The 72,089-nt window shown below is 39.3% G+C and overlaps 1 protein-coding gene across 1 annotated transcript; it reads right to left on the bottom strand.

The window, feature by feature from the left end:
• Nucleotides 1-15,795: 15,795 nt before the first annotated feature.
• Nucleotides 15,796-70,323, bottom strand: NTF3 (neurotrophin 3). Its single transcript, XM_065651103.1, has 2 exons — nt 70,203-70,323; nt 15,796-16,590 (listed from the first exon to the last, which is right to left on the bottom strand). The coding sequence occupies exons 1-2, from the start codon at nt 70,218-70,220 to the stop codon at nt 15,796-15,798; spliced, it is 813 nt and encodes a 270-aa protein (XP_065507175.1). The 5' UTR covers nt 70,221-70,323.
• Between the last annotated feature and the right edge of the window lie 1,766 nt (nt 70,324-72,089).

The raw sequence follows: 72,089 nt of genomic DNA, 5'->3' as shown, positions 1-72,089 counted from the left end.
GAGCAGAAAATTGAAGTAGAGCCTGGCTATGCATAAAATCACTTTGACAGCGGTAAGTCTACAAAGATACCTGCGGCCTATCATTTCGGGTGTTTCTGCTCCCACGTCAAAAATATTGACATTTTGTTGACTGCATTTCTGTGATTCAGTTATAGAGGAGAGGGGAGTTGTAAATCAGTACCCGAGGTTACTTTCACTTACTTTGACCAGTCCAAAGTGCTTTTGAATTGTTTCAATTAAACAGGGCTTTATTATGGGTATTGCACTGAATAAATTAGAAATATTAGACTGAATACATGAGCAATATTTGTTGCAACAATTTGACTTTTTTTAGGACACATTTTAATATATTTTTTTATTATTTCTGGACTCCTAGAAAGTATCTTAGTATTATTCAATAATCAGACTAACTCACCAGAGGGGGAAGTAACTGTGACTGAACCCTACTCCTTTTGTGATAAAGCTGTAACAAGCACAATGCTAGGGCATTGCCTTGCTGGGTAGATTTTGTATGTCGGTAAACACAGTCTTGCAGACTTCTATACATGTGCTTAATTGTTTGTACAGGAATACACAGACTTAAGTCAATAGGAGTACTCATATGCTTAGAGTTAAGGACATGCTTAAATATTTCCGGGACTGGGGCCTGCCTTCTCCCAGCGGAGAATTATGCTCTTACACAGACTTTTCCCCCAGTGTGCTTGTATAAATCTGTCCCTTTAAGTTTTACAGAGCCGAACTGCTCCAGTCTTACCGTAGCCATTTTGCAACTGCTGACTGCTGGGTGCCTTTTCTGCCTCCTAACTGGTTAGTACCTGTTATGCTTTTCCACAGTCCTCTCCTTCTTATGCCTGCATCTCACGCATGTGATTGAAAAAGGTTCATCCAGCGGTAAGTCTGGCTTTTCTTTTGTATTTGATCATGGTGAAAATGCTGTAGCACATCATTTGCTAGTATTAAAAGAATGTCCATAGCCTTGAAAAATTGTCTCTATTCTTTAGCCAGTACTGAAGAGCAGGCTTTGTTCCAGTATGCAGCACTTTGCCAGATTACATTGATTAAGCAGTCTTCTGTAGGCTCTTTCCTTTGCAATTTTAAGTAATATTTTTGTTTTTCTCTCCAGTTTAGGTTGCTCAGTGCTTCACTGTCATTGATAATTCTTAAAACAGGTGCAAGACAGGTGCCCTGTTTATTGCATAAGTAAATTTCATTTTGCAATATTCTTGGATTTGAAAATAAAAGGTAGAGGTAGCAGCTGATGGTGATAAGAGGCAGGATAGTTAAAAGATATGCTACATCTCAAACAGATGTCAATGAATGCGATTGTAAGATCTTTATCATGCATTGCTTCACCAAATAGTATCAATAAATGTTTCCACCCTTGATATGTATCATTTTTTATCAGCTAAAACTCTAGATGCCACTGAATGCTTTGGAATCAGTTCCTGAAGAGTAATATGGAACAACACTGGGATGATAAGGATACTGGAACAGTAAGGATATTGAAATAATAGTCTTGTATTAATAAATAATATATTTTTCAAAGATAAGGAACTGAATTTGGAAGCCTGATTTCCATCACAAATCAGAACTTTTAATACAAAGAACCGACAGGCTTGTCTGTAAATTAATGTTGGATGAAGCAGCAAGAGACCTACACAGTCTTCTTGTATGAACATGGATAATTTGCAGGAAATTCATAAGTAAGCTCAGCAAGCTACCCTTCTCTTCTAGCATGCCAACACCTTGTCCGGAGGGAGTATGTGAGTAGTAGCTACTATGTCATAAAGCAGTCAGTCATTATGCTGCAAGATAATGGTTTTTTTCTGCTTCATGACTCTTCTAAGCTTTCCAGAGGATTTTGGAAGAGCTGATAAGACTGAGACAAAAAAACATAGAGGCAGTTACCGTTTTACATTTATTGTGTACTGTAGCTTACAAGAAAAATTTAAGAGCTGTGATAGTGAGGAACACCGAGCTGGCAGAAAAAAAGAGTGTGGAGAGGCAGACGGTATCACTGACTGTGTTCTGTGCTGTTATAAAATGTGATGGTAGGGAAGAGTGTTTTCAGTTCTGGAGCTTGCAAGACTCCTGCATCTTGTGACCAGTGGTTCTTCTATGATGCTGTGGGTGTCATCAGTGCTCACTCTCAAGCAGAGGTACCACTGACAAATAAGTATAACTCCTCGCAACAGCCGTAACAACGTCTTGCCTATATTGCATCAGTTGTACTTCTGAACTAAAGTGCACACAAGTCGTATGCAATTAGTCTGAATCATAGTATATTTCATGTCTCTGCTTGACATTAGGTCAACCACTACAGTCACAGCAATCCTAAACTGTAGGGCCAGATGTTGTCCTCATAACAGTGAAAGTGGTCAGGCTGAACACTGGGACAGAACCAGAGTGTTCATCCCCACAGGGTTCAGCATGCCAGTGGGTTTTCTTAATTACTTCAAACACCATCCCCAATGGAGGCTGCTTTCTCAGCATCCTGACTTTGGTGCAGGTGCCATAGAAAGATTTTTCCATGGACTCACAGTCCAAATGTTGTCTTTACAGGCAGTAGAAAGCATTATCTCGTACAGAACAGACGCCTGTTTCCAAGTGCATGCAAATGTGTTTTGATGTGCTGCCTTCCTACTCCTTGGCTTGTGTTATGGGAACAACATCAATATAGTGGGAAATCCTTTTAAAACGTCTAATATTTCATTGTTACTTTGAAGACTGCTGCACTGGCCTGTGGGACAGGGCTGTGTTGCCATCTCAGAGGAATGCGACCCTGCATTTCTCCACACAAAACCATCCTGGCTGAAGGCCTGGCAGGGCCTATTTCTGATAAAGCAGACGGTGTCTTTCCATTCAACCACCTTTTATTCAACCACCAAAGAAAACTTTGTTCTGCCTTGCTGTACAGCTGTTATTTTACAGCTCTGTGTTCCCAGATTAAAGAATTGGTTATATTTTTAACTTGCAAAATGTCTTTCCCATTAGTGCTTTCTCATTTGATCTGCGTGGGTGGCCTTCAGCTTCTTGGCCTCAATTATTTCTTAACCTTAGCCAATCTTCTTGTTAGTTTATCTTGTCCTCTGCCCAGCCCAGAAACGGTTGATTGTCTTTTACCCTATTTGCCATCTCTGTTGTAGACTGCTCATTTTTATTTGAGGACTGGCATTTTGTCCCCACTGCCAAATGTCTAAAGAAATTGTCTCTTCTTCCCTTGCTCTCTCCTGCCCTTCTTCTCTCTCTCCCTCTCTGTTTTTCACTCTTTGAAGCTGTTTACCCTGGCATTTTGATCTATGTATGCTGTCACATGACTCCTTTCATTTTTGGTCAGTGTTGACAGCTTTAACTCAATTTTTCAGAATTCACACTTGTGCTGTAAACACCTGGGACCTCCTCTTCACAGAACATTTTAAGTCAAAATGCTCGTCTTGTGCTTCTCAGTCCATGCCCCTTTCCTTCACTCAGCCGAGATTTGTAGGTAGCCGTACTAGGGATAAGTCTTCAAGTCCATGGGAGGCTTCTGGAATTACAGACCACAGTAGGTCTGTGAAAGAAAAAAATGTAAAAAAAAAATCACAACCATCTCATAGCCAGTCTAGAACCAAGGGTAAAAGGCAATCAATAGGTATATACATTTATATTTGCCTGTCATGAACTTTAAAATCTTTCAGTATTTTAAGGGAATTAATGTTTTCTGAGCACTTGACTCTGACAGTGCAAAAAATCTCAATAAGCCCAGTCCCCTTTCTTCTCATATATAGCTCCTACTTTTACTCTGTTGATGTACATTGGTCTGGAAGGCAAACAGTGCGGTCTGCAAACGAGATTGTGATCCTAACAGAAAAGGAATATATCCTCATTTTGTCCTTTTTAAGCCTGTGATGGAATCCATCACTCCCTAAGACAGGGATGTCCAGCCTGGAGCATACAAGCTGTTTCCAGCTGGCCATATAATTCATCTCATGGTCTGGTTTTGGCCACCTTTCCTTAGAGTTCCTCACATGTGGGTGACAGACTAATAAATTCATCTGGAGAACTAATTAGGAAGGAAAGGAACAGCAATCTGGTTTACCCTGAGTAGCACCCTATAGCTGAATTTTCATTTAGAAATGGTTGACTTTTTTTAGAGAATTAGTTGTTGTGTCTGAAATGGTAACTTTTTCTTTAACTACGCGGCATAGACTTCCCTGTATTAGTTGTGACAGTTGGCCAGCCACTCCAAGGCAGCCAGAGAACACAGATACTTCTATCCAGAACCAGAAATTAACTGTGGAAGGAAGGGAGAGATGTGAAAGCAAGTGTTAATGCTATCTTAACAGCAGTTCATCAGCTTCGGTGACAGCTATTTGTCCTTTTCTTTTAACACCACTGGATCTCCACAGTGAAGGATGTTCACCTATCCTGAGAGCAAGAATGGCATTAACCAGCATTTAAGTTAAAAGTGTGGGAAGGAGCCACACAGGAAGATGCAGAAAGGAAATAACCCAAGTACTTTCATTATCCCACATGAAGTTCAAGCATCTGGAGTATTACTGAGATCACATGAGACAGAAGAGAGGAAGAGAGTGTTTTTTCATCCGTTTCCCCAGAGATCTAGTCTCCTCTGCTGATAAGAACCATGAATCTACCAGGATCGCTTGTCATTGTCCTAACCAAATCTTGTATTCAGTGTCTGAAAAGTCTCCTTGCTTGTTTCCTCCATCTGTTGACAATGAAGTAGTGTTTGTGCTAGAGTATTTAGCACTGGGTGGGGAGTGGATCTCCAACGTGTCCCATTAATAAGTACTTGCTTTTCTGCTCCTAAAGAGCAGGTCATGTGTTCCTCTTCCAGCAGCCATCAAGAACTGTGTCTGGGCAAGAACTGGGCACAGAAGTCTGCACTCATCATCTGCATGGCACTCACAGCGAGCAAAGAAGAGGCTGGCATTAGCTATGTTTAATGCAAATAGTGGCACACCACTGCTTGTTTCTAGGATGTGTTTGCCAGGGTCCCCCTGCTGGTGATTGGTGTCAATCTAGATTTAAGGACATCTACATTTACTTTATCACTTTCACAACACTTCTCCCATATATGTGAAACTAGAAGAGGAAGTGGGGGTGATCGTGTTGCACAATTGATATTCTATTTTGTCAGGCCACTTTAGGTCTGACTCCTTCCTTCTAGAAGGGATGCAAGTGCCTTGGCCCCACAGCACCTACTCAGGCACCTTCATGTAAAGTGCTCATGAATATGAACATGGATGGCCAAACTGCAGAAGTGCATCGCACTCTCTGCCACACAAGTTATAGCAATAATCACTTTTCACAGTGGGAGCAATATTTTTTTACTCTGAGCTTAAGGCAATACTGAGCCCAGCTACCAACAGAAATCAAAAGGCAAGAAAATAGGACTTGTTTTGCATATAAAACATTCCATTTATAAGTGGATGATGCTTAGTTTCTTCCCTTTTGGATGCAATGTACATTGAGCAAAACAGTATGAGAGAAAAAAAAGTGTTCATCCTTGCTAGGTGACTCTGCTCTTAGGCTTCTTACTATGTAGGGACAAGAAATGTGACTTCTATGCCAAGAACTCTTTTAGTCCTAATTCTAAATAAGCAGTCTTATGCTGGAGCAATCACTCAGTTTTCCACATGCTTTAAATCTTCTATAAATTGCTGGAGCCATCTATCAGGGAGTCGGAAGGGCTGAAGACCTCGTAGCAACTTGCTTAAGTCTTTGATATGGTATATTGATATAGTAGGAGGGATAAATCCAGAGAAACTGCAAGGAAGTTTCTTTGGGCATGTGACTAGAATATACATCTGAAGCTGTAGCAGCCTTCTAAACAGCTAGATGAATAAGAGTTACTACACAAAGGGGAAGTAATTTCAGATTATTACCCAGAATATTTTCTTTCCTCTTTCCTCAGCACCTTTTAGAAAGTGTTGCTGCCAAGCCACTCATTTGAAGGGAAGTGTCTAATTTGCCTTCAAACATGTGAAGTGGGCACCTAAGTCACTGAAGTGGTCTTAAGTACTTCACCCCATGTCTAAAGCTGTTTCCACAGTCACCCATTGAATGACTTCTCCTAGTTCAGTACATTTCCAGTTATCTTTGCATGTAATTCATATTCCTTTCACCAGCTCCCCATCCAGGTGACTACATTCATATCCAAGTCTTTTTGAATGACTTTTTCAAATAAGAATTTGTGAACTGCTGCCAAATCCTTTACTACGCCCTAGATATTACTTTATCTGCTAATTTTGTTGATTAAAAAGAAAAAAAAATCAGTTTTATTTGGTGTATTCTTTATCCCATAAATCCATGGCATTTTATTGATCATGGTTCAATTATTATGTATATAATCCAAGACCCACTAGAAATTTGTTGAGCTTTTCAGAAACTTCCATGGACCTTGGATCGGGTCTTAAATATTTAGAGATTACCTGCTGTGCTTTTTTCTTCCTAGGAAGTTTAAACAAAATTTATGGGATGGGAACTACAGGTTTGCTTATATTCTTGTTCTGGTTTGGTGCAGTTTTTTATTTGTTTGTTTTTAGTGAATTACTATTATTTCCATAGTAATAAAAATCACTAAGGAATCTTATTATTTCCCTGGTCCATAAAAACATTTGACTGTGTGCTTAGCTTTAAACACAGGGTTAATCTTACTAACTTCAAGACAGTTATTCTTCTCTCTGAAGTTGGGCATATGCTTAAGGGCTATTTTGGATCAAGACGATGCAAGCAGGCTGAGTGCACTAAATCCACTTAAATGCAGCCCAGGCCATGGAACTGGCTCTCAATAAATCCTGACCATGTATTTTTTTTTGAGAATGAAATGATAAACCACTCCCACAGCCAGATGGACAGAGTGGGATTACAGGTCTAACTGAGGAATTTGTTAGGAGTGGTTCCCTGATTATCAGCAGAGACCCACTAAATGTTTTAAGCACAAAAATCTCCCTGACAGCAGAATTTCAACTCAATCTATTGTATTTTACTTTCATGGAAAGGAATTAATTTTACAAAACAGTAATCAGAAAGAAAAAAGAAAAAAAGAAGGAATTATTGCTATTATCAAAGGCCAGCTGATCTTTTTTCTTAAGATTACAAAATTTTGGTGTTTTTTTTTTTTCTCAGCTTCTGCTTCTCTTTTCTGTTGTTTTCCTTGTCAAACTCCAGTTTTGGCTTTCTAATGAGTTTCATGGTATCAGCTTTTGTGTTGGTTGCTGTAGTTCTTCACTTATGAAGCCTGCACTGTTCCTGCTGAGCATGTCATTGCTTGGGGCAATGGAATATTTAGTAAACACTTTGTGGAATAATGAATGACCTTAGGGCTCGCAGAAGCAGACACTTCAGATTATATTTAGGGATTGTAAAATCTTTGGCATTTATGAAGACTTTATGGAAAAGCAGTTGAAGAGAAAAATCTCAGAGAAGTTTTCCAAGCCCACAAAGTCAAACCCTAGTTGACAAATTGAGTCATCACTGAAGGCTGGTGAAGGTTACAAAACCAAGGATGTAATACTTACCCAGAATTAATCATTTCAGTTTATTTCAGATGGTAGTTCTAGTGTGTTTCTAATGCAGTAAAATTGATCATGTTACTTATACTCAAAATTTGCTTGCTGAAAATGCTTGGGAAAGCCAAAATGTGAAGTTTCTGGTGAATTAAAAAGAAATTCTGGTGGGCACTTTTGTTTAGCAGGACTGGGTTCTTTTTCTTAGCTGAGAATAGATTGCTGTCATCCAAAACAGTTTTGTTTCTGGATAAAAGCATCTTCACTAAGCTTGTAGTGTGCACATGCTATCTTAATTTTCCAGTGTTTCTTGTGTTGACAATAATTATAGATTTCAGAATTTAATTCTGAATACCAGTACCCACAAATTTAGCTTTCAAATGTTTCTCATCATTTCTTCAGGCAGCAAGGCCCGATGAAGTTACACCTGATGCAAGAAGTAAAGTTAATTTTGAATTCTATGCATGATGGTTCTTAGGGGAGACTATTTAGTTGGTGCCTTGGAAAGCCCCAGGGTTTACCTGGTGAGTTGCATTGAATCAATCTGAGATCTGACAAAAACATCCCTCCATGCAGGGCAGATGTAGTTTAAAGCTGTTACAGCACAGAAGTATAGGCCTCCTGTAATCTGTCACATTAAATAATTCGATTGGTATTCATCATGTAGCTATGCAAGAAGCAGCTATATGGTATAGGGAAATTGAGAGTCTGATCAAGCATAGAGACCACCATCTGCTTTAAAATTTCACAGGCATAATTCCAAGCTCTATTGCATGAGTAAAAACTGAGGCTAATCCTACTGAAGTCAGACATTAAAGCTGCGTAAGATCGGAAAAGAGCTAAGTATTAGTTGTATATGTGGTTGTTTCCTCTAAAACTATATGGATACTCAAAAACTTCCCACTCTTCAGATTGTCTTTTTCTGTACATTCTGGACGCAAGTGAAACTGTTCAAGAGTAAATATTGCTAAAAAACCCCATCTACTTTTACCTTCCTCTTTAGTCTTTCACTTTATGTGACCTGAGTCCAAAACATTGCGGGATTACCTTTATATTTCTGAAGCTTGACTTACAAAATGGCAGTGTGGATCCTTCTCTGCAAAGGTTCCACAGGAGGAGATGAAAGACCTGTCCCAGGGATCAGCCTGTGAGATGACGGAGTTGGCCTCATGCTCTCTTTTCCTGGCTGTTGTGAATGAGGAAATGTGTTATGCAGCTATATTGTTACTGCTCTCCATTTCTATGCCACTGACACACCCCAATCTCAATGGCATTTAGAAAAAGAGAAAGAACCACAGAGACTCCTGAACCCCTCTTCTCAATTCAGTAATGGTACTATGGTGCTCTTCTTTTCCACTCACATATAAATGCTCCCTGCAGCAGGAGCTACATCAGAAGATTTCAACATATATTTCTGTAGTGAACTACCAACATGGTAAGAAGAAATCTGAAGGGAAAATGGATCACCGAATGACTCTACTTAACAAGAATTTTCCTCCTTCTGTGTAATTTCTGTTCTCCAGCATCCCTGTATCCCTCTGAGAGAACTACATGCGCCAGACCTTTCTCAGGAACGCCTATCTTCCATTTCTGTGTTAAAAAAACCCAACCAACCAACCGAACAAAAAAACCCCAAATAAACCCCACACAAACAAACAACAAAAAAACCCAAACAAAAACAAGAAAAAAACATGGGAGTTTGAGACAGAACTGTTCCCATGAGAGCTCATTTTTGCATAATTGCTGTTATCTGATTATGGTGGGAGAATTTTTTTTTTTCACCTTTACTCCCGCCTAGGACAAGTACGATGCCCTGATGCCAAGTCTCAGGAATCCAAGACGGCCAAGATTATTGACCTAGGGAATATGTGCCTCTAAGTCAGATCCTGAGATCAGGAGGATCATAATGGTTGTACAATCTATTTTATGTGTCTGAGGTGTCTGAGGGGTTTAATTTTCAAGGAAACTGTGTATTGATTTTTGCATCACCTATCCCACTTCTTCACCCTTCAGCTCTCCAGTCAGACAGTTTCTACCTTCTTGAGACTTCAAACATAGCTACTTGTGATACCATGGCATAGACACTGTGACTGTGGCAGCTGAGCTCTCACTCTCTGCGGAATGGAAAAATTTCCTTCCTGGAAGTTTTTTCCTCAACTTAAATTCTGTGATCATGCTCTGACCTATGTTTTGGCTCATATATTTGGGTTATGGTATATGCTCTGTCAGCGGTGTAGAAATGAACAAATTTCTATCTTCTGAACTTAATGAGAATCACATTTAGTAGCTTTGTGCAATAACAAAGATTAAAAAAAATTGTACTCCATATGAGCAGTGGGCTATGTTGCATATGAATGTGACTCAAAGTATTTTTAATTACTTGACAAAAGCTGTCATTCAATATGTTAAAACATATTTAATCTCTGAGCCTGAGAAGTAGATTCTGTCACTGTCAAACGTTTGGTTTAACAATCTACTGTACAAATGTGAGACTTAAAATTTTATATTGCCCAGCAACTTTAGAGTCATATTTATGCTCCATTATCCACACAGATTGCATACTGCAAACATCTATGAGCAGAAAGTTGAGGTGCTTATTATACAAAATACCATGTATAAAACAAAACCAAGATTTGTATTAACATTCCTTTCTCAGACAATGAAAACATAAATGGGAATCAACGGAAGTTATTTACAGTGCTCGACACAGTATTTTACTGCATACTTCCATTTACAGTCTTTTTTTCTTTTGTAAATTGCTGTTAAATATATGTGCACTGGTCACATCAGACAGTTCAAAACATTTTAAAACTTGAATCCCTGGAACTAGACAAAGCAATGAACAATTTTTATGACACCAATATTAAAACCTTGGCTTGTTTTGATGGTGGATAATGCTTTCAACTTTGGTTCCCCCTTATGCATTCAATTTGGATTTAATACCTTTCAAGCCAAATTCTGCCCTCACTTAACAGCTTCATAGTCCTAAGTGCTGACAACCGGGGCTGCATAGGTCTAACTGAGAGCAAGACTTCATCATCTGTGCTCAGTGAACACAGCTAATTCCTAATCAATGCAGTGGGATTAACCCCAATTAATAGAGGTTCATTTTCCTTTTGAATTCATGTTTCAGATGATCTAATAGTATTTCTTTAACCCTTTTCATAGCAGAAAAGAGTATTTCATCTGAGGTTATAGTTGAACAATTTCTCTGCCTTGCTTTCCTTAATCTCTGTAAGATATTTGCCACCCAACAGCTATGAGTCCCTGCTTTTTTCAGTACTTACTTCCCTTTACTCCTACCCCCCATGGAAATGTTTTTGCTTCAAGAAAAAAATGATCCTACCTTCTTCCTTAGCAACCTCCCCTGGACATGTTAGTGTTTTCTGTCAAATGGTCTCAATGTAATTTATAAATAATGGAGCTGGTCTGTCAATGATGCTCTTTCCCCCATGTGACACAGGTAAATGGTAAGGACACACTGTGTTTTAGAGAGGGGGTAACCGACGTGCTGCAACCACAGCACCCTTTTACAGCAGGTCCATTCAGATTCACATAAGGTATGGTTCTGGGAAGGCAAAAAATGTGAACTGAGAAACTGTTCTTCTGTTAAAGGTCTACTTGACTTCTCAGCCCTTGGACATGCAGGAAGCAACCCTTGATTGTACAGCCCTTAATCATGCAACTTGCAGCTCAAGACTGAAAGTAAACCAGGAGATTTGGGAAGGTGGATGTAAAGATGGGGTAGGGCTACTCACTCTCTTTATGCTCCTTGGCCATCGTGCACACAGCCACTTCTCAAGCATGATTTAGAGCAGCCTGGTCATGATCTCACCTAATTGTGTGGCTAACGGCTCCAAAATAGGCCCTTGTGATCAACATGTCCGGAAACATGAGGACATGACATCAAAAAGCCAGTTCCGTAGTGAAAGTATGGCTTTCAGGTGCCGCTGGCTTCAAAGCTCAGCACTAAAACAAAGGAAGAATCTATATTTGGGGACTTCCATGGAAAGCATTACCATTTGCTGTTCATCAGAGGTAACAAAGCAGCTAGCAATTGCCAAAAACAAAAAAAAAAAACAAACAAAAAAAACAACAAAAAATTATCCAGCTTGTGAGCGTAATAAGTTTCAGAAAATAATACATTTTTGCCACAAAGGTTAGTTAAATAATTTAACTGGGAATGTCACCACTGAGCTCTGCGATATCCTGCACAAAACTGCATGGACCTGCAGTGGTAGTGAATGGTCGACTCTCCCAGGAAAGGTTTTGTTATCCTTATATTGCTTGACTTTTTTACACCACATCTGTGCTTGCTTCGTCATTCCGCCATCTGCTGTAACAAAATACAGGCAAAGCATTTCAGAAAACAACCCCTCCACACTTTAAAATGCTCCAACCCCGAGCACAGCTCTTTACTTCTCACAAGCTGTAGTGCTTATTATCCTCCTCTCCTCCTCCCTCGGCCCCCCCACCATATGCATGATGAATTACATACGCTTACCAAACGTGGAGAACATAGAATCCCATTGATTTTTCCACAATGTTTCTATTAAATGAAATGAATGGTTATGCACTTTACTTCGCTGCGCAAATGTGGTCGCTGAAAGGTCAGAAATAGCAGGTCATTATCATTAAATTTTTAATTTTGGAACTCCCAATCAGACTTGTTTCCTGTTTGGTATTGTCTGCAGATACACAATGTGTAGCCGAACGAAAGACCCTGATTGCTAAAGAATCGACATAACAGAGTATGAGCAGAGTGATTTCGAGCACACACTCTGTTTAGTCCAGTCAAAGTTTCTTCCTGGTGCAGCCACACAAATCTCTTGGTAGCAGTAAACTCGCTGCACAGACTTCATTCCTGAACACATGTTCAAAGGTGATAAAATAAATGCAGATGGTTTCCCAAAACCTCAGTGGAGCATTTTTTACTGTTACTAAATGGACTGTAAAAAACTAGGGAAAAAATGGAGAAAATACAGTTTGACACAGGCAATTTCAGAAGAGCATTTGGTTGTTTGGGAGAAAAGCTAAATAAAATGTGTGTTTATAATGATCTATTGGTAAAAACAATATTGATAGAGCATCTGATCTGCCTACTGGGAGTGAGTTTTAGAATACTCAAATTAAACTAGCATTGCAAGCTGAATATTTTGCTTAATTAGTTAACATACATACAAAAAAGTTGGACAGGAGCTTTGAATTAATTGTGCCATGACCAAAGTTAACAATAAAACCATCCCCGGCTACAGTGAAAAAAAGGACTAGGCCTTAACAAATTTATTACAGGCTTTGTTTACAAACTTGTTACAAAATTATACAGCATCTTATGCGTACACAGGATTTACAAGAACGCGTAACTGATGTGTGCGATCGCTCCACTCTCTGGTTGAGATCTGCGGGTTTTTCTTCACTTGAGGCCTGATCCAGCTTCCACTGGAGAAGTGAGAATTTTTCCATTGGCTTTAGTGGAAACTGGATCAGATCCAGAGGGTAACACTTCCGCTCATTGTTATACTGAGGTGGGAAAGAGGCAGCCAATCTAATAACCTTACGTACCATGTTTCTTTCTCATTTAATGCATTTCAGATGACAGATGTTGTATTTACTCTGATACGTTTTCGCTGGCCGCTTGTAGAATACTTGGTGCATTGGTAAAGTTAACAGTCAAAGACCAGTTCCTGTTACTAGATTTACAGTGCAAAATGACAAATTGTTTTCTTTGAAACTATAAAGAATAAAACTTGATTCTGAGGGAGCAGAAATAAAGGCATGAGGATAGACCCTGATGTTGTTTACTTTGCTTTAAACCAACATTTTCTAACCCGATTTCAATAGACTTTCTCTGGATTTACAGTGCTGTAAACAAGCATGGCATCCACACTGTAGGAACAGTGTAGTTTTCAATTAATGGGATAAAAGGTTTGTAAGCAACAGTGACTAACCAGCTCCGTTAGTTTTCCTACTTCTCATATGGAGATAGACCTATCTGACATACTGAAATATGGAGACCTCTAAAGTTAATGATGCATGACAATATCTGCTCTCAATTACTTACAGCATCTGAAAATTATCTTTATTTGGGAAATCAGGGTGTAAAATTAGTGTTTTGAACTTCCAAAAATTTTCAGTGGGATAGGACTCTGAAAAACGTGCTTGTCCCTCCAAGATGAAAAATTAATAGGTGGGGATTATTTTTTTGTGTTGAAACTTAAACTTTCCTACTAGTAAAACTAGAAAAAATTCTGTTGAAGACTTTTTTCTTTTTTTAATGTTTGCCAAGGAAAGAGAATATGGGGAGAATTCTAGTCAGATCTATCAGATACCGAGTTCCTTATTATATTACATACTCTCTTTCCTTTTAACAATTGCTTTGCTATTGAACTTTTGAAGTTCTTGCTTGAAACAAAGTCTGAAGTTATTGCTTGAAACAAAGTCAGGGTTTAGTCCTGTGAGGTGACAGTATTTCCTGTGAGGTAAATACCCTGGCCTCATATTGAAAATTGAGATGGATCTCAAAACCTTTGTTTATGCCCTCCCCTGCAGAATTATCTCTACATGCTCCAACCTGGCTTTCAGAGTCACTGCTATTCCAGTGCTTGGCCTCATGAGCAACCTGTCTGGTTCTCCAGTGGTTTTATGATGTGCAACACTCTCTGTGAGGGATTAGGGGACACCACATAATTTGTTATCTTTAATGGCTTGTTGCAGATTTGAAGTTGGTTCTCCAGTAGTGAAAACTCTATGAGCAAAGACATCCTGCAACCTGATCTCATTCTCATTTGTGATGCTGAAGTTGCTACAACAGTGAAAGCCGTACTGTGAAAAAACAAGACCACTGCAGCTGTAATGTTTTTTGAATGGCTGGCATTTTTCAGCCCTGACTGTGTTTTAAGATCTAGCTAGATACAGATAACATGTGCTGTCCAAACTTAATTCTGTTGCTATCCATGACAAGATTCTCATTTACTTTTATGGGAGTGAGATCCCATCCAGGGCATTATACAGCTAATGTATAATAGACTGTCTCTTCGAGTAGTGTAATTATTACTGTCCCCAGTGGAGCTACATGACAATACAAAGAAGAGTTTGAGGTATATATATGCTAGTACATTTGTCTGTCCTAAGTAATAATTCATCTGTATAATCGAATAACTTAATTGTAACTATGGACTGCCTGGATTTTAGTCACCGTGCTGCTCAAAAAGAAATATTGTTTCATGTCCCTATGAAAGCTACCAGGTTTATCAAGCAGTTCTACACATTTTTCCCTCTGTGAAAAATGGAGAATTGATTGCAGAAGAGAAGAACAACTTCATATGGTTGCGGGGCTTTCATATCCACACCAGGATATCATATCTTTCCTTACTACAATTTGCAAGCCAAGGGCTCTTTCAACGTTAAGACACCACCAGCTTTGTTTCTACTTTGAAAACTCAGACGGAGTGGAATGATGCAACAATGCGAACAGAAGATAATTGATTTATGTGAAGAGGGAGAGACTGATCACAATAAATAGTCAGTTCTGAAGAAATCATATTTTATGTATTATATTAATGATCTGCTTAGGTTGGTTCTTGGCTTCAGTAAGTTTCTGCTACAAATATTTTAGATTTTTTTTCATTTTTTTCTACAACGAACTGGGAGCATTATAAACAGTTGCAAAACAAATGTGCTTCAAAAACATAAACAAAAATTGCTGGATTATTATGAGTCATTCTGAAATGCTAACAGAAGAGAAAATGGTCATTTCACTAGCAAAACTGGCATAATACACAGAAATTGTATTTTATGGCTTCTTTATGGCTGTAACATTGACATCACCTGCAGGCTACAGCATGTATTTTGGTCCATTTTTGTTTTGCCATTGAGAAGTCAACACTGCATCCAATTAAATGTGAATGTATGGAATGGGGAATATAAATATGTACACAACTCTTGACATTGATCTGATTTTAGGCAAGTTTACTAAATGACAGTCACTGGCTTGACAATACTGAATGAAAAACACTGATTTTACACAGATTTTACAGCAAGGTTACAGTATGCTGCCAACAAGCAGTGTCACAAACATAGTCTAAAAAAAACCCAGAGTTGCCCACAGCAGAGGTACACACCCTTTGCTCTTGTTTATTGAGAGAGGAAAGCTTATATACTGTAGATTTGCTGAAGTTTAATAAATAAGGTCAACTTATAATATATAAAACAATATAAACATTTATATGCTACATGCATATCATATAATTTAAAGTAATAATTTATATAGCAAAGAGATGCAGATTTATGTTCTTCCTATTTTCCTTGACAATGCGCACACGCAGGAGGTGTCTATTCTTATCCATCTCCAGCCTACCAGTTTATTGTTTTCTGAAGTCAGTGCCCTAACGTAAGTTTGGGATGTCTTGCATTGGGAGTTCCAGTGCTTGTCATCAATGCCACGGCAGCCATTTTTTACAGGTTTAGCTTCTTTACACCTTGTTTCATAAAAGTATTGCTTAACTGGAGAGTTACCTGTTTTAATCTCTCCCAGCACAGTTACCTGGTGTCCTCTAATGTCGATCGCAGACGATTTGTCTGTGACCCATAAACTTTCACTGTCACAAACTGAATATTCCCCTCGGTGGCTTCTATGCTCCGCGTACCTTTTCCGGCGGGAGGTTCTGTTCACCACCACCGAATTTCCAATATAATCCTCCATGAGGTACAGTGGCGGTGGTTCCAGAGGTGTATTGTCACTCAAGAGGACTCGAGGAGAGTTGTAGCGTCTCTGCTGCCTTAAGAGGTCCGTATCCATTGAGATAACTGGCTGGAAGTCTGATTTCACATTTTCATCTCCATCCATGTCTTGCTGAGTGTCTTCTTTCTGCACCGTGTTTTGATAGTTTTCCTTAATATCTACCATCTGCTTAGAAAGCTTGTTTTTCAAAATGTCTGCCTGAATGAGTTTAATAATAAGAGAATTTATTGAATCTTCTGGCAAACTCCTTTGATCCATGTTGGTAGACTGGATGCCACGAAGATAAGCAAGAAATATCACATAAAAGAAGATGGACATCACCTTGTTCACCTGTAAGATCTGCAAAGAAACAGAAAGTCAACATAAAAACAATTAAATAGGAAAGTTTACCAGATGCTGTAGATATTAAAATTCTGATTTGTTTTAATTGTCTTACATCTTCTGCATGTTATAGATATAGTTAGGCCATGTGTTTCTTTTAAGATAATTTGTCATTATATTTTATAATTAATGTATCTGTCTTCTGATTTTTTTTTTCCAGTGTTTCATCTGTATTTCATGCACTTTTCAGGATGACCTCCTTTTTCCTCTTTGCATGTATAGTGGCAAATACATCAGTTAGGTCCTTTCTCTACAGAGGTATGTAGCTACTCTTGTGATAATATGTCCAGGTCTTGGAAGCAGAGAGGTCAAGTTACTTTCACAAAGTCTATTCTATGAAGTAGTTTAGTTTCAAAATTGCAAGATTATGCAGAGTAACGTATTATCTAATGGTGGAAAATGAAGAAGTTCTGATTTTGCTAAGTGTTGTCAGTTTTTGTGTGTGGACGTCTCCTGGATTCCTCAAATTCCTCTAGGCAACCTGTTCCGTTGTTTGACCAACCTCACATTAACAAACAAACAAACCAACACTCATATTTCAATATTATTTCCTATATCTCAATCTGTACCCGTTGCCTCTTGTCCTTTCTTGGGACACCTCTGAGAAGAGTCTGGCTCCATCTCTTTTATTCCCTCCCATCAGATATTTCTACACTTCTATAATGTCTCCCTGAGCCTTCTCTTCTCCAGGCTGAAGAGCCCCAGCTCTCTTAGCCTCCCCTCATATGACAGATGCCCCAGTCCCTTAATCATCTTTGTGCACTCACTCCCGTAGGTCAATGTCTCTCCTGCACTGGGGAGCCCAGAACTAGACATAACACGTCAGATGTGGCCTCACCAGTTCTGTGGTGAGGGGAGAAATCCCCTCCCTTAATCTGCTGGTGACTCTTCGGGTACTCTGTGTTTTTCCCAGAAGAAATTGTGGAGAAATTAGACATCTTAAACAGAACATTTTCCACTTCTTCAAATCACCATTTTTCTGTTTAAGAAAGCAAACCATTTTCTATTTAAGAAGGCAAAAGAAAAAAAAAAAAAAGAAAAATGTTTTATTGGAGAATCCTCTATCCGCTCTAAGCAAAACTCCTTTAGCAACAGTGAGTCCCCACTTCATAGTTTGGAACTGTAGCAAAATCAGAGCTACCCTCTGTGGATGTGTGATCTGTCCTTTTATGGACAAGAAATGTGTTTTCTCCATTCTCAGTTTGTCACAGTATGAGTTCACCTAAATCTAGACTGTTGCTTGCTGCAATGTTATGCTTTGGAAAAAAAAAAAATCTAAGATTTTCAGTTACCGTACAATTACTGTCATACCTAAACAAATATTAACTTAATGTAGATGGATCTCAGAGCCCAGACCATGCTGTGTAAAAAGACGTCTTCCTGTGCAATTTAGTCTTCCCTCAGTAAATTATGTGCTTTTAAAAACAGTAAAAATATTCTAAAACAGATGTCATTCAGCAGATTTCTTACAGCACTCAGAAGGGCTAACCCACACACAGTATGACACATAAGTCCATAGGATGGTGAGCAAAGCTCTAAAAATGCTTAGCTCAAAAGCTGAAAGCATTATTCATGCCAACATGCAGCTGCATGTAATCACCGGTCTGCTTAGTTTCAAGACTAAGTGGCACTAGCAAAATACACAAGTTGGAGCAGGTGATGAGGTGGGAAAAGTAAGGCTGGAGTTCCTGCAGACTCTTTATTGTCATGCTGCACACAAAAAGGAAAGGCTAGGGACTTCAGAATTAGAGCAGTTCAAACAAACTACTTTTCTCATCCATGGAGGAACCCTGTTGAGATGGAAAAAATGTTTAGAAGTATTTTTCTGAACCTAAACTAAAATGTCTTGTGGATTTGATAAGAAGGGTATTAAACTAATCTGAAATTCGACTTGTAGTTGGATTTGTACTTGGCAAATTATTTGCTGCAAAAGTAAAAATATTTCAGAACCAATGTTTACATTTTTTCTGGGATGTTTTAGGGTGCAAAATTTGGAAAGAAAATGCAAATGCTTGGTGAGATGACAAATTTTTACGGAGTTTCTCCAAGATGGTTTGCCCAGGAGGTTCATAAGTGGATTGTTCAAAAATTCCAGTCAATGACTTGAAATTGTCAAGCTTACCATACAGTCCAGCACTATCCAGGATATGCCTACAGTACTATTCTAGCTAGGAGAAATGGACGTCACTGGCAAACTGCAGCTGCTTTATGGTCTTGGCTATTTTTTGAGTATAAGACACCTTAGAAGTGTATTGGTTTGCAGGGCTGGGCAATATTGCTTTTGATAAATGGCTCTTTGCCTAAAATGGAACTATGTGCCTGTCTAAATTGAGGAAAATTTTCAATTAGTACCCTTTTTTTTTTGTTAAACCAATACAAATGAGAGAAAAATGTAAAATATCAAAATGTTTAGATGTTTATGTTTCCATATTTTCAAAGCAAATCATTCTGATGTTTCTGGACATGCTTCGAAAGTTACACAATGTAATTCACAAAATAGAAAAAGTGCTTACTCAGTATAGCGAGTGAGTGTATAGTGAACAGGTTATCTATAGAAGAGACTTGCATTCAGAGGAAAGACTTCAACAGAGTTATCCTGTATAAGAGAAGACTGACCTAACTTCCAGGCTCCTGGGGCACAGGCTTGTATGGACTTAAACAGAATCTACTCTAGCACAAGTAGCAACAGCTCCTTCTTTAGCCTTTTGGAGAATGATATAAAAATCCCCCAAGAATTTAGTCCTTCCCATGCTTTTTTCTGTTCTCTCATTAAAAATTATTAAAATTTAAAAAAAAATAATTTCAGGAAGAAATACATTTTGTTTAAGTCAAACTTTTTCTAATTAACTGATGACTGTGAGAAGTTTTTGTCATTCTTCAGGGTTGTTCTTGAAATTTTCCACATGTAAATCCCTGAAAAGTTTCATTTTAGCTGTCTTTGTGGACTATTTGCAGTCAAGTAAATGTGATGAATGGTCCTAGAAATGGGCACAATACTATTTACACTTCTACAGGCAGTACAGACTAGAATACTATGTTTAGGGCATGGGTCTGAGTCCCAGTTAGGCATAGGCAAGCATTTCCACGGTGACCTCAGAATAAGAGCAGAGCCCAGCAGCATGCTCCCTAGTCCGGTATCAGCTGAAGTAATGCTGTTGTATGCAAACAAAGACCATAACTGATGGCTGCTTCAGTTCCTTTCTGTCTGATATCTGATTGTGCAAGAGTATTAACAGTGGTACCTGAGCCCAGTTTCTTTTTCCATGGGCTGTCAGGTCAGCTGTGACACACAGACTAGTCAACATTAAGACGTTTGATCGCACATCATTTAAATGGATCTTCAGTATATATTGGGTAAATGACTTATCCATTTGAACCAGTATAATCATCTTACTGTGCAGCACCTACTACATACCAATCTATAAAGCTATGTGGTTGTAGAACAGTTTAGGTAGTGTGAATCTAGATGAATTGATCCAGTGCTTTCTCTGTATTCACCTCAAAGGCTAACCCTTGTTGACCTGCCTGTTTATGGTGAACTCATCATTTGCCTGGGGACTCAGTGGCTGGATGTAATAGTGAATTACTCATCTCACTTTGTGCCTGTACCAGAAACAGAGTAGGCAGCTAGCTAGGGTGGGCATTAGCAGCCTGACACAGTCTTGCCGCTGAGGTATCCACCACGTTTTCTGTCTCTGTCCTTCTATATCACCCAATTCCTTTTCTGTTCTGTATATTAGGAGTTCAGCAAGGGCTCCTGACATATTCCAGAAAGCTGTTTTTCCTGAGCAGCTGAGAAGCTCTGGCCCAGCTCTGCTTTTGTGCTGTGTTATTCTGTGTGCCCTTCTAGATGTTGGGGTGTATCTTTGATGCTTTTAGCTCTTGCTAGAGGTAATAAAAAAGGGGCTGGGGGGCACATGTATCTCAAATCAGCCTTTAAATGTTCTTGCAAAACACTCTGTTATGTGCAAATTGGAAAAAGCACTGGCCATCGAGGTAGGAAGACTGGTCTCTTCAAGTTGGTCCGTTTGCATAGTGACAGTGCCCTCTTATTCAGAGATACTACCCTAGCTTTCAAAAGTGATTGCAAACATGGCACGAGGAGTAAAACTAAGTGACAATAAGGCATTATGAATGGTCCCGAAGGTCTGTGGGAGCACACATCACAGCATGGCAGGAAAACCAGAATATCCTGGTAATACAGAGCTAGCTGTTAATTTTCACAAGCAAATTTGACTTAGAGATTGCTGACATTTGTGGCACAGCAGGTAAAAACACCATAGGAAAGAAAAGATCATGCATTGTAAAGTTCTTTGATCTTTCATCTGTAGCTTAGTTTTGTTCTATTTTAATGGTTTTTATTCCTGGCTATCGTTGTGGTGTTAGCAGGGTATTAATACTGTCTAATCTAGGTGTCCCAAGGAAGGCCTAAAATTAAGAGAAGTAAATAAGCTTACCTATTGCTTCATCAATAAATTAAATCCCCAATAGACTCTGGCAAATAATTCTCTGTTTTTTTCAGATGCAACACTTTATGTAGTGTTGGAAAGTTTTATTTTGTTCTGTTTGCGGTGATTAAAAAAAAAGTCTGTATTGCTTCATTTTGATCAGTCTCTGAACAGTCTACACAGCTGAAGAGCCAAGTGTCATTTAATATGTTCTGTGAAAATAATGAAATTCTAGTACTGTGAGATACTGCCTGTTTACTTTTAAGTCATCACTAAGGGGAACTGGAATAGAAAGAAAAGTGACCGGTGAATTTTACTTTCAGCATTGTAATACCCAATATGATTTATGTAAGTCAACTTGAAGTATTTGGCACTTTCTGAAAAATTTAAGAGCAGCTTTTGTTCTTCAGACCAAGCGCTAATGATCATTTGTGGTGGCTGACAGCTTAGTCAGGCTTTTGCCAAAGATGACAGTGCAATTATTCTCATTGCTTGCTAAGCACTGTTTTCACAAACTCACAGAAAGCAGCAAGTAGCAGAATGCCCTGTTAAGTCCCTCATCCTAATAACTGTGTTGAGAAGAAATGCAGCCCTTCTCCTCTGTGCTTAGGGGGACAGTGAAAAGGTACAGAACAAGAAAAATATCATGCATTCTGAATATTCAGAAAGGTGGGAGTATGAAATCATTCTACATGAAAATTTGCACTGTATTTCAAAATACTAATCAACTATTTGTACAATATGTACCTCTAGAAGAATTTATTGATATAGATTGCTGTGGACTGCTGAATGCCCCGAGAGATGCTATGACCCTCCTGAACATTCCCACTTTTCAAGATGCAGAAATTTCAATGCATATGAATTGAAGCTAAAGCTTTCACAAGAGCCAGACCCTCTAAGAAGCCTAAGAATTCAGAGACAAAATCAAGTGGGACTGAGTTACAGCAGCTTTAAGTGTTAACTCTCCGATCCTCGAGGCCCACCAAACTGTAAGTTAGAGTGAAGGAATTTGAAATTAATGCATTCCTTTTGCAGATGGGCTGGGGAGTGCAGCTACACACCGTGTCTGAGGATGAGGCCACCAAAGTTCCTTAAGTCTCTGCAGCAGGTCAGTTGCTTTTAGTAACACATTACTCAAGGCCATTTTCTGAAGAGAAGACACATCTGAGCACTGAGCCCGAATAGCCTCCAGTGAACAATATATACCTAAGTTCTTATGGAAATGGAGTTCATCCTACTGAGACACTAGTATTTCCTTTTCCTCTTTAAATGACTGGTTTAGCAAAGCATTGCAAGACAGCTGTACACCCAAGTATCAAAAACTCATCTGCACTTTCAACCAATCTACAATACTGTTTATGATTATTATTGTGACTGTGTTCCTACTAGTTGTTGAAGAAAGTTTTCCTTATTGGTAACATTTTTCTGAGGGGTAGTTTTGTGATAATACATCTGCTGCACGGAACAATCTGTTTTCTGAACAGTTAAATGCACTGTGTAGAATTGCGGCAATATCAGTTCAATTCAGACACAGCTGATTGCAACGGCATGTGTGTCTACATTTGATCTTTCCACAAATATATCTGAGATCAAAATGTGATCACCTCACACATACCTGCCCATTTCCAAGAGAAAGGTCAGGAGCAGTTCTTTGGTGCTTACCTCACTACCTGGAACAGCAGCTGCTTCTCACACCTTGTGCAAAGTTAATTCTGTTAGGTTTTGGCCCCACACCTTTCTCCCCCACCACCAACACTGTCTGGAGTTCAGGGCACTCAAGACCCCCCTGGAGGCATTTGAACACTCCTCAGCATCCTCCAGCAATCCCATCAAGGGACTTGACTATTAATAACATCCAGTACAATGTCAACCACACAAGCTACATCCCCAGGTCCATAATCAACTACAGAAATAGGCAAGCTTTCCTTAGTCACAGCTAGGTCTGTTTCAATTCCTTTCCCAACTGATATTTTTGTGACATGGTATTTATACCTGTCTGTCTCTGCCCTGACTGCCATGGTATAATTTTGCATTAGCCTGCTGACTAATTAATCTGTGTATTGCGAAGGTCAGGGAAAGAGTTTGGGAGGCTAGGATCCTGGTTTCTCTCATTTGTTGGAAGAGTTTTGTTATGTCAAAATCTCCATTCATTACTTTCTGTATCTGCAAAAGAAGTAACTCTGTTGAATGGTATTGGGGTTTTATCACCCTAGATAAATACCCTGAAATGCTTTGCTTTCTCCCTCAAAGAGCTGGCTGTTGTCCTGCTAAGAGAGCAAAAGTAAAGATTTCATTTCTCCGCACAAGGCACAATAGCATTGCAGTGTGATGTCCTACATGGTGTGTGGGAGGTGCCTGCCTGTTTTGAGAGTAATGAGGCACCTTAACAAATATATTTCCATAAATGTTCTCAGTCTAAATTATCTTCTGTTTTCATTTCTCATTCTCACATCACTGGAATTTGAGCTGTCCATAAGCATTTATCTGGGTTAATATCGACAAAGTAATAGGGCTGCCATTGTTCACATTTTAAAGAGTAACTGGAATACGCAGAAGTCAGAGTTCTGCTGCAAGTAGGGGAGCAGCCCCTGGGTTTTCCTGTAGCACTCCGTGGATCAGGAAAGCTCATCTGGAGTGCTCTACGGAAGCTTGATTGATCACTGAGAAGCATGAAATGCAAGGAAATAAAAACAATGCCATCTGAGATGAGCAGCCAGCTTTATCTTAGTCATGACAAAGAATTAAAGGCATAGTTGGATAAACAATTTCCACAAAAGCTAAAGTATTTCTATATACTATTCACAATGTAGCTCTGAAAACTGTCCAAAGTAATAAGATAACTAAATGTCGTATGCTTAGCTAAATCAATAAATTCCAATGACTTGACTGGACCTGTGCTAATTTTACAAAAACAGATTTTCCCAGAGCTATGCACTTGCTTTTTTTTTTTTGAGAAGTCAATTGCAAACAGAAGAATAGAAAGCACCAGAACCAGGTGGTGGATAATTTGAGCTGATAAACAGTTTGCATGTCAGTTAATCTTTTCATTACTGTTTGTTAAGAGTGTCAGGGCCAAGCAGCAAACAAATTCAATTTGCAGATAAATTTGGAGGTGATGCAAACAGCAGTGAGCAAAGAGAAATACAGTCTATGGTGGAGAAATGGAGACATAAAATATTGGCAGAAAATTAGAAAATGAAAGTCGAAGTAGAAATTACAAGTGAGCGTGCTGGGCAAATAATGGTATTGAGCAATGATATCCAGAGAAGTAAAGAAATCTAGAAAGAAGCAATACCTGATCAGACCCAGGAATGATGTAAAATTTTTGAAAGGCAGAGTATTAATAAATGCAAATACTAAGGCATTGCATTGCAGAGCTAGGAAGGAATTGGTACTTTTTGTAGCACAGCAGAAAAAATTGAGAGGTTGAAAATGTTGGAAGGTATTGTCATATGAAAAAAAAATTAAGAACAATCAGCAAAAAATGTCTAGAAAAGTTGTATGGCTGACCTTTGAGGAAATTGCCTTGAACATGCAAACCTTTGCTATGAGCTGATCGAAAAGGCATGACAGAAAACCCACTGCAAAGATCTGGAAAGTGTAAACTCCGGTGAAAGAAAGCATTCACTTTAGGGTGGTGCAAAGGAGTGCAATCAGGAAAAATGGGATTAAACTAAGGAAAAGGAAGTTAGGCTGATCATCAAAAGCAGTTTTCAAGCTCTGCAAGATGTTTGTAACAAGCCCAAAGCCACACCAAAGAGGCTTGGTTTCATGTTTCGTTGCAGCCCTGAAACTCCATCTAAGTCTTTTTTTGAAACAATTTGAAGATCCATTAACCTTTCAAGTCTGCCTGGACCTACTTTGGTGCAACCAAGGTTGATTAATTGTTTTATATTAAAGTCAGGCAATAGTTGCAGTTCCTCTTATTTTCGTCAGAGATGCTTTGAGGGATTAATGTCTCCATAATTAAAGTTGAGAGCAGTCTTCCAGATGAAACTCAGGTCTTTTACTTTCCCACAATTCTGGGAGCTTCAGGCCTGGCCTCTGGATATATCAGAGGCATGACTATATTTTTTGTATGTTTCTGGAAAGAGAGAGGGAAGCCATGGAAAGGCTCAAGGTGAAGTAGTCCACATTTATAACAGGTTGCTCTTGTTATTCTATTTTCAAATGCCAAAAGTGAGTTTTATCTAACTTGGCACAAGGAGGAGAAAGGGAAACCACTCTCAAATCAACAGAATTTTGCCCCTCTCCTGTTAGGGTATGAAAAAGCAGCCTTCTAGAGACCCTGTGGTGTAGAATGGTCTGACACTTTTTGACATTTACATTACTACTGGACAACTAATTTTGTAGGAAAAAAAAATTCATAGAAACAACTTGAGAGATTTTTAAACCGCTATTTTTTAGTTTTTCTGATGTTAAGAAACTCAAGAAGAAAACTACTTCAAACTATGAATTTCAAGATCGTTATTTCACTGGATTTTATATAGAAAACAAAAGGGTTTGTGTTTTGGTTTGGTTTAGAAATGGAAAAATTCCTTTTCCATCTTTTTTTATAACTTGCAATTTATTTTTTCTTTTATGAAGTAAGGAAAGCAGTGAAATCAAGCAAGCAAGCAAGCAGAAGAAAACAAGTGTTACAGCTTCAAAAATGTCTCAGTATGAAAAACTCTTACATCCCTAAACCTGGTTTACGGGTACAGACAAACCTCACACCCAGGAGAAAACAGAAATACAGTAACAGGGAATGCTAGTTAGAAATGAAATGAGCATTTGTTTGGTTTGAATTAAAAGAAAAAAATCCTTAAGGGAACCTGAGATATTTCTGTTGAAAAAAGAGCATTTCTTTGGTTTTACTGCCACCCTTGAATACAGATGTTTGCCTTTAGAGTAGTGATGCTCTTAGGGCAACACTGTCTCTTGTGAGGCCCAGTCCTTAAGTTACCGTTTGCTTAGAAGGAACAGCACTGCTGCTTGAGAGTTTCTCCCAAGCATCAGAGATGAACCTCACTGCACCTCCACACACAATGGACTGCCACCCCATGTGTGCCCCGTGGGACCGGCAGAGTGGCAAGCCATGGCGCAAGAGACTTGGTGGAGAAGCCTTGTTTAATTTCAGCCAAAACCACACCTGTGTTTGCTTTGCAAAAGCCCTTGATTCTGAGTTTATTTAAAGCTGTACAGAAATACATCCATGGTCACTTTGTGAATCAAAGTTTGCTTTCTGAATTGCCTCTGCCTGCTCCACAAAGGTGCAAAGTGTCTGATGCAGAGTTCTCAAGAACAAGACTCCAGGCCTGGTCCAAATACTTTAAAAGCAACCTCACTGAACTCAGCATGGATTGGGCAAAGTTTTTGCACAGTAAGAGGTGCAAAGGAATCACAATATGACTAGAGACAGCTCATATTTGATCCTTATTTTGTCATACATGTAACTTGCACCTGAATTGTTTGCATCAAGAGCATAGTGAGAAATTAGCGTTGCAGTATATAATTAATACTTTTTCCATGGTCTTTGCATAGGTGCAGTAGCTTGCTTACAACCAGCTTAATACTATATATATAAAGTCATTCTCAGAGAAAAGCAGTCTTGTATTTCTGATAAAATACAGGCAAAGGTTTTGGAGAGGTAAAGTTAGAAGTTTGTTTCTTTGCATAAAATATAAGCCTTCAGATTAAAAAGAGTTTGCATGCCTAAAAGCTTGTCTATTTTGACAAGCTAAATATCTGGTCTAATGTGAGAGATCACCTTCTCCACTGTGAAAACACAGCTCTCTTAGAACTTCTAACATGTGCACAGTGAGACTCCTGAATCCTTCTTATGGAGAAGAGCTCACAAATATAATGTGTGCCCATGAAAGACTGTTGTGCTTTTTCCCATTGTATCTGAATCCTTTAAAAAGCCATTGCCCATTTAGAGAAAAAAAGTAATTTTACTAATTTGCATTACTTTATGGCAAATTGCTTACATGAAGGCCTGTCCTAAGGGTAAAGACTGTTCCGGTAAATCTAGCTGCTCTGCATTTTTTATCTTGTAAAAATTTGCCTGAAGTGGAACCTTGTTTGTGAGTCCCCTAATTCATCAATGTTCATGTGGATAAAATTTCCAGTATGCAGCTCTCCTCAAGACACAGAAGTTTTCTAATTTTAACTCTCAGTTAACACTTTACTGTGAGTTTTGCTATACTTGGGGGCTAATCCTCAAGGATAGTGAGAGAATTCTGGTCCCATCTAGCAGAGTGCATGTTTTTTAAGCTTGTGAGTTGCCTCAGTGAAATGTAGATTGCTGACCCGTTGAATGCTCTGCCAAACTGCACCCAAAGTGTCTGCTAATTTGCAGAATTCAGCCTTCCCTTCCAAAGTCAAAGCGTGATCTCTGTGTTCTCCTACTGTGCTAATGCAGGCTCTGCACCTCCGCCAGGTCCAAAATTCATCTGAAAACTGCCTTGGTTTTTGGAAACCACCGTGGTTTTTTTTATCTTGCGATCCAGATTCCATTTTGCTGTTTATGTCCAATGCCTCCCACCTACTCCTTGCCAAAAATCTTTGAAATAAGAATTTTAGAACTGGAAGTACTTTAACACATGCTGTCTTATGCCAGGCATATGATCTACAGATATTTGATAGAAAAGCAAGGTTTTACACTGGGCATGGGAGAGACACAATTGAAATGTACAGCAGCTGGCTTAAACATTGGCCTTGCCTCTCCTTGTACAGTAAATAGCTATCTAGTCAACAGCTAGGATGCCTTTTTAGATGTCTTCTTACTGAAGAAATGCTGGTTATGAAGAATATTTTCTATAAAAGGTCAGGAATAAGTAATATGTAGGGTATGGGAACTAGGAATAGAAAAAGTAATTTTTTAATAGACCTTTTTCCATCTCTTCTTGCATGCACACTATACATTTTGTGAAAGAATCCTGCTAACATCTGATCACCACAAGGGTTGATTTTGTCTTTGGATAATTGACTCATAGGTAAGATACGACCTATGGAGATGCTGCTGCAAGAGTTTACTCCTTTTATGAGAGATCAGGTGTCCTGTGTTGTTACAGGCTTGGACACACAACCCCCACTGCAAGGGCAGATCCTGTGAATGCATGAGAGCTGACAGAGAGTAAGTGAAGGCTGCAGACATTTGGTTGTAGACATGGCAATGCTGCAGCATACAGGTTTTTCATAATTAAGAGTGACATTTGTGATCAAGTGCTTTTGCTATTGTTTTATGGTTTGGAAACTAAAGCCCAGACAAGTTGTATGAGTTTTCCAAGGTTCTGCAAGCCCAAGGTCATGTGAGAAGAGAATGAGAAGGTGAGTATTCAGACCTTCGTCTCATGAGGTCTAGGTTGTGGTTGGTTCTACCCACTGGGCTAGCCTCCTTCTGGTTCTTCCCAGCACTCTGCTGGCCCCAAGCAAAGTCCGTTGAGTCAGCTGACCAAAATCAAAAGTACTTCCATGCCATATTTCTTCCTATTGAAGCAATAGGAAAGGGAAACAGTCCTTAGTCTAGTGAAGTCAGAAATAACTGAGAAACAAGCAGAGGGAGAAAAAAGGATGTGTAAAACATTGCCAAAGGTGTCCATAGCTGGCTTATGTCGAAGATCTCAGGTGCCTTGAGGAATTAAGTATTACTTGGAATCAACCTTAAAAAAGGAGCAGGCCAATGTAAATTGACCATAACAGTTCAGTAGTTTTTCCCCATGAACCAACAAAACAATCAAGGGAGAGATTTTTAATTCTGCACATAGGAAAAACTTGGTCCTAGACTTCAATTTACACAGTAGAGATCCCTGATTAAAAAGGAGCCAAATGCTGTTGTGCTTCAGGAAGTGGGAGAATTACGGATGCTTACTTTGGACGACAGTGTAACCTTACAGTGTAGCCTGTACAAGGGGAGATGCACAGCTGCATCTCCCCAGGAGCAGAGTACAAAATATATTGTGAGTAACAGTCACAGTTCCTCCCTATCTTCCCTCCACCACCACACGTACTCCCTTTGCTCTGCTACAAGTCAATTACTTCATACTTTCTTTCCTTTTTTTTTCATGGAGTAGTTTACTCTCCCATGCTCCCAGCCAGCTACTTTGGCTAGCGAGAAAGGGGAATGGGGTGCAGCTTGGGCCCTCTGCACTTCTGTCATCTTAACACCCCCTCTCCACCCACTTCCTCTCAGCAGGGAGTATTGGGCGAGCAGCCTCCTTACATTGAGCAACCTGAACACTCATGGCAGCAAAGCCGGAGGAGAGAGAGAGGGTCAGTCCTCCCTCGTTCTTATATTTCTGTCTGACAAGGTGCTGGCCCTGGCAATGCATGGTGAGTTTAACCTAGAAAGTGTATGCTGTACAGTTTCCAATTTAAAGGCCCATGTTAAAATGATATATGATATTACAGTGCTAGAAAACGGGCGAACATTTTCACTGAAACCTGTGGAAGACCAGCATCTTCCTAACCTGATCTCAGTCTGTTACTAGAAAATATGGAAGGGAGCCCATTGTGAAAACAACACAAAACAATCACATCCTTAGGAACTTTCGTGAGGCAAACATATGGGGAAATTCTTTACTAAAGGTGAGAGGTCAGTCAACATCTTGGGATCACTGGATGTAAAGTGGATAATAAGTTCTCAGGCCTTTTTGACAATGGGAATACAAAGAGTCTGCTGAGCTACAAGCAGGAGTAAAGAGCTTTTCCAATGGAAAGCAACTTTTCCTATGGCTGGCACTGATGGGAAGCCTACATATACTCAGGAAATATCTCCTGTGCCCTCCCAGGAAACAGCAAAAGCACATGCATAACTCTTTTCTGTCCCATGTTCTCATCATCCCATTTTAAACCTACACCTCTGGGCAGAAAGCACATCAAGCCTCAGATAAGTCTTCCTTGACCATGTTATGAAAACCTCTTTCTTGTTAGCATACATATGAGGGTACAGTTTGTGATTGCAGACTTTCAGTATAGCTTCAATTAAGGCACAGGTGAGTGCAAAGGAGAAGAGAATCTGGCAGGTCAAGACAGGAGGATTCAGATCATCTAGACTGTGGAACTCAGGTGTCTGTGCAGAGGTTGCATTTACAAGCAAAATACTGTGCTAGAGTTAACTAGAAAAGATAAGACACATATTTTGGGACTGCTAGAAATTAAGGAAAATTGCAAAGAACATTTATTCTCATTTTAAATTATTAAATGGTATTATACTTGGAGCCAATTTTGTATATGTAAGTCAAAATGAAATCTCAAGGCCAAATTCTGCTTTTGGTCACACAGAAAGATACTGAATTGCATATAGCTGAGGTCATAATCTGGCATAGTGTCTGAGCTGGCTCAATTTTCTATTGACCTAATGTCAGTACTGGTAAGCAGTTATGAGGAAAACCAATAGGGAATGGGTCAGGTGTTAATACTCACAATCAACATAATTCCAAATAAATGGGAGGAATTTAAGAAACAATGCTGTATCTTATGTTTAGGTTGCTTGTTTAGACTTAAAATAACTCTCTTGAGTTATTTCAGTTCCAAACCCCCACAATTGCATTAAAGGATTTAACCTCCTTGCATCACTGAGGGTTAACTTTAAATCCTTTCCAGTGTTCACCTAGAAAGCAGATATCCATCCTGCCTACCTGTGCTGAGTTGTCCAAATGATATGCTTTGTCTTAGGTGAGGTAAATCTGCGCCACTGTGAATTAGCCATTCTGAGACTGTGATTGAAATCTTGTTTCTCCTACAGGCTGAAAGGGTTCAGATAAGAGATTGCAATTTTAGTCTGGTTTTGGCTTTTCTCTTTTTCTACTTAGTTTAGTCCTTGCATCTGTCTTAAAACATTATGTTGCAGGTTGGCACTCTGTACAGTAATCAAAAGAGCACTGCACCTCTTTAGCCCAATCTGTAATGCAGAAGACAGTATCAGAGATACCTAGCAGGGAGGTTGAGTAAGAACTTGTTCAAGGAACTCAAATACAGCAGGATAGGACCAGCAGTGCTATCACAAACTGTCCCCTTGCTTGTGCTGGTGATTGCTTGCCAGTGTCTAATTCTAGCCAAAGCCATGAGAACATTTTCAGGACACTAAGTTTTTCCAGATAAGTAAAAGGACTTAAAGTACTCATTTTGTACTAAAAAATCTTCACAGTCATAAAACCCCCAGTGAAAGTAAAAGAGAATACAAAGAACGAATATTTTAAACCATTATGTCTTGAAAGAAAATGCATAGCCATTACTATTTTACTAGCTCTTGTCCTTTGTGTTCTGGGAAGGCAAAAACGCAGCCATTCTAATGAAAACAAAAGAAACTAAATCCCACAAATACCACTGTTAGGAAGGGGGAAAGAAGAAGAAATAATGCTTATCATAATTTCCCTTCAGAATGAAGACAGTGGTTGACTACCCTAAATGAATCCATAAACAAATAGGAATTGTATTCCTTTTGAGGCTTCCATGTTTGGAAATTTCCTTATGCCTTTCTCTGTCATTTTCTTTCTTGAAAACTTCCATGCTCCTTGCTTTAGTTACTCTTTAGGGTAACATGTTCCATATGTCACATAGCCTTTGTATGAAAGCTTAGACTAAATTCTCCTTTCATCCCTGTGACCTAATTTTAAGGTCTTACTGCTGTGGAGGATGAATCTGGATCAGTTTGATCAGACTCTCCGATTTTATAAATGTCATTTAACTCACCACAACATTTTTTCCTCTTTCCATAAAAATAAGCCCAACCAAGTCTTTCTTTTTAAGTGTTGCTATTATGAATTCCCTGAAATTCTACATCTAATTGAACAGTACTCTCTGACTCAGATCATTATTATACTACTTGCTTTCATTCAAGTGAATTTTTAAATTAATGAAACACAGAATCTTATTATCTTCTTTTTTCTTGGTTGCTGTTCTCTGGGGTAGATGCCAGAGGATTTTTTTGTCGTTAACAATGGCTTCTGAAGTATTTTCTATGCTTTGCATACAACATAAATTTCTTCCTGGGCAAATGCTCTCTTTGATACTTTTTTCTTGGAATAACTTGCATGTAACATCTTCACAGGCATTATTTTCTTTATGCATTCCCATCACTCTTCTGTGCAAGAAATGTACGCATTTAAAAATTGTCCAGGCTGTTCCATTCACTAGCTAATTCAAATATTCTCACTGTGGATTCTGGATGTTCCCTGTGCCTCACCTCACTCTCTAACACCAGCTTAGACTGGAGAAAACTTCACTGCAGCTGATGCAATTAAACTTGTGCAAACCAATCACAAGTGACAAAAGAGGGCCCCCCCCCTCTTTCTGATTCTGTTCTCCCAATATTCATATTCTTCACACATTTAAATCTATAATCCTGATGCAATGTCTTTTCAGTGGGTTAATCTGCTTGTTATCAGTTTAGCTTGTGCTTGTTCTACAGGTTGAAAAAAGATCAGTTTTAAAGTGGACCACATAGAAAAGTTGCACCAGTTCAACTATGAAATTTTGACTGAGCCTGTCTCAAAGGTGCACTGTTTTATAGCAGGATCAGTCAGGGACTGCACTAATTCTTCTTGCCATCGACACAGCTATATGGGCAGAAGATTCTATGAATTTCTCCTGGCAAAAATGGATTTTTACTCCTTTAGTCTGCTTTGCTTGTGGAAGGTAGCTGTATCTGTACAAAACATGATCATGCCTCTGGTGGTTGCTGCCTACAAGGAATACTGGCCTGATGGAGTAAGTCTGGCAAACACTCAACTGTAGGCCTGAGCCAGATAAAAACTAGAGTTTTTCCTGCATAGTTCTTTTCTTTTTACAAGTAAAACAGCTCTGTAAAACAAGCTCTAGTTCTACAGCACTTACATAGATATGCTGCTACAAAATCCTTGCATTATGTGGCTTATGCTTGGGAAAGGTCATGGCTCTGTTGGCAGCAATATTCCTTTTCTTGTCATGTCCTCTCTTCTCATTAGAGGGCTTTGTTGGTAGAGGCACCTGGCATAATTGTGGCTCTAGACAATCCCTTCTGTTCTCCTCAACTTTATAAAACTTGTGATCTGGTATCTTTGTAGTATTTATTTTCATGATATTCCCATGGAGCTGAACTCTGCTCCAATTATTCTTGTTTTATGGGTGAAAAACTGTCTGACAAAGAGGCAAGTTGACCTGCCCAAGGCCTGCAGAAGGTCTGTGGTGTGACAGAGAGTTAGACTGAAATGAGACAATGTAAGCAGTAGCCAGAGCAGCTTCTGGGTTTGGACTTGCTCAGATATTGCACATTAATCTCTCTATGACTAAAATCTGGCTGCAGTAGTACACTTCCTTGAGTAGTACCAATAATGAAGTTTGTTTTAATGTAACTTAGTGTCTTGTGGTTGGATTATTTCATCTCCTAAAAAGCCAAACTGCAACTGAAACACCTGCTGCAGTTCACATGTTTTCAACTTTTCCTGCTGTGTGGGTTGTCTGGTACCAAAGCCTACAAGTTTCTCTTTCTGGACTTTCCTCAGTGGGAACATTAACATCACACTCCCATCTTCTCTCTCTGGCTATCCATTTCCATGACTTTTGTAAAAGCCAAACACCTTAAGATCCTCTTTCAACAATGGCCATGCTTAGAACTTATTGAGAGGGACTTATGAACAGACTCACAGACTGTATCACTACATAAGCCTCATGTAGGACAGAGATTGCCAGAAACTGGGTGAGATGAGCAATTTGTTGCTAAGACATGGAGACAAACTTATGGTTTTTGCCCCATTATCATTGTTGTATCCACTGTGTCTCTGTAGAGCACAATTGCTATTTCATTCTCTCTGCCATGGCCCCAGTTCTTCCTAATCTCTACTCCACCAATAGTGCTTTTTGCCATATCTGTAGAATGACTTCCAGAAGGAGGGATAGGATCTGTAAAATATAGGCCCCTCTTCCTGTGTTGCTAAGCAGGTACTGTCTGACTCCAGAGAAGTTTCTGAAAACCTTAGTCCCAGTGGACAAAGGAGATCAGGCTTTGAATGCAGAAAATGAAGCAAATTAGCAGGAAGCAATTGAGGTTTATACCTCTACTGGAGTTCTTGAGTTGATCTATAGTCATTTAGAGCTTTGCAAAACTGCAATGGTGCTGTATAAGGTGTGCACAAGAAATTGGTGTTAGGATCTTAGTTACTTGTATTAGAAATTTTCTGGGGGTGAGAGGGTGGCAGTCTGACACCCCTCAAACATGATTTTAGGTGTATCACTTCTGCAGTGTTCAGGAATAGTGTCCATCTTGCATTAGAGTGCAAATTGGCTCTCTGGCATAAATAAAGATCAAGAAGCCAAAGTTTGTGTCAAAAATCTCAGTTTTGAAATCAGCATGCCATGTAGAACCTGTGCTTTGATTTAACACTTTAATTCCAGCTTGAATGGTGTAATAATCAGACCCTGGGCAAACTGCTTTTTGCATATTTCTGTTCTATATCATTATCTTGATTAGTTTCTATAATACATTTGATTCAAAGCCCTCCATGAAGGACTGAGAAATCCTCTCTTCACACTCAATAGAAATATCTATCCTAATGTTAACATTTCTGTGTAGACTGCAGGACCCTGTCAGCCTATTTAAGCCCAGAAAAAGGCTTACTTCACAGACCAGTATTCTTTAGCATAAAAAGAGCAGAATATGCATTTGAAATACAAGAAAATTTCAAAAAATCTCACCAAAGCAAAGTGCAGTCACATACTCTGCTGATGAGGAGAATGTAGAAACCTATATTGAATAGAATTGTACATAAAGAAAGAAACAAAAGTAAACACATAGGACAGATAAACAAAGCAAGTGGTAACCTCTTCATAAAGCTAAGTCCTGTGATTGCAAAAGGTCAAAAATGCTTTAAATCACTGGAGCATGTTTCAATTACAAAGATGAAATGAAATGAGCTTTGAAGTACTATTTAAAATTGAGGAGAAGAATCCCAAAATCTCCAGGAGTCTCAAAGAGTTAAAAGTAATGAATTCAGCAATAAAAAGCATGATTCAATGTCAAAAAGTTTACAAGTTGACCATCTGAAAATACTTTGAGTTCAACAGATCAAAACAGATTGCTTGACTTGAACTTTAAAAGAAATAAACAACAAAAAAATATGTTTAGAAACACAAATTGTTTAATTGTTTGAAGTGAACTGGCTTTCCTTCCACACAGTTTGAATTTAATTGATTGGACTTTTCTGATTCAAAATGTTTTCAGGAATTTGGGAAGACAGAGATGTATGTTGTGGTTGTTACAAAGTGAAAATCTCATCTGATTGCTAGATGCTAGCAAGTCAATGACCTGAGGGATAATATCGTTACAGTGGAATCATAAGAATGAACAGTATTGTCCAAAAGACACAAGTGAAAAGTATTTAAAAGCCTTGGAAGCACTTTATGTCTAACAACACTGGCATCCGAATTTTGCATAGATGGCCAGATCTTCCACAGCATAGCATCACTGTTTAGTGTCATTAATCTGGTTTGCATCACTGTGAGGATCTGGCCCTTAACTGAAGATGTTCCAATGCTTTGTAGAACAATATAATCCAGCAAAAAAAATCAACAAACCTTGATCGTCAGCATGTGTCATGCAGGCGCTGTTTTATGGTTTAATGCCAGTGCACTTTTTCACCAGTTCTGATATTGACAAATTTATTTCTTCATAAGAAATTTTTAAAAATCTCTCCTCTTCTCCCTCCTACCCATCTTTGCTCTTCTCTCAGCTGTCATCACTGTTTACAGTTTGAGTAAGCAAAAATATATATTTACAAGTACAGCTTAGCGCTGTGTTTGCTGGTATAGACTGCCTGAGGGCATGTCTGTGAATTGAGCACCCAGCTACACACATAAATATACCCTCTTCTCTCATCAGACTTTCCCCTTCCCTGCCTTGTTTTCTTAAGCTGTATATTAAATCTTTTCTGTCAGATTCTGAGCTTTGTGAGATGGATACTGACGTCTTCATGTCTGTACGTGAGCTCTGTCAGATCCTGAGCAGTAAGCGTGAGGCTCCTATCATTCCTGAGCAGGGAAGACCAAACCTTCTGTCTTTATTGAACACCCCTGTGGCCACTATCTTGCTCTGTGAACCTACACGCTGGATTAGCTGAGGTCACAGAGCAGAAGAAACGTCATGTGCCTGCGTTGCAGCTGAGTATTTCACCTTATGGGGTTGCGTGTGAAAGCAGCCTTAGGAGAAGATTTTATTTTCAGCTGCAGCCTAGTGCTATGGCCCTTCTCCTGACTGGACATGTGCCCATCGGACAATCCCAGAGCATCTTGGTTGCCTGCCAGTCCCAGATGCCAGAAGCATGTCCCCACTTCCTCTCCCCTTACATGATGAAGTCTGCGGGGTCTCATTCACTATAACTCAGAGAAGTTGCATCTTATACAGTCTTGGGGCAGTGAGGCCAGACCCTTATGAAGGCCTCCAGATGTTATTGTAATAGCAATAACAATTAAAAATCTACCATGACAAAATGAATAAGGTACAATAAAGTTAAAATCTGGCTTTTCATATAGTTTTAGAAAAGATGTTGCAAAGAAATAGCTACACTCTTATCAGAGCTGGCCTTCAGCATCATGCAGACAGTGTTTGTGGCTTTCCAAATCCTCATGACTTCAAGTACTGCTGATGCCAACCGAAAGCGAACAGTTCCCAGAAATTTTGCAGAATTTCTTCTCAGTGTTCAACTAGTCAGTAATCAGTGTCCAGTGGTTAAGGTCAGTAACCGGTGTTCAGTTCCTAAGTCCCCTGGGAATTGCCTTTATAAGTTTGGGAAAGACATTAAGGACTTGTTCACACTGCTAAAATTAACTTCATTTTTTTTTACTGTAGTATTACTGATGGATATGTAGCTGCCGCAATGTTATACCAGTAAACACAAAACATGTTAGTTTTAGGCTGATGTATTTGCTGAAGTCGACTTCTAGAAGAACAGTTGACCAGTTTTGTTTGTTTGTTTGACCTTCATTGTAGTTTTGACCCTGGGTAGCTACAGTGGTTTTAGTGGTTCTGAAGTAAAAGAAGAATGTATCTTTCTAAAGCAACTTTTCTCCCTGTGAAATGGGAGTGATAGTACTGATTAGCTTTATCTCAATGATACTGTTGAATACACTGTAAAAACTGACAGACTGTATTTGTCATGGGAGTTGCTGTGGCAGATGAAGGCAGCCCTTGTACCCAAGGCTCCCTACATTTATTCATGTGTAGGCAAAAATATATTTAGATATTTGTCTCAACTGCACTTATCTGTGTCACAAAAACTAAATATAAAACCTAGGGAAAGCTAGGTTGTTGCTTGCCACTATTTTCCTAGCCACAGAAAATCTGTAATAAAGATTTACGTGAATAAGCTATAAAACATCTTGCTAGACGCAGACCTGGTAGACTCATGATTTTTGTAGATAGTGATCAAATGGTCTGTGAGTAGCCTGAACAGTTCTTGGGAAAGGTGTGAACCCACTAACCCCTCACCTCCAGAGGGATACTAAGTGTTTTTTGCTCATGGTATGGTAGATAATGTATTTGGGCTTGTTTATGTAAACCGTGATACTGATTTTGCTAATAAGAGTTATCCAGACACTGCTTTCTGATCACAGATCCTTATTTGATTTTCCATAAGGCCATATAGAATCAATTTCAACTAAATCAAAATGTGACTGTCTTAATTCTCAAAAAATATTTACATGACCACGTGTAAGCACTAGAAACAATGTGTATTGACTATTTTGTTATTGATGAGAAAATATTTGTGATGATCGCAATAATATCAGTGAGGATTTTTGTGGATTTGCATCCCCTACACATAGTGAAACCTCACAGTGATGACTTAGCCAAAATGTGAGTTCAAGAAAGAATATAAACCTGTTCAATTCCTACCAGTGAGTCATAATGTCTGGAAACAGAGGAAAAACCAGCATCATGAGCAGGATTTTCAAACTTGTCTAAAGGTGCTCACTCCTTCAGTTGCCAAAAGTGTTTTGGTGCCTTTGCAGACCACAGAATTGATTATCAAAGAGCTCTGTAACACTCTGGGAAGTAAGAATAAGTTCAGAACCCTTGTCCTTTGATAGCCTTTGAAAAATGGCTCAATATTTTTAAACAGTATAGATATTCAGGGAGTATTAGTGAGAAGAATGCTCTGCCTTTATGCTCTGCATCTACCATCTGGACAAGTCCTGCTACTGTGTTATCTGACAAAGACGCAGTTTTCCTGGAATGCAGAGTTGATAAAAATTTGAATCCAGTATGATATTCTCTGCACAGATAAACCACAGGACTATGAGATTTAGCACATGAAGTTCATGTAGAACTACCTTCTGCTGACAATTTTGTTCTGCAAAAATCAAATACGCTTCTTGGTTAGTGTGTAGATTCACTGCAATATGTTTCAGAAAGTTCTTTCCTCCAATTTTCACACTAATTCACAAGAGAAAGCATGAAACTGTCTTCTAGTTGCTAGGATTACAGTATATTAGTGAAGAAAAAAGGAATCGCCCTAATAAATGGACATACAGAAGTGAATTACAAATATGAATACTGTAAAGTGGTCATAGTTTCACTGGTCCCAAAGGCAGACTGTCCTTGTTCTGCTTTCACACTGGATACCTGACATAACTGGAGGCTGTGATCCTGTGCTTTGTTAATCTTTTATGCCTTTTATATTGGTGATTGGTTTATAATCTGACAGCTGGAAACTTGAACCACAAAATGCATACAATTTATCCAAAAGGAATTCCAGTTAATGAGCATCCATGCACTTTGTTAACACACTTTTAGCTCTTTTCAGGCTTCTAAGCAAATAGCGGTATATACTGTATGCAGCATATTTCAGGGCCAAACCAGCTCCAAAACAAGTCAGTGGGAGTCTGTCTTTCTCCTTTCAGTGAGATGGAATTGGACTGATAAAGCTGTGAGAAACACTGGGGAAACCTTTGGGAATACTTACTCAAAATTACTTAATGAGTCAGGATGAAAATACATGATTCCTCTGGTATTCCCTAAACCTTCATATTTTCAGTAATACAGTATGCCAAGATACTGGAAACCAGAGTTTATCCTCTAAACCCACTATACCCACAGCTATACCAAACAGTGGGGGCTGTCATCTCTTTACATCAGTCATCTAAGTATTGTGTCAAAGAGATGTTAGTTCTGGGAGTTGAAGAGTGAGGTCACTCATGACTCCTCTACACTTTTGGTCCCTAATACTCCCAGACACGACTACATCCAAGATGGCATGGATCACCAGTCTGTGAATAAGATAACTATTCAGTGTGAATGGTCTTCTGCATATCACATTCATCCAAATCCTTAGGCTCAACTCTAACTTCTGGTACTTTCAAATAGACTCATGCTAGCTCATGCTACCTCACATCATTCCTACTTTGAAAACTTAGGAAGCCTGGGAATGTATCTGAATCTCAAACCTTGACATTTTATAGATATACAAACACACTCTTGATGTCTTTGCCTTTCTTCTTTAAATCGTCACTCTTTTTTTTTTTTTTTCCTCCAGAGTTAACATACTCAGACTGTAACTTTTTTTACCAGTGTTCTCCCATTAAAATGGCAACTTTATGACTGTCCTGTCACTCCTATTGGAGCTTGACCGTCTGTTGCAATGCGTGAGTGGTGGCTGACCCACTTCTCACACTTAAATCCAAAGGACTCTTGAAATAAAAAATCGGAATCTCATTTGCTTGACAGCCGTTGGTTGTGACTAACCCATCACAACAGTGCAAGAGACAGTGTGGCATAGCAAGAAAAATGCTGTTTTATATTTGAACCATATGGAAACCAAGAACAGACAAGAATTAAAGTTTTCTTTAACAAGAAACATAGGAGCCATTCCAAACCATTATCTTTCAAAATAGTGCCCTGAGTAAGAAAGGATAGTTACTATGCCTTACAAAGCTCAAAGAAAATAAGAAGAGCTAAGTAAAAATGAAGTTAATTGAAAATGAGTACTGAAGAAACAAAGTACAAACAAAACAAAAAAGAGAGGTAATTCTGCCATAAATAGATCTTGTTAATTATCTATGTATAATATTTTAGACTTAACAAAGGACATTCATCCAAATTCAAGCAGTCATAACAACTAGTAACATTTTCATTAAAAACAGACTAAGCCTTGTCTTCATGTCAAGTCCATTATGTTGCAAAATTGTAATTAAATGAATTTCAGCAACTCTGTACCTCTTCATTTGTTTGGACCAGGGCTATTTAATATGCCAGCATCATTGCAACTGTTTTGTGTTTCTAAAAAACACAAAACCAAACTACTAAAGAAGAAAATCTTTCTTAGAAACAATCCTTCAGTATGATTTTTTTACTTGCAAATTCAGTTTTCCAGGATTTACTCCGTGTAACACTTTTTACTGCTGTTGTTACATAGTGTATGGAAGAAGATACTATTCTCTTAAAAGAGAGAGACTGAGTGCTTCCAAATTTCACATGCAGCTTCATCTTTATGTTATACTCAGAAAGAAGTGAAATGAAACCGATTTAGTTGCCTTAACACCTGTGCTTTCAGAGGGAACACAAATGTTCTTTGTGTTTTCTAAAGATTTGTATTATCAACCATGATTGTCAATCTTCTGGTTTACTTCTCACAAGAAGTAATTGTAAAATGGTGGGTCAACCATCCCAGTGACCCTGTTCTCACATACGAGCTCTGGAATCAAACAGAATTTCCACCTTCTAAAGTGATTCCATCTTGTAGCTGAAGGCTGCATTGTCTGAGAAGACCACAACCCAAGAGACTGTAGAAGTTTCTCTCAATGTTAGCAAATCTTCAGATTTCTCATCCTTTTTATTTTTTTATTTTTATTTATTTATTTATTTTAACTACATTGCCTTCATTTGACTCCAGTTGGCACACTAAGAGATTACAGGCATCAAGTTTCACCTCAGAAATCGTAGTAACCATAAGGCCTGTATTTAATGAAGTGGCTCCCACCTCAACAGAATGAGACTGCTTTTACTACATTATTATGATAATCAACAATTAAGTCGGCATTTGCCAGCCATAACCACAGATGTCTTCTTTGAAGTGTGGGAGAAACAGTGCTAATGTCAAATACCAGAGTGTGGGAACACTTGGCATACACCACCAGCATAAGAAAATCAAGCATTTGGCCATGTTCCTGGAAGATACTGTGACTGAAGTGAGAGAAATATATAATTAGGAAGAATCTGTACATCAACAAGAGCTGCACCCACTTTATTGTAAAAGTGATGGGGAAATCACAGCATTATTTGTTGTTCTTCACCTCTTCTGCCATTAAGGTATCCAAAACACATATCTGATGTTGATTTTAAGAAGGCTTCTGAGAGGCCCTCCTTTAGCTTTGAGCTCTACATGTACAATAAGCAGAGCCTCCACAGCAATGCCTTTGAGCAATGAACCACCTTTAAATCATAGTCTAGTAGAAGTGTTCATATTTGACTAGTATATGTCTTGCCTAGTTCCAGTACAGTAAGTTCAATAGGCTTGGAGCTGAACTGCAGTACAGCCATTAATCAAAAACCCTATAAAATTGAGTTCCAGGAATTTATAAATACATAATACAAATATGAACTCCAGGATTTTTTCTGTAAACACTCCATCTCAGCAATGCTTCATGTCTCTCCAAGCACCATAACTTCACCAGCTGGCATAGCTTGTTCTACCTCTTGATTTCTGTCTGCCTCAACCGCGTTGTCTTGTTTTCTATGCCTGCTTTTCAGTTCACAGTCATTGTGAAGGAGAGAGGAAAAGGAAACTGTCACCACCACAAAAACCAACCTATCTTTTCCCATGAGACAAGCACGGCATGACCCCGTAGGTCTGTAATCAACTGCTTGCCTTATTTCTGGAATAAGGTGGACAGAACTGAATCCCTCCTACCCACATGCCAGCAGCCTGTCCATGAAACATCAGGAGTTCAGTGTAACTCCAAAGTTCACCAAAGCCCTTAGGAATCTCTGCATTAACTTCATTTGGATTGGTCTATGGAGTCCTAATGTTTTCACTTTACGAGTAGGCAGAAAAAATGGATTACTTCTTTGCTTTGCTTTCTCTGAAGGAATGTTCTCTCTGTTTATGGTTTCCTTTTAAATGAAAACTGCCTTTTCACCTCCTTCATTGCTGTTCTGCATTAAAACCACCATGTTTAGCTGTCATAGAGAGAAGTCTGACAATGGAAAGTGTTTCTATTGGTCCCATGTCCTACTGAGACCACTTGACCCAACCTTCAGAAATGCTGCTAAGTGATTATTTTGGAGAGGGTTGAAAATGGAGTTCACTTTCTTTGCCTTCCAGGAGTGACTTGCAAACGACTTTCCCAGTGAATTAATTTGCTTTCATGTACTCTGCAAAGCTTTGTTTTGTCTTGTCTTGGACCAGACTACACTGTGATGGCATAAGCACGTTTGTCCCTAACCTGAAAAGTCTCGTAAAGTGAGAAGACTTGAGTTTTCTTGTGAGTGTTTGGGGTTTTTATTTTTTGCTTTTAGTTTGGCATGAAAACACATCTCAGTAATTCATAAAGCATTGAAGATATTCATTGTAGCCTAAGTAAATGGAAGTAATGTTTAATTTTTCATTTTTCAGTGATGATGTAGCACGTAATACTGCATATGCAGTTTACAAGGCTCCTACCACTAGCATTTGGACTCCATTTTAAACTTATAAATCATATGCTAAGTATAGTGCTTGTTTGCGTCTGTTAAGTATTTCCTTCTCGTTTGTTCTTATCAACATCCAGTAATGATATATACATATGTCACGCAAGACAGTAAATATGCAGAAGTTCCAAGGAAAAGTTCAGTGCCATATCTCTGCTGATTAATGCACAAATGTTTGAAACCAGCATAAAAGCTAGAACAGTGATAACCTTTAGCATAGTCCAGAGGAATGAACACAGCAGATAAATGTGATCCTATGGAAAACACCACAGCAAAACTTATACGCCACCCAGCCTCCGCTTCAAGGACTCCAGACAATTGTGTTCTCTAGTCCTGTTCATTCCCAGGTGTATTTCACTCAGTCTGGGAGGCAGGAAATTGCATTTTCATCTTTATTCTACCACCAGCTGTAAGCTAAATCCATACTTGAAGGCTCTACCAACAAATCCATTAAGTACAGGAATCTCCTGCCACTGTGCTCATTAGTCATTTTAACTCTGTGCCTCCATTTCCCACAGTTGTACTATACAGATGAAGAGCCTTTCCTACACAATGCAAATGTGAGAATTAACAGGTGAGGCTTTGCACAGTGCTATTGGTACTAACACTACCAAAGCATTAGGAAATGGAGAAGAACCTCAAGCGTGTACCTGAGGAAGAAGCTGAACATTGCAATTGAGAATAAGAGATTATAAGATACAGAAAGAGATATTAATGACCTCTCCAGCAAACTTGTGTTATCTTTCCAGCCAAATCCTGTTACTCATATAACCTGATTACAGACTAAGACCTGTACTTATATCTGTGTTTCTAAGTGGTTGTTTCATGAGGAAAAAAATTGTATATGAACCAAGAAAACATGATAATCATTGTAGATATTTACAGAAGCCTCTCAGCACAAGAGCCAGTTTAGTAAAGACCATATGCCTTGTAACTGTCACAGGGAGCTAAGACCTTTACTCAGGTGGTCACCCACTGGTGTCTATTTCCATTTGACATGCCCAAAGGAATTTTGTGTAGCCTCCAATAAGGCACACTGCTCTAGAAGGTCTTGGGTCTAGGACAAGCTTTGCATGCACTTTTTCAGGCACCTCAAATGGCTCTTAAGACATTAAGAAAAGTGAATTTGTCCTTATCTGTTTATGAAAATGAAGGCCTGTGAGATTACAATGAGCAGCCTGTATCTAGTCTTCTTTCTGTATAGTTTAATGGCATATGTATATGGCATTGCCAAGGTATTTTACATAAGAGAAGTCATAGCTCATGTTTTCCAGATCTTGACATGTAGGTTTCCTCCACTGATGATGAACACAAATTGCCAGAACAGATTTTTGACCCTGTTATGTGACAGTGAAGCAAGGTCAGTACTGCTTAGCTTGAAGGATCAGGCAGGCACAGGGTATTCTTCTAACAGCTACGGATGCTACAGAAAGGCAACAGATTGCTTAGAAAAGATGGACAGTTTTCATCACTGGAGGTCACTGAGAACAGGATAGATAAACAGATATTTATTTACAGGGAAGAGTCTGTGAGGAAGACAAAGGTGATCTCTTCATGTCCATTTACGAGTCTGTGCAATTTTCTTGACTAAATCTTTTTCTTTTTGTGAACTCTAAGGCTACTGCAAGAGGAGAGAGAAGTGTGTCTCATGTATGAGAATGTGTTTGCAAATTTGTGATTAATAGACGAAACAACATGCACAGAGATGTTGTGATATGTTATTTCAAGTTATGCATAAATGTCCATTTCTGAATTCACTGCCTTTGTAAACTCACTGGAAAGCAAAAGATAACAGATCCTGAAAAAAAAACTAACAACCAAAACAACCATTTTAAGTTTGCTGGATTTCCTAAACTATGGCAAATGAAAACAGCATCTCAGGCTGCATTAGGCTGCAAGGTATGCACTGATCTGTTAATGATATAATACATGCCTGTGTGCATCTGTTTATCGAGACAAGGCTACTGAGGCTGTGAAGGAATGCCCCTGTGTTGCCCTCACAGATCTCAGCCTGAGGGTAAAGGTAAGTAGGAGACAGGGAAGAATATATCCATGGTGTATAGCACTAAGGGGACACTGTACTTGAGTGTGCTCTGGCACGGCTAAGGGAAAATAGTTCAGCATTTACATATTTATGCATCATTGTGTAAGAATAGCCCAAGACGTCGTACTGATTCTGTACCCATGTTGTGTATGGGCAGAAATCCAGGTTTGCCAGCCTGACAGGGCATAGATTTAGCCCTGGAACTGTCTGTTTAACTAAAATAGTTGTTGAGATGTGGTAATTAAAATATATAATGATGGTTTTAGAGCTTCCATGAATAATTGTATGTTCAACCATGTATAATTACAATTATCAAAAATGTCCTCTGTTTGCATAACACCTCGGTAGATCTGCTGAATTCTCTGCAGCTACTATACATACAGAGCCATTAAATGCAAATGCTTGTGCCTTGCTAAACAGCCACTAACAAACACACTGAAACACTGGGTGTGGAGAGAGATATTGGCCAAGGAAATCATATCCTGGTTTTATAAGGAAGAGCGTAGAATCTTTTATGTCTGCATGAGATATGGTTGCTTGGTTACATCATAAGAACAACAAAAGTCAAGGAAGAATCCCAAACATACTTCAAAATTCATAGCAAACTGAAGCCATCTGTCAGGAAAGGTAAAACTGAGATGAGCATTAACAATTTTTTAACAATAGTCATGGGTAATAATACTAACTGTAAATATCCCATCATTGTAGAAAACTAGCTAGCCTTCTCATAGAAGTCTAGCACATAGCAGGTGTTGAAAATGGAAATGCAATTTCCCAGCTAGGCAGACATCCAATATTTATGAGCCAAGTCTGTGGAAATAACAAACTGCCAATAGGGACAGAATAATTTAGTGGAAAATCGACTAAGTTTTCCACTTCAAGAAAAACTGTCATTCACCTTGTGTCCAATCATACTCATACTGATGTCTGAATGTATTGTCTGGTGCTGAAGCAATCATACCAGACACTAACACAAAGACAGGAGTATCCTCATGGCTAGAGTTAATCACATCTGCTTTGTTATCTGGCAGACCCAAGTGATGCATGGATGACAAAAAGACAAAAAAAACCCCCACAGATACCTGAGAGGGAAAACAGCCTACTGCCTTGCAGCAGCACCACTAATAGTTCCTGGGAAGTGTTTTAGATATGGATTAAATGTAGTCTAGTGTTGAAATTATATTCTGATTTGACAATATCGCAATCTTGTCAGATGTGCTTTGAAATTTCTACCAATTTGAGTGGAAATCTTTCATGAGGAATAGATGTTTCTCTAAGATTTCTAGAGCATGGGAATATTACCCTTCAACTTTTGGACTGAAGTCAGAACCAGAACTGAGGAGCTAGAATGGCTCTGAAGAACCAAGTCTGGAACACACCTCCTGGTAAGCCAAAATCTGAAGACTCTTGGATTTGCTCTGCAGCTATAAGGGGAAGAATTGATAGTTGCCAGACAGAGGTATCTGTTCCTGTCAACACTCCTAGCTCAGAAGTCAACTCCCAAATTCTCTTGAGAATTTCCTGTCTCCTGATAAGGCTCCTGTCTCATTTTGGCAGACTATCTATACTGAACTGTCAAACTACGCATAACAAGCCATGTTTCATGGGTATTTGCACAAATATAGATACTGCTGGCACCACCACACATGGCCAAGAAATCATTGAACCAATGCAGATCATTAAGGTGTGGAGAACTGAATTAATATGTCCAAAAAAGGAATATATTTAATGAATTTCCTTTCTTCCTTCTGTCTGAAACTCACTCTCTTAGAAGACTAGTGAGGAGTCTGGGCTCAGGCTAAGATCTAGATCTGGGAATAAAAGACCATAAGTGCAATCCCTGTGGTGGAGGTATCCATGGCTGGCTCTCTGTAAGGTGTGAGTTTCAGCCTTTGAGAACTGGGTTTAGGTAGATTAGAACACCCCTGTTCCCACCTCAGTGTATTTGTTATTCAGGCAGGCATGCCAAATAAACTCCACTAAATGAGTGCTTTTTTTTTTTTTTTTTTTTTTTGAGCTAGAGCTCATTCCTGAACAGTTTGTTGTAAACACTTGGTCAGAGTCACAGCAAGACACTTTGGAGCCTGGTTTGGCAACCCATCGCTCTTCCTTCCCTTTTCCTTGGATGCCTTCCAGTTGCTGCTAGCAAAGACTTCTGCATCCCCAGAGATCTGCAGGCCCTCCTTTTGGAGAAGGGCAATGGCTCTAGCGTATGTCCTTTTTGGTGCCTCCCTGAAGTGACAGCCCTGTTTACCTTAGCCTTTGCTTTGGCTAGATATGTACTGCTTAAATGTCAGACTGTGCTGCTAGATGCATCACTCAGGTATAGAATGTGTTTGTCCCATCCTCTCCAACAGACACTCCACTTTCAAGAAGTCCCCATGAAGATACTCACTTCTACAAATTTGCAAATCTCTGGACCCCCAAAGTCCAAAATTCCTTTAAAACCGAATGAACTTGAAGAAATGATTATGGAAAGACAAACAAATTTTTTTACTGAACACTGGCAAAATTATTTTGATAGGCATTTTTTTTCTATTCAGTAAAAAAAATATTTCTGTTCTCTCACTGTACTTGTTATTTATTTATTTATTTATTTATTTTGAAGTAGATATGTCACCTATAATCTGAAACTACACAAGACAGCATAAACAGCATTTTTCTATCTAAAAAGCAAAATGGATCATATCAATGAGTCTACAAAAGCTATATTCATATTTAGAGATGGAAGCTAAAGAGAGCCTTGCAATTGATGCATGAAGTCTATTCCAACTGAAATAACTCAAAAATTTTCTGTTCGTCTGAGTGAATCAGTTTATACCCCCAAAGCTGAGTGTATAACAAATTAATGAGAAAGTATAAAGAAAATAAATCAACCTACCCCAAAGAATAAAAGAAACAAGAATGACTGACTGAATGAATGACAGAAGGCTGTGCTAGGTTTTAGTAATGTGTTATGCATACGAGGCAATGGATGAGTATTGAAACATGCAATACCTAGGTTCTAGCAATGCATTCCTAAATACAGCTCCTGAAATCTTCCTTAAAGAATTAATTCAAAATTATTTGGATATGAATGCATTTGTGGGCATATGACATTGGCAGACCACAGCCTGAAAAATTCCCACCCCAAAATGTTTGTGATGCGAGAGTTAATTATGAAAATCCATATCCCAGTGAGTAGATACTAATAGAACTTAGGAGTCTAAAAACACACTAGCAAGTTGATACAGTTCTTTTTAAAGAATCCGAGGCTGCTTCTGTGGTGAACACTATCTGTCAACTGTATCTTCAGTCCATGACTTGAAGACTCTCACCCAGTTATATGGGATATTTAGCTGGCGTTTGTTTGGCAGATGAAGTCCTATGACAAGATCTCACACTATAATATGACACAATGTGCTGCCTCTCACATAGTACCTTTTTCTTTCAGGTGCATACCCATGTCCAGTGAGAAGAGCTACATTTTTCGCATGCATGCTCATCTACAATCATGTGATAAAACGAGTATACCAACTTAAAGCTGTGTGCTAGTGCAAGTTGCTACTTATTGTAGGGGAAAGTGCCTGAAAGCTTTCACAGAATCACAGAATCACAGAATGTTAGGGATTGGAAGGGACCTCGAAAGATCATCTAGTCCAATCCGCCTGCCAGGGCAGGAACACCTAGGTGAGGTTACACAGGAAGGCGTCCAGGCGGGTTTTGAATGTCTCCAGAGAAGGAGAATCCACAACCTCCCTGGGCAATCTGTTCCAGTGTTCCGTCACCCTCAAGAAGTTTCTTCTCAAATTTAAGTGGAACCTCTTGTGTTCCAGCTTGAACCCATTACCCCTTGTCTTACTGTTGGTTGTCACCGAGAAGAGCCTGGCTCCATCCTCGTGACACCCACCCTTCATATATTTATAAACATTGATGAGGTCACCCCTCAGTCTCCTCTTCTCCAAGCTAAAGAGACCCAGCTCCCTCAGCCTTTCCTCATAAGGGAGATGCTCCACTCCCTTCATCATCTTTGTGGCCCTGCGCTGGACTCTCTCAAGCAGTTCCCTATCCTTCTTGAACTGAGGGGCCCAGAACTGGACACAATATTCCAGATGAGGTCTCACCAGGGCAGAGTAGAGGGGAAGGAGAACCTCTCTCGATCTACTAACCACCCCCCTTCTAATACACCCCAGGATGCCATTGGCCTTCTTGGCCACAAGGGCACAGTGCTGGCTCATGGTCATCCTGCTGTCCACCAGGACCCCCAGGTCCCTTTCCCCTACACTGCTCTCTAATAGGTCATTCCCCAACCTATACTGGAACCTGGGGTTGTTCCTGCCCAGATGCAAGACTCTACATTTTCCCTTGTTATACTTCATTAAATTTTTCCCTGCCCAACTCTCTAGCCTGTCCAGATCTCGCTGGATGGCAGCACAGCCCTCTGGCGTGTCAGCCACTCCTCCCAGCTTTCTTCCTAGTTTTCTCCAATAGCATGACTATGAACTCTCAGAGACTGCTGATCCCTCTGAAACAGCTACACTGATGAGGAAGTCAGACAAGTATATTTCTTTATCACTACCAGGACTCAGGGCAATATCCAGCACCACTATAAACCTTTGAATTCATTGGGTTACAGAGGCACTAAATAAGACAACAGTATGAACTGGGCTGTCAGCACTGAAGCTCTTGGTCTAGGTTGTGAACAAATGCTTCCAGTACTGTGATGTACAATAAATAAAATGAAACAGGAGAATAGACTGACCTTGTTTGTGAACTAGAGGGTAAAGCCATCTTCGAATTATTTTGAGGCAGGTAACAATCAGAAAACAGAAAAAGAATTAAGAAGTGACTGCTGTTCCAGAATTTCCCAACACAGGCACAGTCTGGACTAATCCCCAGTTGCTCCTAAATAATTCTTAAAAATTATGCTTTATCACAAAATAAACATAAAAATATTTAGTGGAAGAGAAATATTCTTTATTGGTATAGGTATTGTTTTACCCTGCAAGCCACTCTGTGCACTTCCACTGTACCTTTTTATCCTGTTTTATTAAGGAAAAAAATTTGCATGATCACATTACCTGCTAATCCCTCCCAGTGATTTCTAAATTCACAAGTTTATCTTAACCAAATTCTCAAAGTTACTACAAGTTTCATGATAACTGGTGGAAGAAGACACTCAGGTTAGTGACTGTCTCACTCATAAAGAGTGAAGTGTTGCAAGTTCAGTAGCTTATAGGCTGTGCATTAGCATAGGTAGCGCTCTAAAATAGCTACGGCACATGCTGACTCCTGCCAATCTGGTAGTAAGAGAACATGGAAAAGAGATAAAACACTGTGTAGTTGCTTACAGGACAGGGAGGTGAGAGTAGGAGAGTAGGAAGAAGCTGAGGTATTGCTGAATGAAAGGGAATGAACCTCAGGGAAGGAATCTGGGCACGAGACACAAGTTCATAAGAAACCAGGCTTCATTCATGTAACAAATTACTTGTTTTGATTTAGTCTTTGTTACGTGGAAAATAATTTATGTTAAACTCAAAATCAGACACTCATATACCAGAATCAGATTACGTGCACGTAGACATGCTGGTAAATTCATAGCTTGCTTTAAATTCATACTTTAGGCTTGAATAAAACATTTTTTAAAAATTTTTGTTTGGTTTGTTTTGTTGGGTTTTTTTTGTTTTGGTTTGGTTTTTTTTGCGTGAACAAGAGCTTTGACTTCATGGGAATTACATACTGCCAACAATAAGTTTGGAGCAAAATGGACACAATTTTGATTGTGGATAAATTATTCTAGTTCTGAAGTGAACACATAACCATTACACTAAATTTGTATGAATGATGACATCTAGGAGGGAATACAGTAAGAGCCAGAGTCGTTAAAAGCCTTTCATGAAATTAGAAGGTAAGTAAACAAAACGGTTAAATCATCATCTCATGAAGTTCTACATGTCTTCTGTTTTATAAGTTATTGAATAACATCAAGATTGTGTATTCAGAACACAGATTTAAATATAATTTAATTCAGGACAACTGGAAGTATCAAGCCTTTGCTACTGAGACGTGTCTTTCCCTATAATTGGCTAGAATAATTTTACAAAAGGCGTTTCTTTGTTTTTATCAGTGAGACATACAGTCTAAATTTTGCAGCTCGCTTTCCTATTGCAAATTCTGTTTCTCTAGCATATGTTGCAGTGGGACACTGAGTTTGTAGCCAAGCAAGCTTTTTTCCCTTCTAGATGAAGAGGTGTCTGCATGTGTAATATCTTCCACCTCTTTGCATTCCTAGATGAAATATGAAATTAGAGACATAAATGAAATATGGAAATGTCTGAGAAGAAAACAAAGGTGAGAGTACCAGTAAGAACTGTGTCTGCTTAAAAAACATGATTGCAATCGCCTTTATAAATGCAGGAGGTGCTCTCTTGAAAATTTGGTTCTGCCAAGAAATAGAGAAAATTATAAATAAATTAAAGAAATTATGATAATTGGAAACACCCATTCAGTTGGAGAGGAACTGTGAAAGATGCATTTTTTACATTCATTCTTAGAACTGTACTTTTGATATAAATTGTGATATTGCATCAGTGTGCTGTTGATATGAACCATTAATCTCACAACAAAGTTCACAGCCTTTCCCTTAAATAAAGAACAATCCAAACCAAACCAACCAACCAACCAAAACCAAACCAAACCAAACCAAACCACCAAACCAAATCAAAAACCCCTTGCTGTTAACGGTTTAATTGTTTTGATTTTAACTGACAGCAACTTTAAAGGGTTGAAATTGGCAGACATTTGCTCTGGCTTTGTTTTTTCACTTTATAATGAAATGGCATCAATTATTTCAAACACAGTTAAATGTCTCAGAAAGAAGTTGACTTTCTTGAAAGCACAAAAATGTAGGGGAGAGAGGAAGTGATTCTAGCAGTGCCAACAATGAGGGAAACACTAATTTAGAACAGCCATTGCTGTTTTCACCACCAGATTGTCTCCATGTGTTCTAAATATGGTAAGATAACACAGTGATGGTACAGCTGATGCCAGTATCATCTACAGCACTCTTCAATGCAAAAGCAGTGAGAGGGGGGAATTTTCCATCTATTTCCTGCCCCCCATCACCAAAGAAAATAACGCAGGTGACATTCATAGGAGGAGACTTTATGAGCCTGACTTTGAGAAGCTCATTGACTCTCCTCTACAACTAGAGCAAAAATACTATTTGCAGCAATACAACCACACTGTATGGCAATGATGTGGTGTGGTTCTGCCTCTTTCTCTCAAATGAAATTGTGGATTAATACATACTGAAAACTGTGTACTAAAGGTTAAGGTTTGGCATCCGGGTGCAGTCAGCAATACTAGAAATGGAACTGGCTGAAAATTTTTCATTCTCCTTATGTAAAACATGCTTTGTGTACAATTTATGTTCTACATCAGATATTCATGTTTTGGCAATATTTTTCTCATTTTCACCATTAAACCTTAAATGCTAACAGTAAACATTTCAGTCCATGTGATTTGCATCAAATAAGATATTTCTATCTTTGTATCTTCTTAACAAAGTCAACACATTTTGTTTCTATAAACTTAATAACAAATTATGCAGCAGTTCTCTGTGTGGTCCTCTTGCTATTGTAGTAATTTTATTCACAGACAACGTTCTTCTTTCTAAGCAGAACCCCGTGAAGGATATAATCTCCAACAACTGGTTTATTAATATCCCTCAGATCAAACTGTTTGGTGAATCACAACTGTAGGGTTATATGGTGCACTACTGGAGATGTAGTTTGGAAATCTCAAGCAGTCACCCTTTTTTCTATGCCTCTAAATTTTTTCAAAAATACTGATTTTAATTTTTAAATACTAGTTTCAATTTCTGCCTTTCTGAGAGAGGGATGCAGAGGTGCTTTTTCCTTTAGTTCCTTTTCTTGTCTGAGTTCTGCCTAACCATCATCAAGGCACAGAATATTGTAGCAGGAGGAAAAACGAGAGAAAAAAAAAAAAAAAGGATATATGTAGAATACCAAGAGCAGAAAGATGATGAGTGAGAAAATAGAGACGTCAAAGGCCTCCAAATAGCCTAACCTTCGCTGAAGTCAAGCAGAAGAGATTCAAACAAGAGTTTGTCTCCTCACAAAATTAAGGAACACTATCAAAAAAGAACATGAGCAACAAGATGTCTAGAGGCCTGAGATTTGCTTAATACTGTGGCATTAAGAGGGGAAGATCAAGGCAGTTACCAGACTGTGATAAAAAAAGGAGGATATGTTGAAAGGTTTCAGAATCATATAAAGAAAAAAAACAATGGGAACAAAACTTTTTTACACAACATATTTGAGACTTTTTCAATCAAACAAGAAATTTCAGGAGAGATTAAGGACTCTGTCTGCTCAAATGGTAATGGGACACAAAGGTGTCAAACTGAGAAGTTAAAAAGTTAGAAATTCCTGATATATGTTTAGGAATAAAAAAAATTAAAAAAAAAAAAAAGAAAGAAAGAAAAAAAGAAGAAAAAATTTAAAAAAAAAGAAAGAAAAAAAAGAAAAAAAAAAGGAAAAAAGCAGCACATCAGAAACAAAACAAATTTTATTCACAGACAAGGTTCTTCTTTCTAGGCAGAACCCCGTGAAGGATATAATCTCCAACAACTAGTTTATTAATATCCCTCAGATCAAACTGTTTGGTGAATCATGACTGTAGGGTTATATGGTGCACTACTGGAGATGTAGTTTGGAAATCTCAAGCAGTCACCCTTTTTTCTATGCCTCTAAACTTTTTCAAAAATACTGATTTTAATTTTTAAATACTAGTTTCAATTTCTGCCTTTCTGAGAGAGGGATGCAGAGGTGCTTTTTCCTTTAGTTCCTTTTCTTGTCTGAGTTCTGCCTAACCATCATCAAGGCACAGAATATTGTAGCAGGAGGAAAAATGAGAAAAAAAAAAGAAAGGATATATGTAGAATACCAAGAGCAGAAAGATGATGAGTGAGAAAATAGAGACGTCAAAGGCATATTTTGGAGGGAAAGCAGGAGACCACAGCTGACTGGGTTACCAAACCACAAGCTTATAGGAACATGCAGACATAGGATAAAATTGAGGGCTACAAGCAAAAATAGACAAAAGGCAATTAGAGCCAGCTTGTAAAAGAAGCATGAAGGATTGCATTATGCATGGAAAAAAGTATCAACTTATGCAGCTCCAGCTTTTGGAAAGAATTGTTCTGCAAAAGATGGCAAAACAGAACTGAGGGTATTTACCAAGAAACTAAGTGTGTATACATACATTCTGCATGGCTGTGGAGAAGAAGTATTGGTTGGAACTGCTGAATAGTTTTTACATGTTATCTGGATCATTATCTTGAATCCAAATTAAAACTTTCTGACATAAACATTTTGGTTTTGTGCCCAAGTTAAAGTGAAACCTGAAATGTTGGGAAAGCATCAAAGACTATTATGGTGTTATGTGAAACTGTTTTATTCCAACTTGTCCCTAAGTTTAGGTTAAGAGATACCGTATTTTTATTTTTTAAGAGAACTTAGCACACACAAGTGGAAAAAGTGAGACACAGGTACAATATGTTTACCTCAAAGGAGTGTAAGAAGACCAAAACACAAACAAAAAAAGCTTTAAAAAAATGGAATTCACACTACCAATGATGGTGATTTCCCACAAATTAGATCCATGGTCCAAGGTTGCCACAGGTTGTTTATTTGTGTATTATCGGGAAAACATTTTGGAGGATGTGTATTACCAGTCTTATTAGTATGGAGAAGGTATACTATTTGCTTAAATGTCCTTCAGTGGAAAGTTTAAAGCAAGAATACCTACTTATTCAACCACAAGATTAAAACAAAAGACACTGTGAATTCTCATAATTGTAATGTAAAAAAAAAAAATCTACTTAGATAAGGAACAGGACATCTTCAGTCTTGTTCTGTTTACAATCAGTACACACATATATATGCACATATATACATATGTATGTGTACATGTACACGTATATATAATACATACATATATGTATTACATATAAAAAGGTAATTTCCAATATCTAAAGCAGAAATTTCAGTGGGTCAGACACCATCAAGAGACTGAACAGAGCTATTGTGTATTTTAGGCTTCTGCTTTCTCACTTTCTCACAAGTTTTATAGGTGTTATATTTCCATTACAAATTGTTATAAGAACGAGATCCAAATTACCCATAAATAAATTCTAATTAGCATAATATTAAAATATTATGACATAGCTAATGGACTTCAACTGGAATCCAGACTGCAGTGTTAAATGTAGTATAGGAAACAGCAAGGCAGAGAATTTCCTGTGATAAAAATTCAGAAGAATTTCTTTTGTGTTTCTGTGAATAACTCTGTAGTTTTCAAAATAGTTGAACAATTAGATGACTAAAAAGATACTAAAAAAATGGCTTTCCAAAATCATTTATCTTTAGTGTAATTTAGCCCTTGTTGAGACTAGATTTTGATGTTGATAATTGGCGAAGATGGGCTGGTGCTGAACAAACTTGACACCTGGCCCTTTTCATACTAATCTTTCAGTTTTTCCAGATGGCAGAGTTTACTTCTGTTCCCATCTGTTCCTTTTCAGTAAGAAAAATGAAGGAAAAAATTAAATAACTAAAACATTTAATGGCTTTTAGAGGGATCTTTGAGATTTTTTTCAAGACCTTTATTCTAGACCACGTTCCTGTGGAAGGCTGGCGATGGCACCTATGATTATTTGCCTCAGATCAATGGTAAAATGCCAGGTTTCATTTTTCAAGTTTTGCCTGAGATAATTCATCTGGATTAAAGTCATGGACGGAAAAATTAAAAGACCTGGAGTCATTACATCAGCACATACTTGCAAAAAGAGTAAACAAAACAAGCAAGCAAGCAGATAAACAAGAGTGGTATCGGACTTGTAATTAGATAACATTTGAAGCCGTGTAGCAGTGGACAGGTCAGAGCAGAATTTCAGATGAAATTTTGCCAGTTCAGATTTGGAAAACTGTTTCTACATTAAGAAAACTTGTTGTGCAGAACAACCACTCTTATTTCCCCCATTATTTGCATTAGTTTCTCTGTTTCATTCTCAGGTCTTGAGCCTGGTCTAAATTTGCCTCAAGATGAACTTATTCCCTGGGGGTCCATTAGGCTTCTTCCATGTAAGTGGGGTCAAAATTAGGCCTCTGCTAAGCTGGTTATCTCCAGAGCTAGAAACTGTCTATTCAAGAAAATTCAGGAGGAGGACGAGAGAAGCTGATAGATGGGAAAAGGCAGAAAAAAACAAAGTTAAATCCATCAATGGAAACCTGCCAGGTAACTAGAAAATTATTTTTCATACTACTTTCTAGTCTAAAAGTTTGCACGTGTTACTAGAAAATATCGGTTTACCAGGAGAAAATTCAGAATGCATTTATAATAAACAAGTTGCTAGGGATATTTATGAATAAAAATTAAAATAATCAAATTTATGGACCTGTCTGCAGGAAGGCTGTGGTAGTTGTGTGTGCTCGCATTTGAATATTTTAAATAGCAAGAAGCTGTCTCTACCTTTCTCTTGTCAATGATTTGGCACAGTTTCCTTTGAGGACCAAGAACATTTCTGATTCCAGTCATCCTAAAAGAGCAGGTTGTCCTAAGGGAACTGGAAAAAGGCAGTAGCTTAGTTCGCATGTCCCATTAAACAGTCTGATTACCTGAGAGGAGCCTCAGTATGTTTGCAGGGACATGGCAGAGCAAGTGGCTTTCTTCTGTGTGGCACAGCCTGTGCTCACACTGCAGGCACTGCAGGCTGCTGGCGCATAAAATTTTGTCTCTTATACTCCACCTGAGCCTCTTTACACATTAGGATGTCTTAACACCACTTTACAGAGTGTCTTCGGGCAGTTTGTGTCTGCAGAGATTTATAACGCCATCCAAGCAGAAATAAGGCTGCTTATACTTGTGCAGATTTGCTAATTGATTGGAGGATCAGGAGACTCTCTGAGCAAGTGCTGTATTGAACAGGCATGCCAATTTGTATAAAGTTGCTTTCTAGATCTCTGTCCGGGTTGCTGACTGGCAACAGACATACCTCAATTATCTTTGTGAGGATCCGATAAACTTTTCTCTTGAAAAAAAGAAAAAAACAAAAAAAGAGCTGTTCTCTAACACTAGATTATTTATTAAAATATTACTGTTGTTGTCAAAAATTATACTCTTTATTTTCACTTCTTTCTCAAAGAATACCATCAGAAAAATGACCACTTGATGTTAACTAATGAGAAGATAAAATGGAAACCAAAATTCTGCTGTAAAATCACCTCTTGCCAGCTGTCCTACTACCACCCAGGACAGTGTCATAACAACTTTTACATGGAAAAGCACTCAATACTGTAGTAATGAGTGACACTTAAGTTGAATGGGGGATGGTATGAAGATTTTAAGTGGAGTGATGGATGCCCAGTCACTTGATCTTTTTAAAATTAGACATGACAGAGCTTTGAAGAATATGCTGTCTGGCTGGCATGGTTCTTAGGATCACAGACCATATTAGGAGATATTGGACTGTAATAGGAGGTGGATTTTGTTGGTTTAAAATCTTCAGTTCTGAGGAATTTTACTTGACCTCCCAAGCCCTGCAGCTTTCAGAGTCCCTTGTGAGGCGGCAGAATCATACCCTGGAGTGCTCCAGGTCAACATGCTTCACTGGATTTGTCCCTGCAGCTGCAAGTACTAGTGTCCTGGTCTGTAGATGACTGGTGTCTCTAGTAGCCAACAGAAGAGTCAAAAAGGAGACAGGATTTTGAAAAAGGGAGAAACCTGCCAGGTTTTTAAACTTTGGTGTCCAGGGAGACTTAGTTGAGATTTAGTAGAACAAGGGAAAGGTTTGTTTCTGAGGAAGAGGCAAACTCCAGCAAAGAAATGGATTTGCTACAATTTTTATGATTCAGTATACCAGTCATCTAATAAGAGCATATTCTTTTCCTCTCTCTGATTTCTATGATTCAACATACTAAAATGTTGTGGATGTGCATCTATGGTTAAAAAACAAACAAACAAACCACCACCACCACCAAAAAATATCCCCAAACTAAATATTAAGTCTCAAAGTTAGTGTTTGGTTACAGTCTTACTAATTTTAGTAGAATTGCCTGGATGCAAGAGAGGTCAAAATCTGGCCCACAATCAGGTGGATTTCCACATTTGCTCGGCTGGGGACTCCAGCTTTTATGAAAATCAGAAATAAATGCATTAATTTCAGTGGTGTACTAGTGTTTACATGCAGAGAAATTGTCTGAGCAGACAGGGATCAGGTTAGGAAAGAGAAAGCCCTGATAAAATTAATGATGGCCAGAGACATCGAGGGCAACAAGAAAAGCTTCTATAGGTACATCAATAATAAAAGGAAGACTAGGGAAAAAGTGGGTCCTCTCTGGAGGGAAATGGGAGAGCCTAGAGAAGGCTGACGTACTCAGAGACTTCTTTGCCTCAGTCTTTGCTGCCAAGAGCTCCAGCCACACCATCCAAATTGCAGAAGGCAAAGGCAAGGACTGGGAGAATGAAGAATCAGCCACTGTAGGAGATCAGGCTCGAGACCGTCTAAGGAACCTGAAGCTGCACAAGTCCAAGGGATCTGATGAGATGCATCTGTGGGTCCCGAGGGAACTGGCAGATGAAGTTGCTAAGCCGCTGTCCCTCATATCTGAGAAGTCATAGCAGTCCAGTGAAGTTCCTACTGACTGGAAAAGGGGAAACTTAACCTCCACTTTTAAAAAGGAAAAAAAGGAAGAACCAGGGAACTATGGGCTGGTCAGTCTCACCTCTGTGCCCAGCAAGATCATGGAGAAGACCCTACTGGAGGCTATGCTGAGACACATGGAAAATAAGGAGGTGATTGGTGACAACCAACTTGGCTTCACTAAGGGCAAATCATGCCTGACAAATCTGGTGGTCTTCTATGAAAGGGTTACAGAGTTGTTGGATAAGAGAAGAGCAACTGACACCATCTGCCTGGACTAGTGCAAAGCATTTGACACTATCTCATACAACATCCTTCTCTTTAAATTGAAGAGACAAGGATTTGACAGATGGACCACTTGGTGGATAGGGAATTGGATGGATGGTCAAACTCAAAGACTTGCAGCCAATGACTCAATATCCAAGTGGAGGCCAGTGACAAGTGGGCTTCCTCATGGGTAAGTATTGGGACCGGTGCTGTTTAACATCTTTTTTGGAAACATGGACAGTGGGTTTGAGTGCACCCTCAGCAAGTTTGCCAAGAACACCAAGCTGTATGGTGTAGTCAACACGCTGGAAGGAAGGGATGGCATCCAGATGGACCTTGACAGGCTTGATAAGTGGGCCCATGTGAACCTCATGAAGCTTAATAAGGCCAACTGCAAGGTCCTGCCCATGGGTCGGGGCAATCCCAAGCAAAAATATGGGTTGGGTGGACAATGGATTGAGAGCAGCCCTGAGGAGAAGGACTTGGGGGTGTTGGTTGATGAGAAGCTCAATATGACCTAGCATTGTGTGCCTGAGACCAGAAAGCCAACCAAATCCTGGTACTGCATTCAACCCTTGGACCACAACATAAGAAAGACACGGAACTGTTGAAGCAAGTCCACAAAGATGATCAGAGGGATGAAGCACCTCTCCTATGAAGACAGGCTGAGAGAGTTGGGATTGTTCAGCCTGGAGAAGAGAAGACTCTGGGGAAACCTTAGAGTAGCCTTCCAGTACCTAAAGGGGACCTACAAGAAAGCTGGAGATGGACTTTTTGCAAGGGCATGTAGTGATAGGACAAGGGGAAATGGCTTTAAACTGAAAGAGGGTAGAAATTCTTCATTATGAGGGTAGTGAGGCACTGGAACAGGCTGCCCAGAGAAGTTGTGGATGTCACATCTCTGGAAGTGCTCAAGGCCAGGTTGGATAGGGCTTTGAGCAACCTAGTCTAGTCTTAGTTGTCCCTGCCTATCGCAAGGGAGGTGGAACCAGATGACCTTTAAGGTCCCTTGCAATCCAAACCATTCTATGATCCTATGATTCTGATTCTATGATTCTATGACTCTATATGATTCTATGTCAAATCTGTCATCAGTGACTGAGTCAGAAAAGGCACAATCTGAACCAGAGACATAGAAAAAGATTCTATTCTACTATGATAAACAAATGAACTAACCAAAGAACAACTAAAACAGTCAGATTTGCTTAATGGTGGTTCAAAGGACAGCAAACACTGAAAATTCATCAGCTTTTATTTGAGAGGAATGAAGCAAATGAAAACAAACTATGAGAAAAAAGGCAAAATGAACAGGAAGCTTTCCTAGTAGAGGAAAGATGGAAAAAAAATAGAAAAATCAGAATATTTCAATGGACTTTAAAAACTTATCTGTTTCCCCAAAATGTAAACTCCTCCAAAGTAGACCACACTTTTTTTTTTTCAGATCGTCTCGTAGTAGTATTTAGATTGTTTTGTTTTTCTCAGAGCTTATAATTGTTACTCTTTCAAGAGAAAAGCTAAATATTGTTCTGAGTGTTTCAGACTTATAAACACAGTTTGAATACAGAAACTACAACCTCTCAGCAGAAAAATAAAATCTCTTTCCAGATTGCTTCATTAGTAGCTTTTGTGCTAACAAACTGATTCAAAGTTTTTTCGAAGTATATGTAGAGCCCATCCAGGAGGAAAGATATATTAAGGCATTACTTCCTAAAGGTGTTCCGATATGGTGAGATGTTTGCCATCTGTCTCAGAAAGAGTTTTACTCTGTAAAATTATCTGTTGCAAATCATGCCTATTAACAGAAGCAGCGAGACTATACCAGCCACTCTATACCACCAACATACAGTTTCTCCAGGACTGATTTCCACATGGCACCTATACCAATAAATAAAGCAGGGCCAGGATATGGTGTCAAGCACTGGCATGCAAAGCCTGCTTCATGTAGGGTGCTTTATGTGCAAGTGCCACACAGAACTGAGGAATGTGTTTGGCAGATGGTGGTACTCGTCACACATGCCCAAGCAGAAAGGATGACTCTTCTTTAATACACAGATGTGTAAAGTACAAGTATTCATATTCTTATTTACAAGAGTGATAACATTTAAAAGAGTTCTAGTTGTAGGACTTTCAGATCCTCATAGTACTGGATTAGTTGTACTTCTGTTGATGCTAAAACTTCCATTCACTTCTGAAAAATAAGCGTCAACTCCGTTTTTGAAAATCCTGTTTTCTGGGCCTTAGGGCCATCAGGTTAAAAAATCTGATAGCCCTCATTGGTGCTAATGCCAAGGAGTTTTAAGCTAGAGTTGCTTTCAACTTTGTGTATGTCTGAAGAAGTTGCTAGGTAGCCCCTGTGAACAGGAGATGTTTTAATAACATGCATTTCTCATCAGATGAAAACTTCCTTCCTTATTTTTTTTGAAAAATAAGTTTATTTTGTCCAAAGGCTTGAGGGATCTCACTCCTTACAGTCTAAGTCTGCTGTTTTTCCTGTGTTCCAAAACAAATTGGTGCTTAAGAGACAACTGGAAATAGATGGCAAGTGGGTGGGGTCCATGGTGGTCAGGAAGGATGAAGTAGGAGCACCATGAGGGATCCCGGCCTGTGAACAGATAGCACTTGTGTGCGTGGCAGAGCTGAGGTGAAGAAGGAGTTACTCAGCATGCCAATATGATGACAAGATGCCTGACTCCCTCACAGGGATGCGGGTACCAGTTTGTAGAAAAATTCCAAGAGGGGTAACGGGTTGGTCAATGCAACAAAGGGTGATTATATGTCAGTCTTACATGGCCTAAAGGGAGGTCAAGGACAGTGCTAGGAAGGCCAGAAACAGGAGGATGAAGAAATAGGATGCAGTGTTCTCGCAATGCAGTCACATACTGACCTCTCCTCTGCTATTCACACACACACATGCATGCATCATCCCCGCACATATAAACTTATAAGTGTCTCCCATCTACTCTGAAAAAAACAAATCAGGCCTCAAAACGGGATGTAAGCCATAAACCAGGATGCTGGCAAATGATGACTATCGAGGCTGGGGTATTGTCAAGTGATGTACCACTCTTTTCAGTTGTGTCTTTGAGCAGTCTGAAAGCATTAAGTTGTAAAGCTGTGGAAAAATAGAACAGTAGAGAAGGAATGGGTGGCAAATGGGTAGAAAGGACGGAAAGGCTAGAAAAAAATGTTTTACAGGACAGAGAGTAGTTAGAAAAATGGGCAGAAAATAAGACACTCAGAGGGGACAAGCCTAAGATAATACGTCTAGGGAAAATCAATTCAAAGCACCTATATTAAATGTCACGGAGGAAGCTGGAAAGGCATAATATTGCAAATTAGCTAGCCATGACTTACACAATAAATTAGTGCTGGATTTATTACACAGAAGTTCATTTATAGTAGAAGAGAGAAAGAGAAGATAAAAGAAGAGAGTGCAAAAAGTCAGTATAATTACAGAAGGCAGATAAAGAGATTAAAGAAGTCTCCTGCTTTTGGAATGTCAGCTTTATTCCTGGACATTCTAGTGCCACAAAGATATGGATGAAACTGAGAGAAGTCTGAAAAAAAGTATAATGAAAAAAAAAAACAGAAGAAAAATCTTAAAGAAAAAAAATAATAATATGCACTCTGTAAAACAAAGACGGGATTAAAAAAGGGGCAGCTCATGTCAAGTATTTGAGAAATATATTTAGTAAACAGTAAGCAAAGTTACTCAAGATGCTGGAGAATCTAAGTTCCCACTGCAAATATCAATAAACAGCAAAGAAAACCTATCCTTTCAGGAAGAATTTTAATGTTATGGAGTTATCTGCATCATCCATTTGGAAAGCTCGTCATGCAAAATAAGACTGTGCAAGTAGCTTGAGAAAAAAGTGGAGGAAATAGTTTTGTACTTATCATAGGAGCTGAAAACAGTGAGCCGAATAAATATTTTCTAACTTTTGAATGTACAAATACAAGAAAGACTTCCAACACATCAAATGACATGTCTCTCTTAATGACCATGGTTTTGTTGCCTAATCCAAAGCAGGGTCATTTCCCTAAGATGGTGTCACTGGACTTTATTTTTGATGCTACCTTGGAGTTTGCTTTTGTGCATACCACTTATGTGCTAGGAGTGGGTAGGAAAGTGTGGGGAATTGTAGAGAGAGGACACACAGACATGTTTCCACATTCTTCCAAAGCCTTTCTTAAATAATTTTGCTGTAGCCTTTGCATCTAAGGAACATTTTTTTGACTCAACTGACTATACATTATTTTATTCCCCTAAGGCATCAGTTTTATCATTATCATTTAATATTTCTGAAACCAAGCTCATCACAGATCTCAGCATCCAGTGGTACTACAAGTTAACCTCAAATACATCCTACTGGGAAGACTGGTTAAATGTCTCCATCTGATTTATGAGGTCTGTACTTGATAGCTAAAAGTCATAACATCTGATCTTGGTTTGTAGCAGAAACTAAATACTGTTCAAATCCCATCTCTCAAGAGGACAAAAGGTGCTTTCATCTTTTGAGTGTGATCGTCCACCTCCTGGCTAAGGCAGAAGCCACAAGAGAGGCTGCTATCTTAGAAGTTGTCTGACCACAAAGCTATTCAGAAGCAGCTGCTGGATTTAAATTTCACGCTCACAACCTGAATTCACTTCTGAGTGCAGATGAGACTTTAAACATCCATGTAGAGTACAATGTACTTCCTTCTGTAACTCTTCAGTTAACTGCCAGTTACCTCTAATGATATTGATTTAGACTTCCGGCAAATGTGGGTGAATTTTTGTAGGGCATAGCCTAGAAATATTTTTTTCTGAATTAACAAGATTAACACTTTATCTCATGCTAACTCAGCTAATGTGAGATAAAACATGTAAAATCTATCGCAGGGACAAACCCAAAATAAAGGAATTTATTGCTGGAAGGTATGAAAGAGCAACTGAGAAGAAGCACACTTATTGCTGTGGTTCCATTATGGGCAACAAAGGCAGCTGAAGCATAGAAAATGTTGGAGGAGTGCTGCAAATCTTATCCTGCAGGATACAGTCCTCCAAGAATGTTTTCATCACTTCTGGTACAGGTTTTAATAGATAACACAAATGGAGCTTGTTCTGTGGAATCTGTATATTTACACGGTTAGGCAGGTGGTGACTCCCTCTGAAGTACAGGCAGAGTGGCAATGAGTCATGCACACCAGTTTCCCAGCACTGCCTGATGGAAACATGGTATTACCTGCTATCCTCTCCATGTGCATTGAAATGCAACCAACACATTACTTCTCTGAGCTCTGGATGACCACCAATGAGTTTTGTTTCAACACGTACAGACACACAGCCTTCCCCAACAAACCAGTGTCCTAATTCGTACACATCTCTATTGCACATTTCCACAGAGGAAAATTTCAAACACAAACTTAGAAGCCAAATTGGGAAAGACCCTTTTGTGTCTGTGTGAAGAGGTGGAGAGGAGAGAGAAGTAGGGAAAGATAAGAAAGAGAGGAGTATGTGGTTTTGTTCTTATCTTTCCAAATGTACTGCCCCAAAGTAAAGGGCTGCCTTGCTTAACTTGCTCATTCACCAAGATGCTTGTAGTATGTGAAGGAGGGAGGAGAATCTTAACTGAACTGGATGCTTGAGTATGTTTTTCTTTTAATTCCTTGGGAAGTATGATCTTCCTTGAGGTTTTCTGCAGATGAGTCCCCTTCCCTTGTGGACTTAAGGCTCATGATACAATCAGGAACCTGTCTCTGTATACCCCTCCAGCACCCATTTCACAATATTGAAACTACTCCATACGCACCCTTACTACTTCTCTCTTCGCACGCACATCCCATCTGTGCCCTCAGAAAAAATCTTATCCCCTGACAGATGTATAAGCAGCAATGGCTGTCTCCCACACAGAAACAGCTGCCATCCACCTCTGTCATCCCTACTCACACATTGCTTGTTTCTGTTGTCTGCTCCTAGTCACCCTGAGGAGACACACATGGTCTCAAACTAGTAAGCATCTGCAGGGACACTCAGATGTTCCAGCACTTGCAAACATGTTTCTCCGGCTGTGTCATGGCTACAACAGAGTCCAGGTGGGTACAAATACCCCATGTTCTTCACACACACAGCTCAGTCGCTCATGCTTTGAACCCCTGCCCGCAACAATACAGCTCTATTTGTACCCATCAATCCATCTCTCTTCCCAGACAGCTGACAGATTGATGCCACTGTTTGCTCTTTATTTCTCAGTGGTTAGCTGGGGAGGAAGTGGAGTGGCCAGAGGCCAGAGCATTACCCTAGGCCATGCTGGTGGCAGGGGTCTGAGCAGGCTCCAGTCTGTTGTTTCAGACCAGCTGAATCCCAATGGCCAGGACCACTGGCTGCAGTCACCCTCTCATGGACAACTACTTCACTGTCCCCACCTCCCGTAATTTGCCATGGTGGGAAGTTCACCACCACCAAAGAAAAAAGGGGCTTTCTGCTGACCGCAACCAGCTCCAAGCACCACCATGAAAAATTATCCTGCTGGAGAGTTTGAACTGGACTCTGCAGTGGGAAACCAGTGCATAAAGTGGGACAACAGCCCATAGCCACACAAATACTAACTGCTTATTAGCTAAGTATTTTACAGGCTACTTATTTTTTTGGCAGGACTTGATCCCTAGAATAAACCAAACGGGATCCATTAACTTTCATGTGATTGACGCTATATAAGGTCTGGGCCCAGAGGCTTCGGCCTTCACGGCTAGCGGTTAAAGTGATCGAGCTGTCTACTCCCACTGGAAGTCTCACAGGATTACTCACAATCTTCTAACCAACTATGGATGGAATTGAGCACTTTCCTACCCAGTGTAGGACAGTGCTTAAGAAGACGAAGACACAAAAGCCCTGGGCAAGCTGGACAATTTGAAGATGTTTATAGAACAGATTTGAAGAACAGATGTCATCAATATATGTGATTGTTTTGAAGGGAAAGATATTCTTTATGTTTCTCTCTCACACCTAAGATGTACCCTATGTTTTCAACCTTCAGTCAGCTGCACATTACTCCAGTACCACTTCAAGCCATGGAGAAAGCTAGTACTTTATTGTTTCCTTTGACTGATATCTGTACTCCCTACGTGTACTTCAACCCAATGACTGTTCATCCAACAGCCCTGTTAACTACCGAGTAGCCCTGTTAACTACCTAGTAGTGCTGTTAACTGGTCCTAGAGGAATCTGTCGGTCATTTTGTGCCAGCAGTAGCATACTGAAGTTTTAAGGTATGAAAATAAGGTGCATTGATATGCCTCCAAATGAAGCCCACGTAAATATAATAGTTAGATATCCTTGGATTTTCTAAGGATTATTCAATATTTCTTTAGAAAAAGCCAGAAAATCTCTACATTGCTGTGCATGTCATGCAGAAGGCAAGCACATCTAGCACATGTTCGGTCCTATCGCTACCCACGCACCAAACCATTTTCTCAGTTAGTCATTCCTCCCTACCCTCCTGCTCAATGCAAACATTGCTTCTTAGCACTCGCGAAACTCACCTCTGCTGTGTGTCTTACATAACTTATTTCGACACAGAAAATTGTGCCACAATCACAGTGGACACGTGATATTTCCAGTTGGCCTCCAATAGCCATCTTACACATCAGCATGGTTTCCTGGATGCATGATTGTAATTTCCACACAGATGTATGTCAGTTACAACAATCCAGGATTCTTCCATGCCCCTTAAGGATTTCAGCTTCTTCCTGCAGACCAGCTGAATTGTTTTCATCACATGTCTCTCTCTACAACTCTGCCAGTCACGTAAGCAAAATACTCACTGAACATACCTGTCCCTGACCCACACACAAAGCCAATATCTCATATATCTGTGCACCTATCCTCACTGACTATATGCATTTACCTGTGCCTCCCACTTGCTTTCCCTTTACATTTAACTCCCAACCTGCTCTCATGCTATGCATGCATGTATGGCTCCTTGCACACTTAGACAGCCTCCCTTAAACTAAGAGGCAGATAACTACAGATGGCGTAAACCGTCATAAACATTTTCCCACTCCTCATCACTCGTTCCTCCCCCATAAGCTGTTTTTCTTCTCCCAGGCCCCATACCCAGATTTGCAATCCTTACCTGTACTTCCCTCATTTACTTTGAGCATGCTATGTGCATAGCTCTCTCTTGTCAGGCACAACTTTTCACTCCTTTCACCTTCCCTTCTACAGCCCTTGCAAGCAGGCATAATCTGGCAGGTACTTTTCTTGCTTACACACCATTGTGTGTCAACCTATGCTAAGCTTCTAACCCCTTGTAACGTGAACTGTCATTCCCATTCACTTCCACTTCATGCCCTATAGTTCTCGACTCCACCCACCTCCCCACACACTTTAAACTATACTTTGACCTAAGTAGAGCCATGTAGCTTATATGGCTCTCCAGGTAGTTATTCCTCCCATTCCTTCTCCTCCTACCTCTTTATATCTTTAGTCATTTGTCCTCTAGCACATTTGTTCCATTCCCTTCTGCTGCTTCACTTAGCCAGTACCTACCACAGAGATATAAGCACATTTGTTATGTCTCTCTTAACAGAAAATCACTCCTTTTTCTCTGTGTTCTCTGTTCTCCTCCTCCCACCCCCCCCACATTATTCCTTACTTTCCATTATTTTCCTGAACTTCTTCCCTGTAATGTAGTGCCTGTTCTTTCCCTGTGTTATCCCAGTTACTCAGTAAGAAGGCATCCTCTGTTTCCACTCACCAAGCCACTCCTGCACCTCTGCACTGCTTTTTCTGTTTGCCTACAAAACAATATAAAACTAAATTTCCTCTCACTCTGTGTCCTCTTGCCCTAAACCTCCTCAAACCACCTTTTTCCTAGGCATCCTCATGCCTTCTGTATTCCCCATTTTTCCCCATTCTCATACTTCTCAAGGCCAGCCACATCTTTATATTCCTGTCACAGTTCACACTGCCCCCATGATTTTTACTGTTTTGCATTTCCTCACAACACCTTCAAATGGCTTTTTCCCCAGTTCTACCCCTTCCTTGCAACCAGGCAGCATGCTGCAGCAGGCTTCCAGTCTCCTCAAAAATTTCTCTGAGCAACTACCTCCTCACATATCTTTATGAGTCCCTATACCCTTTTCCCATCACCACACCCTATCTCCATCCAGCTCATTTTTTCCTCTGCATTCCTCTTCTCGGCATGTGTTTCCATCACCATGCAAGCCTTTCATACTCTAACACCTTCCTCACAAATACTTCCTCGTATCTATTTCTTGACAGAATCAAAGGTGTCTCTTTTAGACAACCCCCACAAGCATCATGTAGCTTATTATTTTCCATACCTTTCTCCAAATAGACAACAGTTCACATTTTTTTTCCTCCTCCAAACATCCTTTGTGCTCTGTGCTTCACCTTTCTCCCTTTACTCCTACTCCACACTCTACCTCCTCCTTGAACACCCTGACATCCTTGTATGTCCCTTTCATATCATCACCCAGCTTCCAGTCTGCACCTTTTCCAATCCCTCTCAAGTGTTAGTCCCCCTTCTGAGATCCTAAATCTTTTTCCACCCACAAAGATCCTCTTGTTCCAGTTGACCTGTAGCAGTTCCCATTTTAAGCTGACCACCTTTGCATGGCTCATCTGCCCTTATTAGCTCAATACGCAACACTTAATATAATAGATAGCAGTTTATTTTTGATATATAACACTTCCCCTCCAAACTCCTTATATTTTTCTTTCTATGTACCATTTAGTTCTTCTTTCCCTGGGAACAACAACAACAAAAATCCTTAATCTACATGTATTGCATACCTCAACACATACCATAATTCTACATAAGACACTCCTCTCCTGGCTCTGCCAGTACATCCTCTTCTCCCTATATTTTGGGTCCACCACCTGCAATCATGTCTAGTTTCCCTCCCCCTGCCATGCTCACACTCAGAGTTCCTGGTACTGACACGTGTATCTAAGACCAGACTTTTTACTACTAGCAGCTGGAACCATGCCGAACTCTCTTCTGTTCTCTACTGCTTTTGTCTGCCTTCCCACAAAGTGAGTTTTTCTTTTTAAACTATTATTAGATTTTCATTGTTCTTGCATCTTATTTATAGGTGTTTCTTGCACCACTCCCTCACTTACAGGCTTGCACAGATCAGGTATTTCTGTGCATGAGAATGTCTCTCCTATTTGTCTGGGTATTTTCCTGACACAACGTAAAGGCAAACTTTACATACCATTTGCACGCCTCATGCGACAAATCACATGAGCCTAAGAGCAAAGAGTGCTTTCTGAAAGGTTGGAGCTCATAACAATTGACTGGACCATATAGCACACATCTCTGTCTATTTAAAAAGGGGGGGAGGGGGAAGCAACCACCCTCACACACACAGAGTCATCTCTAAATAACTGGTTTTGCAATATAGGAACCAGAGAATGTGTGCATAGCTGCCCTGTTCAATCCAAAATACCCATCTCTCTGGACACTGCATATTTATAGTTCAAGATATAGGACCAACACAGAGCTTTCCTGTTTATTTTAATGAAGGATTAAGAACTGATCAGAAAACTATCTAAACCATTCAAGGACTTTTTCCCCCCTTGGCTAATAGCAGTTTGGTGTCTCCATAAGGACTCGCCAGTAACTGACGCTTTAAGCTGCATTTCAGCTGTTTAGATGAGAAACAGCTTTCTATTTTGCTTTCTATATCTGCGCCTGTGTTGATTAGTTGTGTGCTGCATTCCTAGAAGGCACTTACCAAACACTGGAAATTGCAGCGTAAGAATAGTTTTCCTGCCATCCTAGCACAGAGCGAGTGTATCTTTTTCACCTAGACACAGATGTGCAGGGAATCCTTTGATCTCCAGTTCCTCCAAGAGAATATAGTGTTTGGGTTTGAGGAGAACAAGGAGTGATTTGAAGGTCATGAATAGGGTTTCCAGTGTCTGGTACACAAAATAAAAGAAAGCTCCAGTGAAGTTTATTACCTGAAACAGTCAAGGTCTAGAAATTGGGAATTCTGACTTTGCTTGTCATGGGCTCTAACTTTCCCTGAGGGCAAGCATGCTACGTATGCTAAGGCTGGTTCTTGCAATCCACGCTTAAGATTTGCAACCACTTTTGTTATATCTGAAGTTGCTGGTTTCCCTCTTAAAACAAAAGCAAAAGTGTCCCTTGCTTTTGCCTCTCAAATCAGATTCCTGTAGCACCTCATATTTTTCCTCTGATGTTTTCTTGCCCGGGACCTGAACAACATTGTGCAGAGGAAGAGGAGAGAGGAACCTCAGGACTAAAGCAAGCTATAGGGCAAGTACGGGTGAGGAAAGAAAGAGGCACAATGGAAAAGGCAACATTTGGGACAGATCTACCGCTTACAAGACCCCCCTCTCCTCCCCATTATACTTCTTTAAGGGACTCCTCTCCCCCCCCCTCCCCTCCCCGCCCTCTTAGGACCCTATTAGAAAACGTCGAATTTCCCTTACCGTGGTAGGAGTAACCATGGCATCCGTGTGAATGTTTCCAGAAAAGTCGACATGAAGAGAAAGGTGGATGTAAATATGTTCATTCAAAGTCCCAAAGTTGGTCTGCTTGGGCTGTGCAGAGTTGCTCTATGGGAGAGGAGCCTTAAACTCTGAGTCCCGTGAACATAATCTGCTCGATTATAACAAACCAGCTCAGCCAGATGGCTCTGTGCTCTGCAGATTAACCCCTTTATTGCCACACTCTGCTTTCCCTACCTACCATTTATAATAACCTTGCCCGGTTAGGGAATTTCAGAGAATGAGGCATATTCTTGAAAATGACAAAATTATCATAAAGGTCATTTTTTCCCCTGTGTGCTCTAAAAAAACCATCATATGCCTATTTTCTTTTTTGAATCCAATTGGTGATTTTATTCCTCATCCTGGCAAAATCTTTTCATATTATTAAGAACAGTATTAGCACCAGGGAACATTTTAGAGAATTCTTTTGTGAAATCATAACCATCTCTTCCGGACTGTGATTCTCAGAAGACAAGTATTTTATTGCAGGAATGTCTCTGTGTTTGCACTCTAATGGTCCATCCACTCCCCCCCTCCTCCCCTCCCACCCCCGTACTCTCTCTGTCTCCCACACGCACACTCACACACATGCACACACACACCCTTTGGTAAAACTGCCGGCATGTGTTGCTATTCTTACCCATATTCAGAAGTCATTATAGGACATGTAAAACAGGTGAAATAGAGACACAGAACTAGAATGTCATAAGCCTCTGCTCTCTCGCTCTGGCTTCTCTTTTTTACTTTATGTTTCTTTATTGTTTCAAAATCTTAGATAAATTTATTTTTTTGGTTAGCATTTCTGTCAAACAAGTTACCCCCCATGACACAAATATAATTTTCAGGAGAAGTATCCACTACTAAGAACAGACCTTAGGATGGATTTGTGTCCAGATATTCCTCCTGTTTTGATTTGCAGATTAGTCCATTAAGCAAAGGATGGTGAGTGCCAAAAACATGGAAAGTTCATCAGCAACCAGCAGCGACTGGTTTCCAAACTTTTTATTTAGAATGATCGCTCACAGAGATGGCTGATAAATTTAGCTGCATGCCTCTAAGTCTCCCGCTAAATTTACATGCTTAAGTCATCTTTCTTTTCTATTTGATTCAAGCATAATTGAGCAAGTCATAACCGTAAGAACATGGTCATATAAGATACAATACAACACTTCAAGTCTTAAGAGTCACCAGATTGTTTCCTTAAAGAATACTTCCTTTGCTGGCTCATGAAGCTTTTTCTTTTGTTATTTAACCAAGGAATTTTTCTTCTTTCCACTCCCTATGTAATCATGATTAGCCCTCTCATACTGTCAAAGCATTGTACTATTTTCTTTAAGACGTTTTAATCTACCTAGATAGTTGTCACTGTTTTATTGAAATATTTTCCACTGTGGATTAAATGCAGTCGGTGCTGTTTGTTGTGGTTTTCCTTTATCTGACCTTTTTCAACCATAAAATAATCCTATTTAGGGAATTCTAAACTCTGCAAATTGTATCTGTCTCATAAATTCTACCCGAGTCCCGTATTCCCTCTTACTGCCCAGATACAGAAAGAAAGAGTAATCTTCCACTGTTGCCTCCTATGAGTTTTCTACTAAAACTTGCTGCTTTGTCAATCAAAAAACCACTCAAAGCTTGAATAACTCTAGAGTAGTTTTGTCTTCCTCATTTGGCTGAATGCATTTTCCATCCTTTTCAGAGCTTTTTCAGCTAAAAGGAGAGAATCAGAATTAAATCCTGTCCCTCCCAGCCCCAGCACCATAGCCAGATCTAAGAAATGCCTAAAATATGACTCAGCTTTTAATCTCCTGAAGTAGAGAAACAGTG

This window comes from Caloenas nicobarica, chromosome 1 (assembly GCF_036013445.1).
Source record: "Caloenas nicobarica isolate bCalNic1 chromosome 1, bCalNic1.hap1, whole genome shotgun sequence".
In the NCBI taxonomy this organism is placed as follows: domain Eukaryota; kingdom Metazoa; phylum Chordata; class Aves; order Columbiformes; family Columbidae; genus Caloenas; species Caloenas nicobarica.
Note: the sequence above shows the minus strand (reverse complement) of the source record. Positions and strands in the feature narration are given on the sequence as shown.